Here is a 72,089-nt window from a genome sequence, read left to right on the forward strand (position 1 = left end):
TGAGCTTCTGCCCTGATTTCCCTCAAAACTGGACCATGACCCAGAAGTATGAGCCAAACAAATCTGTTCCTCCCCTTGGTTGCTTTTGGTTACCGTGTTTATCACAGTAAATGAAAGAAGACGAGAATAGAAAGCGAGAGAAATAAACGGGCCAATTAGGGAGCCCATAGGCAGTTTTGTCTCACAGGTTACAAACCTTTTGTATCACTAACGTCATTTACTTTGGATCACTTCTCTGTGCTATGGAATACAGAAGGGTAAAATGATTCAGCTCAAGAATTATTTGTGCTGTCTCAGGTCCTGGAGAGGAAGAATGCAGCCGCCTCCAGCTCCAATCACGTGAGTCCAAGCGACAGGAGACTGAGTCAATCAGACGGAGACGACAGTATGACTAGAAAGCCACTATCCCAGCCTTAAGGTCACCTTCTGATGCCTGTACTTACAGTTCAAAGGGACACGATTTTGTTTTTGTTTTTGTTTTTATCAGTCCATGCCTTCTGGATCTTTGAGGTCTCCTTTCAGTCTGTTGCATGGTTTGAGGGGTTAGGATTTAAATAAATGGTTTTATTTGGATTTCAGTTACCTTGATCCTCATATGCCAGTGCTTTACTGGATGCTGATTAATAAAATATATGACCCCTTCAAACAAGCTAAAAATATAGACTGTTTTACTTCCTTTACTTACAATTAGTCATTCTAAGAGAGTACACTGGGAAGAAACAAATCCCCAAAGCCATTAAGTCTTTTTTGGAGGAAGCAAGCGGGGCTTCAAATGAGTGAGATTAGTCTGCCCTCCATGTTTACCCCTGACTGCGAGGCAGAACTGGTGTCGGAATGAAAAGTCACGCAGTAGTTACCTGCCAGAGAAAAGAATCTGGACAACTCATTAACTTTTCTTGTTTTCCAGTTGCTGCTTAGAAAATTGGCTGGAGATGCATGGAGACAAAAAACGTGATGGATGCCTGACCTACTTATTTAGAAAAGGTGCCAGTGTCAGAGCCCAGGGAGTGCAATGCAGACATCTTGAAGGAAACAGAGTAGGGACTGTCCCCAGAGGATTCCATGATTATTGATGGTCTCACAGTCTCGCTTCTTCTTTGGTTCCAGCATTTGCTGCTCCTCCCTGAGTCAGTATTTCTCACCTTGGATGTCTGTGCATGAGGAACATTGTTTCCTGAGGGCAGAAGCCATACTAATTTCAATGTCCTTTATTCGTCCCTCTTCCTAGGAATTCAGGAGGAGATGGTATCTGAATATTTTTCTGCATGCCTTTTTCATAAATTAGAACCTTAATTTTGCTAACATTCCTCCAAGAGGATTTCCTGACTGTTCTGGAAGGATGTCATCCTTGGTGCTTAGCTATGGTCTGCATGGGATTAAGACAGTGTCTCTGGAGAAGGTGACACTTGTTAGATAAATTCTCCAGAAACGTCTCTGTGTGAATTGGGTGGAGTCAGTAGAACAAAACGAAAGGCCTTGACTAGGAGAGAGACTAGCATGGCAGGGGGGCTTTAAGAGTTTTAGGTAGCAGGTTGACTTGCCAGCTTGGAGAACCATGTGTGACAGCTGAAGACTTAGGATGATAGTCACTGAAGACACAGCAGTCAAATTTTAGTTAGAATAACCTGTTCAGTGTGCAAGTGGTCTCTGAGGGAATCCATATGAGACTATCTACAATGCCCCTGAACACTCATTTAAATTATCTAAAATGGCAGGCAGTCAATACTTAGGGATTTCTGAACTGAGTTTGTACTTTGCTTTTAACAACAATGCCTGGGTTTTCACTTTTCTCTTTTTGAGACAGGGTCTCATATAGGGCAGGTTGGACTTAGATTTGCTATTTTTCTGGGGATGATCTTGAACTTCTAGTCCTCCTGACTCTGACCCTGGGTTCTAGGATTCCAGGCATGTACCACCAAGCCCAGTATATGTTGTCCTGGGGATTGAATCAAGAACTTTGTGCATTCCAGGAATGCATTCTTCCCACTGAGCTACACCCGCAGCCCCTGAGAGAGTTTAATGCTTGGGTCTGTGAGGTGTCATTCAGTCAGTGAACAGTGAAGCTGCCCAATGGGTCTGCATGCTCCACTCTGCCAGATCCTCTGTCTTTTGTGTATGGTGTCTAAGGAAAGCGACAGAGCATGGGGAGCTATCTAAAGCCCAGAACAGTCTGATCCAATATTCTCGATTGCTTTCTCCTTTGTTTCAGAAAGTATTATTCTTCCTGTGAGAATTTGTGCATAGTGGAGAACTCTGAGTGATGGACAGTGGGTTACAAGCGGCAGCTTGAGACATGCACGTGGGAAACAGTGTGAGAACGTATCCAATTCTTCATCTTCAGAGAGTGGAGTGAAACACAGTAATGGCTAGAGAAACAGATAAAAGAGCGCTCTCTGCCCTGGGATTTATGTTGGTCACCTGGCGCTGTAAAATAATGGAGCCGTGTACAATGGATATGGATTGCCAGCATTGGCCAGGACTTTTCATCCCTCAACCAAAGCAATCCTCCCATCAGAGTCCCCTAATCCTATGGCTGTCTTGAGGAAGATGTTTTAAAATATTTATTTACTTGTGTGTTGGGAGGCAGGGAGGTGCCTTTGCCATAGCATGTGTGTCAAGGTCAGAGGTCAATCTTTCAGGAGTTGGTTCCTTCTGTCCATCGTGTTGAAGTAAGGAGTCTTTGGTTTGTGTTGTGTCTTAGCCTTCTGAACCATCTCCGTGGCATGGGAAGATTTTAAGAAATAAGTAATGTGCACAATCCAATTAGAGCAGCTTACATTAAAGTACTATGGCTGACAACTTTGTAAGGGGGTATTTTGTACTCAGAAGAGTAGCTTGTTAATGCTAGTAGCTGGAGACCTGGGAAAATTGTCTTAGCATTTTTCTGAGACAGATTTCTTTAGCATCTTGTTCTGTGAGATCAACTTTAAGAACATCTTTAATATATATATATATATATATATATATATATATAATGTGTACTAATATAATAAGTATGTTATATATTATATATGTATTGTATAGATAGACATGTCAATATGGCATAATATAAATTTGTAATTGGATTATCTAGAAGAATGCTGAAATTATCCATGATGTAACTGTAGACAACTCCCTAGACCTCTACAGACCCAAATTTCTCACTGATGACCTGGAGACAGAGTGGAAGCATCAGGAAGGTGGGGGTGTCTCCTTATGTGTAACAACTGTGTATAACTGGTCACTGGAGAGATTTGACTGCGCAGGAGAGTCCATGCCAGACTCCAAGTCTATATGCCTCCAGCTTCACGTCCCTCAGCTAAAGTAAACCTTTGCAGAGAGAGGAGAGGTGGCTCCCCATCCTGAAAGTGACAAAATTTTCTAAACCTGAATTTAAAAAAAAAAAAACCTATCACCTCTACCTACTCATTGTCAGTTAATTGATAGAGAAATCTTAGTAGGTTGGGATTTCGGTTGCTAAATTAAGACATCCAAATAAATGTTCAGTTAAAGGAAATAAAGAGCATCAGTGTCTACACACTCCAGTCATTTAAGCTTCTGTTGGTGCTCTAATACCCTTTTAAGTGTCTTTTATGTTTTCTGAGATTCTGCTTGGAACAAAGAGGCTTTGGGCATTTAGCAGTATAATTCAAGAGAGATATCAGTTCTTCCAGTTGCACGAGGCACTGTTTCCCTGAGTGTGGTTGTAGTCATGACAGCTTAATACCCCATGGTGCAGACAACTTGGAAACATGGTCTCAATGATAGAGACCTGGCTACCTGGCTAGGCAACCTGTCTGCCAAACATGGAGCAAGGACTCATAAGCTTGCCTTTTAATAAAATTATCATCCATGTCTTTCATTGATCTAACAATAAACCCAAAATAAGACCCAAAAGTTTATTATTTGAAAAGACCAATACCTGGCCTGATGAGACTCATTCAAACACAAACTGCACCCAGAGGCCATGACAAAAAAAAAAAAAAAACCATGGGGGAAACTGCTGTATTCGGAAAATTGAAAGACACCGATTGTGGTGTTTTGAATGAAAAATGTGCCCCACAATCTCAGGTGTTTGAACACTTGGTCCCCAGTTGGTGGTCCTGTGTGTGAAGTTTTAGGAGACCCTTTGCTGGAGGAAGTGTGTCCCTGGGGTGGACCCTGGGAGGTTACAGCATTGGCCTGCTGTAGTTTGTTCTCTCTGCTTTGAGATTGTGGTTCAGGATGTGAGCTCCCAGCTTCCTGCTGCCGCCACCATACTTCTAGTTGACCATCATGAACTCTTGTCTCTGAAACTATAAGCTAAAATAGACTCTCCCTTCCTGAAGTTGCTTCTACTCATGGTGTTCTATCACACTAATACCAAAGTAACTGGTACACCAATAATTCAGAAAATGTATATTCATCAAAAATAAATGCTTAGATTTTCTAGTTTGGAGAGTCTGTCTTATCTGGGTTGGTTTCCCTGACACACAATAGGATTGGGTATCACTTGGACATTGGTTCATTTGGCCTGCTTTTCTCAAGTTAAAGCCTTGAATCCCAGGTTTCAAGACTCCATGTAGTTCCTCTGACCCTGGTGACCAATCAGGAATCTGAGGGCTGATCAGATCTCTAAACTGCTCTGCCACTGTCTCCACAGTGATGCTAACAATGCCACCTGAAGTGGCTGTGGTCTTTACTAATAGTACTTCTTGTAGGAAACTCTCAGAACTCATCCAAGATAATAAAATCATAAAAATTAGATGGTATTGAGATGATTGAAAGGCATTACATCTACATTAAATATAGTTGGGCCTTATGGGGACTAGAAACAAGAACTCGCTTCAACCGCTTTCTAGGTCCCTCTTCCTCTTTCTCTTTCCCACATTCTCATCTTTGCTTCTTCTTGGTAAATCTAGCTTTATTGATTTCCTCTCATTTAATCTTTCATTTTTTACATAAGCTCTGCCCTTCTATCCAGTTCCAATTCCACTAGATGTGACCTTAACACCTCGTCTAAACTATCTTAGTATCAAATCCAAAATCACGGGACTTGAAGTTAGTGGCTCTGGGGTTTGTGGAAAGAAAAGGATTGCTATGTGCATTGACTAATACAGGGCCCAAACTATACTACCCTCCCACATCCCACATCCTCTACCCGCTTCTAACAGTGACCACAGCTGGGGCAACCGGTGATTGCTACCCGTACCTAAGAAGAAGGGGTCACTAGAAGGTTTGACACTTTGTATATTTCATTTTATTTTCTGAGTTTTGTTTAGCAGCCTCTTTTGGGATTGACTCCTGGTGAGGTCCCTTCCATGGATCAAGGCTTCACCTGTGGGACGCAGTGTGGGGAAGAAATGATTCTTTCCTAGGAAAAAATTACTTCTTGAAAGAATGCTCGAACACCAAGAGAATATGTGAGACCATTACATAGATATATATTTGATATGATATGTGATTTCTGTTACAGGTTAATATTTATTTTATTATCAGTAAGAGTGAGTTACATATTACTCAAAGTATTGGATACAATAATCAGAAAACAAACGTAATTGGTCCAGAATTTAAAACTTCTGAGAAAAGTGCTGGCACAGGACTTGATAAACCTCTCATTTCTGTTCCATTTTACCCTAAAAAAAAAAAAAAAAAGACTTCCCACGTTGTAGAATTAAAAAACAAAACAAAACCAAGTTTCCTTATATTCTGACAACTTCAGGACAGAAAATTTGCCATACATTATCCAAATTCTTTGCTCCTGGGGCGTATTCCTCAGCGCTGTCCTTTCTTTTGTCTATGCTTTCACCTGTGCCTCTACCTAAGTAGGAACTGAAGTGCTCTTAACATGTTTATTATTACAGAAGAACAGTGAGACACAGCATTTCAGAAAGGGAGGGGAGAAGGGGAAGTGAGCGAAGAGGGAAAAGGCATGTATGTCAGACAAGGGAATAGGTACTAAACATGTTAAACTGGATATGAGTCAGATGGCTACATAGCTTCTCTACTTGATGAGTATGGTTATCATTAAGCAATTAAACAAGGTTAAAACTCCAAAGATTCTGAATGTGTGCTGTATTAATCACCCACTCTCATAAGCTTTCATTTAGTTTCCTGGGTATTTCCTCAGTGGGGAAAGTCAACCTTTTCCGTTCCAAGATGGTTTTCTGGGGCTACTAAAAGCTCTTCTTTGGCTATCAATTCCTCTCCTTAGCCACTGGACTTACTTAGAAGTGTCTTTAACACGAGAAGTAGCTTTTAAACCGTTCACCATCGGGCTTTGTACTAAGAGAACGTTAAATGGATGCTAGAATGCGGGTAGAATAGAGAGACTCAATGCTTGGGAGCCTACACTCCAAGACTTTATATCCCAAACCTGCCTAGAGTTCCCTAGCTCTGAGGCTTGGGTGCTTGGATGCTCCAGACTGACCTCTCCACTCCCTGCTCTCTGGCACCCACAAGTTCCATGGGAATGCACCCTCCATAGTTGTTCTTGTCTCTAATCAATTTCCTGTAGGATCTTAAGATGAACGTCCTTGTTCTGCCTCATTGTGAGCCCCGAAAAACCTCTCTGCAAACCCACAGGAAGACAGCGAGATGCACTTTGGTCATCTTTCACACTGGGCTTTCCCAGTGTTTCCCTCTGTGTTTCCCAGCCAGTGGGCTGATTTTACAGGACCAACCGGTGCTTACTTCTTTGTTAGTCCCTCTTTCTGCTTTATTCTCCTTCTCCATGCGTCCCTGTGTTCCAAATTTGCTAAGTTCCCAGGAAGTGAAGGAAATGCCTGGTAGGGTACTCAGTTTCGGGAGTGAAAGTCACTTGCAAATGAACTAGCCACCTATGTAATTCTTAAACCACCACTTGTATAATGGCATCGTTTGGCAAATTCCTAGAAAGGAGTGCTTACTAGTTTATTAATTGGTTTGCTAAGGGAGATCTACTGCTCTTCAGGAAATAGTCAAACTCTTCTTGTTGAAAAGGATTTTACACAGAGAACACAGTCCAGTGAAGTCCATAAATGGAATTAAAATAAAAACTTTTTTTTGATGAAGTTCACCTAATGCATTTGAAATGAAAACCTGCTTAAAGTTCAATTTATACAGTTAAGGGTGGTGGTGCTTGGAGTATGAGAAAAGAGAAAAATACTTCCATACATTTGGTTCTGCCTTTCAAAAGGTATCATCTATATAGAAGAAAGTGTGTGTGTGTGTGTGTGTGTGTGTGTGTACACATGTGAGTCTGTTTACACAAACAGCCCTGTTCTAACAGACAAACATAAGACACAGCCTCCTCAGTTACTCTCGGAAGGATGGCTTCTTTTTGCCGATTTGATTTAAATATCAATCTCAATCCAGAACAATATCAAGCTCAGACAGAAGCCCAGATTATGGGTCAGGTCTGAGGCTAACCGTAGGCTTCCTTCAAGAACGAGAAGCGAATCCTTCTGTGCACTGACCACAATTTAGTCCCGACACTTTCCTACATCCCAGACCCACTTTTGGCTGTGGCTGTGCTCAGAAGCATGAGACACAAGCACTCCGGGGCTCACACACTAAGTTTCCTACTTTCTCAGGCAATTTGCTCAAGGGAAACTGGGGTGAGGGGGAGGCAGGGAGGAGGGAGGAGGCGGGGGGATGCTAAATAAGTGTTATGCATTCTTTTCCTCCAGAGGTCATCCTACTTTTTCTAATTTCTCATATTTAAAAGAATGTATTTTCTTCTCATTGCCATGGAAACTGCTATTAACACAGAGAGGTTTTTTTTTTTCTCCTCCAGAAAGTTTCCAGGCCAATCTTAATATATTTGGCCTCTCCTTTGGAGACAGAATACTTACCGCCCATTTATTGCCTTAGATGTTAGAAGATACACATGTGTATATATTGCTTCAAATTTGAAATTATATAGAGATACGGCAGATATATGGATATATGATGCTGCTGTTGGCTGCAGAAGCATGCCTTCCTGAATTCTTTCTTAGTCCCAAGGCACCGCCCTTGAGGCGTCTCACCCCCACTCCCACACCTCATCCTCCTTGGACAAGCGTGGCCACTCACACAGCTTGTAAGAATAGTCAGTTGAGGTCCCCAAAACAGGAGCCACCTGGGTGAGTGTGAAACACTGAGTTACCTCTTTGGGCAGTTTTAGACATTTTGCTATTTCAATTAATATGAAGAAAATATTTAAAGTCAGAAAAGTTTTTTTCCAAACAGTCCAATCAGATTCTTGGGTACTAGCATTTCTAACTGGGAGAGGCGAAGGTTGACTTTTTTCCTCGTGGTTTGGAGGTGTAAGGGCTGAACTGAAATGGATTGGGCTCAGACTGGCTTTGCAAAGCCTACTCTATGCATCGTAGCTCCTCTTTAGAATGTATAAAGGAACGCTAGGAACGAGAGGCCGGTGTGGGAAACAAGGTACTTGCTTAAAAATCGAATGGTGGCTGCCCTTTAAACAGCTTCCTGCTTTTTACTGACTGAAGTCAGAAATCGTTAGAGGATGAGAATTAAAACAATAAACAAGACCAGTCAAATGCGCTTGAAAGGGGACCGTTTTCTTTTCAGCCTGGTTCAAAGAGCAATCTAACACCTATTCTTTTCACAGACGGCTTTATGGTAAGCAGTATATTTTTCTGTGACTCGGGCTGACAGAAACTTGGTGGACAGACCTTCATTACAAAGCAGTCAGAAGGAAGAGATGGAAGCAAAGGCCTTTAGTAGACCACAGATCCACATCTGAACCAACATGAGCCAAAGAATTGGCAACAGTCTAGGGGTTGCCTTTTTTTGGGTATCTTGGAGCAAAGCTGCTATGGGAAAATGTGCAGGTGCTTGGGAGATGCTGTGTTACTACAGAGGATAGACGTCAACTCACAGGGTGATTTTTGAAGCCTGGTAATCTGACAATTGACCAGCTGACTACTTGATTAGCTCCTTATAAAACTTGGAGCGCACAAAACGGGGCAGCGAATCCTTCTCCATCAGGGCGTAGATTCTTTTCTGGGCTAGGTCAAAACTGCTCGGGGACGGTTCCACCAGGTTCTTCATGGTGATGTCTTTAGTGAAATGATCGATGTTCACCTGTGGGCCAGGAAACAGGGTCACTGAGTCAGCGTAGGCTTCAGGATTGGATGAGGGGCCAGAGCAGCAGGATTCTCACCAGCAAGACAAGGACAGAAGGGATGTCATGCAAAGGGAGAAAGACCACTGCTGTTTCAGAAGCAGTGGGGTGAGGAAGCTGATGCTGCAGCGATCACATGACTCGGATTCAGAGGCAACTGGCATTAGACATTTACCAGGTGGCCTCCACCTGTAGCCAATCTATGCATATGCTATTTCATCCTTCAATAACCTAAGAATATATCTACAAGTTAAGCGGCTCAAGATCATATCTCTGGTAAGAGGCTTTTTGGCTTTTTTTTTTGTTTTTTTTTTTTTGGTTTTTCAAGACAGGGTTTCTCTGTATAACAGCCCTAGCTGTCCTAGAACTCACTCCTGTAGACGAGGCTGGCCTTGAACTCACAGAGATCCGCCTGTCTCTGCCTCCCTGGTGCTGGGATTAAAGGTGTGCCTACTACGGCCTGGCTCTGTTAAGTGCTTTTATCAAACAGATTTGAATGCAAGTGAACTAATACTTGATTTCACAGACTTTCTACTCATTAGGTATCCTGCCTTCTGATGACAGTGAAGAACTGGTGACCAGGGAGCCTTACTTTAGAACGAGTCTTCCCTGGAAACAAACCAGGAGGCAGCAGTTCTGACCAGATAACAAGCACAGCGAAGAAGCAGCACTTTGTCTACAGAGTGGTTAGTTTGTCCTGGGGGATTGAATCCGGGACCTGCTGCACACACACTAACCAAGGGCTTTACCAACTGACTAACACCTCCACACCCACATCTGTCTCTTGAAAGGACCAGCTAAGGATGCTACACAGCCACAGGAATAAATATTTCATGTTGTCTCTTTAAGATTTGTTACATATGCATAAGAAGAGAGATGACAGGAATCTTTCCCTTTACAAATCATCTCTCAGTCACCCATGTGCTGGACTTGAGACCTTGATGACAATTCAGTGTCTACATTGGATTCAAGAGAACCATGGACAACAGGACCTGACCAGATGGACAGGTCTCGCTGTGGCCATCTTGGATTTTTCAACAAGCTTTTTGGTTTGGTTTCGTCGATAGCAAAGATAAGAATAGACAGACTTCCCCAAAGCTTCCTTGAAACCTGAGCATATCTGGTCTTCATCAGTCAATTAGTGGTATACTGGCTTTAAATACCTTTTGCACTGTTACCTTGTTTTATTTTGGTTCCCATGGTTCCCATGGACAGTAAATCCTGCTGCCTCAATAAAGGACGAATGTCAAAGGCTAGAAATAGGGGACTCACTGCATCGATTAGTTGGAACATTCATGTGCTTTTTTCTACATCTATTGTTTGTTTAATTCTCATAACATTACAAAACAGCTGTAGTCAGTCTTACATCCCAAATGGAAGAAAATAGACCCCACATTTTATCCCAAATCTTACATTGGGTTCTTTCGCCCTTAAGGTTGGTTGTATGGTACTGAAGAGCCATTGCTGCACAGTGGTCTGTACAGCATTCAGGTCAGACGTGCTTGACGCTATCACACTGCCCTTGTATTCAGTAGCTACATACTGGGCACAAGCACAGGTAGCCTTCAGCTCAAATGCTGTGCCAGCAGCTCATGAAGTTTTGCCTGGGAATGTGTTGATCTGGCTCTTAAATGGATTCACTCAGCCACCTACCCACCAGTACCAACCTCTTTAGGGGCCTCTGTCTGGATGAATTCCTCATAAATTTGCTTTGCCTTCTCCGCCATTTTGACTGGGGATTTTATCTTCTTGTAATCCTCACAGGCAACCCAGAACTCAAGGTTTTCCTCACTGAACTCAGATCTCAGGAAACCTTTGAAGCTGGCAAGTCCATCTAGGAAGTGAAAAGTCAGTAGGGAGATTTCATTAATTGATTTGACAAACTATATCTAGCTAAAAACCCCAATTTTACTTCCAGTACATTCTGTCATTGATGTAAAAAAAAATCTTACAAATGGAAACTCATTTAATTTTTATTATACACACCAAGAGCAGGAGCTATAAGTGTCCTGTTTTATAAATGAGCTCACAGAAGTCAAGCGACTGCTCCAGAATGTCCAGCAAGTAAGAAGAGCGTTGGAACTTAAAACCAGGTTCTGATTCTGTAGCCGCGCGCATTTGTCTGTTATTCTAAACTACTTCTCAAAAGATGTGTGATTCTGTTTCTTGGAACAGGAACCTTCCATTAGGAGTTTCCTATTCTCACCTGAACTTGAACTGAGAGAAAAACATAAGGTGGAACAAAGATGCTAGGGATGACATGGGAAGGCTCCATCATGCTGTCCCATGTGCTGACTTTTAGTTTATCTGCCTTTACCCCTTCATCCACATGCAGGCAGGCTGGGACAGAGATGCAGAGGCAGCAGAGAAGATCGCTGCTTGTCATCCACTCTGACACTGGACAGAGGCCTTTGCCTCACAGTCTTTTACACAAGCGAATGCATTCAGGTGGCAAATGTCCATGACACTGAGGTTTTGCCGTCAATACTGATGACATTCAGGGCACACATCAACTCCGAGGAAAACCTTTATTGTTAGTAGTGGAAGCTGAATGAAGAGCCTCGTGCATACTACGCAAGCACTCTACCACAAATCTATATTTCTAGCCCCCAAAAACATATTTAAAACTTGGTTTGTCAAAGTAAGTAATATTTATAATGAATGACTGCCAGAAACTATTATCCCGTTTCCTCTTTTTGCAGGTGACTTTTGAGTGAGTGCAAATACATCACTCTGATAAATCAAACAAGCCTGGTTCCCTAGGAGACTTTAGAGATTCCACGGAAAGTAGAAAGAAAAAACAATGAAGACTTGTTGATCATCTGTACAACAGAAGCCATTGGAGCATAGCAACAGAATCCCAGAAGGAGCCTAAGTTCAGTTCAGAAGGAAGGAAGGTGAAATAGGAATGTACAGATTAACATCTGGATGACAGGGCCAGGTGAAGCTGTCACATACAGGTCGTTCCTGTGACCACCAGTTGGGTTTATGTCAGTGTGTAGAAGCTATGTAACAGAGCAACTGTGAGTTTGTAAAGGACTGTATGTGCTAACTGTGTACATGTGATAATCATGGGCTCTGCGCTTTCCTGTTTCCTTCCCACCCTTCAGTACTAACCTCCCAAGGGGTAGATGCAGAGAGCTCATGAAGAGGACTTAACAAGGTAGTGGAGATGAATAATAAAGAAAAATAAATCTAAACTTATTTTTAGATTTAGGATGGGCATGTGTACATGTGCATTTGCACATCATACATAAAACTATCTAAACCAAAACTAACAGTGATCTTAGCATTTGGTTCACAGCAGGAAGAGAACTGGTGAACCAGCTTCCCATCACGGAGACCTGTGCCCTGAATACTGACTTCATAGCGCTGGTGAATTCCACAATACAATAGTAAGGCTTTTTGTCAATGTGTGTGCTTTAAACCCAAACACATGAAATAGCTTTATGCCCCATTGGGCTGGGGGCCACTTAAAGCGACCCCGTCCCCTATCTAGCTTTCTGGTATCTAGGGATTCTCTTAGCAGACTTGTCTGCAGTCACTCCTCATCAGCTTTCTGCACTCTGGTTTTCTATTGGTCTTTTCCTCAGACGCTTTCTCTGATGAATTCCTGTCACCCCTGGACATCTTTTTTGAGTCAGAATTTTTCTGATTCCAGGCCAAACAGCTCTGTTTTACAAGGTACACGTATCTTTCTTACCCCACTTCTTTTACCTGGGGGCTTCCCAGCACAGAACTCTAGCACACAACCCCAAGAAAGCACTCTGGGGCCTGTATGAGCCAGCACAGAGCCTCAAATTACCTCTCAGCATACCCAGGCATGCCACTATCCAGGACTCTGAGTAGTGGGATGCCTGGGTATCCATCTGATGATTGACCATAAGCATTCTGCGGGTGTGGTACCCATACATCATATGGCACCAATACATTATAATTCAGAGCTGGCCCTAATGAATGATAGCAATTTTTGACATTAGGAGAATCAAAGAAACAGCCTTATATAAGAGGGGGAACCACCTGTAAAACCCCTTTGAGGGTAATAGGAGCATTAAACAAACCCAAGACTCTAAGTCAGATTGTTATAAAATTTGAAAATGAGATTAGTACAAATACTTCAGCAGAGATGAATTAGGGGAAGACACTGAAATAGCATTGGTAATTTATATAAAAAATGGCATGATTCATTGGTTCAAAACTCAGACTTCAGACGCTAGATTGCTTAGTGGTGAATCTTGACACCTTTATTATGAAAGGATATTTAGCCTCACGGAGCCTCTATTGCTTTGTATGTCAAATGCAAACAATAATTAAAGCTGGATGACAGGACTGTGGTACAGGACTGAATAGCTCACGTGTGGCTTTTATATGGTGGCAAGCATAATTTCATAAGTTCAGTACACACTGGCTTTCTTCATCGTCATTTGCACCAAATTCAACACTACTACTTGTCACCATTACAAGCCCAACCCAAATGTTGCCTCATCCATGACATCACCTCCCCCCGCCCCCCCCCCCCCCCCCCCCCGTCACCTATTCACCCTTGAGGATTTTTGCCAATGGAGGGGAGACATCACTTTCTCCCCGGCCCACCCACCCCCACCAATTGGAAATACCTGCTGTTCAGCCATCTTTTCCATGAGGCTGTTAATTATTTGAGTTCTGAATCTTCGCTTCCCCTTTCCTACCTCCCTCCTCAAATATATGCACCCAATTTTTAATAGTGGATCTCAGTGAACTATGAAATCAGCAGATCCCTCCAACCCACCGGACCAAAGAACATGAACTTTAAAGAAAAGTAAATACCCCAATTTTGTTACTGCTACCGTATTGAACATCAGAGGCAAGCTACCTAGCTCTCGGAATAATGGATGCTTTTTCTGAAAAAAGAAATGGTTGTTGTACTTAAGTCTCAAGATGACTTCGATCACTAAATAGACCAATATATGCAAATTTCTTAGTGTGTGTATGTATAGTATTTATAGAAAGAAAGAGAGGGAGAGGGAGAGAAATATAATGGAGAAGTGATGGACAGACAATAACAACTATACACACACATGAACAAGGCATACATGCTACATGAATAAAAGTATCTTTCATATCACTTTCATTATTATCATTGTCACAAGTGGAAATCATGGCTGTCCATCAGTGAGATGATGAGAATGGTGGACCAGGACATAGAAGGGAGAAAACTGGAAAGCAGAGAGGAGGAAGCCAAGGCAGGCGTGAAGATGGAAGCTGAAGGATGAGCCTGGGCCGGCTGCTCTGTGCCTTGAGGGACAGTCCAGCCCACAGGGGTGTCTGAGGAAATGCTCTGACCTTTTACAACCCTTGGGAAAAGAGGACCCAAATAAAAACTGTGTTGCCACAGACTGACTTTATCCTTGTTTGCTCTTAAAAATGCTCAAGTGGGAGAACCCGTATCCCCGACGGTGCTAGGGGGAGTTATATAAGCTCCCCCGTGCAATCTATTTTTGTTTTCTTAAAGATCAACATGCTTGTTATGTACCCTATAGACCTAACAAATGGAAACAGATGGTTTCTCTCTTAGAACTGAAGGAGAAACTTTAAGAATGTGGTATATTTTAAGAAAAACGTCAAAGACCCCAAATGATTAAAAATCATTTTTAGGGCCAGTGATAAGGCTCAGCTGGTGAGAGCATGGGCTGGCAGACCTGATGAGCTAGTTCCATTCCCGAACCCTCAGTAACAAGAGAGAGCGCCAACTCCTGGAAGCTGCCCCCTGGCCTCCCCCCAACAAACACACACAGATGTGTGTGCATGTATTACTAATGCATAAAATAATTGAAAAACAAATTTGAGTAAGTAGGTTCTTGCTAACAAGAAAAGATTGAATAGCAGCCTGCTTGAGTTTATTTCTACTACAGAAAATTTTGATTTAATGAAAGCTTGGGTAACTCTATCAACCCTAAGAGGCAATGGCCCATATTAACACAAAAATTTCCAAATGTTCCTCATGAATCAGCAAAAATGTTACCCCTACCCCTCAGTTTTAATGTGTGTGTGTGTGGTGTGTGTGTGTTGTTGTTGTTGTTTAATGTCTTATTCTGTAGTCCAGATGGGTCGAGAACTCACCATGTGTCCCAAGCTAGCCTTAAATTCATAGCAATGCACTTGTCTCAGACTCCTGTAGTGATATTTTGTTTGTGATTTAGCAAATAAGGCTTGACTGAAGATCAGAGTACAGAGCTAAACTACGACTTAGCCATAGAAGCCAGGCAGAGGTGGCACACACCTTTAATACCAACACTCAGGAGACAAAGGCAGGTGGATCTCTGTGAGTTCAAGGCCATCCTAGGCTACACAAGATTGAATCAGTCTAAAAGAGAAACAGAGCTCACACCTTTGGTGTTAGCACTTGGGAGCATACATGCTTTTAATCCCAGTACTAGGGAGGTGGAGACAGGAGTGATATGGCTGGGTGGAGAAAGGAATATAATAAGGCGGGAGGAGACAGGAGCTCAGAGCACTCATTCTGAGAATTCGTGGGCACAGGATCTTGCCCCCCTTCAGTCTGAGGATTCAGTAGAGGTGAAAAGTCTCTCTGGTGGCTAGCTGCTGTGTTTCTCTGATCTTGCAGCATTTACCCCAGTATCTGACTCTGGGTTTTTATTAGTAAGACCCATTAGAATTCCAGCAACACTTTCCCTACTGGCCATCTGGACAACTCCAGCCTCAGGATGCCCTTTCTGTGTTCAGACCACAACTTGGAAAAGGACATGAGCAGAAAGAAGGTGCTCTGTGTTTGTCCCCATTCAGACCCTCGCGAGAACCACGTGAACTTACAGTTGTTCTGGAGAAGCTTGTCCAGGGAATGGCGCCACTGCAGGGCCTCATCCAGCGAGGGCCTAAATCAATGATAAGGACAGAGAAGGGTGACCGCGTAAGAAGGAAGTTAACCACATGCATGACAACGACTCGATCCTCGTTTCTCAGATGGAAACGACACAACAGTCAGGATTGGGTAGTAGGATTATTTTCTGCAGTTGGGTCTCATGAGCTGTTGGCTATCTGGTATCTACAGTGCATTTTTATTGCCTTTTGAACAATCTGACCAGACAGGTCTTTTTTGGAGTCTGTTTGTTCTGCGGTCATGTCTAACAGTCTTATATATTCCATAGGAGTAAGTCCAAAGACAATCTTTATTTCAAATGTGTTAATGAAATCCAATCATCCCGTCACAGAGGGTAAACTAATCTTAAGTTTCACTACTAACTTAATAGATGTGGTATTTGATTCTACATCCCAATGCCAAAGTCATCTCACTAAGACTAATAGAAGATAGTCAGCTTGATTTTGTCCCATATTAGAAGTATGGTTGAAAAATAAAATCTATATTTATTTATTATTCTCCTTCCAATTAACATAGAGAGACCCTTTTGGAAGATTTTTTTTTTCCAAAAGAAAAGCATTAATATCTCCTAAGTCAGAGTGTCAAGCTTAAATGCTGGAGACACTGACTCAAAAGGTTTAGTCACCAAGATATAACTTATGCCTTGACTGCTGTTACCTGAACATCTGCATCCACAGAAAGCCCACAGCTGTACTTTGTTAACCACCAAGTCTCTTCTTTCATCAGAATGCACAAAGGTGAGCTGCTGTTGTCTGAGGGGAAAGAGCTGACTTTATCTTCCTGTGTTCACCGAGTTTGAACCCTTGAATGACTACATTTGGTCTTTATCATCCAATTAAAGCAGACTGGCAAAACATTTATTTTGAGACAAAGTTGAAGATGTGTTTTTATCCCCAAGGTCTTAGATTGTTTAGTAACTGAGACAATTCACACGTGTATGTGTATTGTGTATGTGTGTGTTTATACTTTATTGTAACCTATATTATATATAGAAATAATATATATTATTTTGCATGAACAAGTTTACAATGTGTTTAGTACTTTACATATAGCAGACAACCATCAAGTCCAGATGTTCTCAGAATCAAGAGACTGTTATACAATGGGACAATAGGAACTAACTCAAAGCAAAGGGTAGGCCTGGGTCACTCCCTGAGCCTCCTGATTTTATAAACAGTCTCATAAAATGAAATAGCTTGTCCTGCCCTTGTTCTTTGGTTAGCATAAAGGCACACAGGAAGAAGCAATGCCACGAGCAGGTGCCCTGACTTACACATGTTACCAGATGCAATTTGTCCCAAACGGTCTCATTATAAAGCCAAGTAATGGTCAATATCAGCAGCACATCACGACCAAGATTAAATTCCTGAAAGAGACATGTGCTGAGCCTGCTTGGGGGTGAAATTAGACCAAATTGATTTAAGGACATAGTTGAGTAGGACAGATCCCCCCACGGCATGTAGCCCAGAGTTCTGATTACCAGTCGAGGAGGTAACAGGTTCATCCTGTCCTGATTCTCAGAATTTGCCAGCCCTCATTAAGCGTGACTTCTTTGGAAACAAGAGAGATGCAGATCCAAATGACCAATGAGCATCCGGATTGGCAAGGTCATTGCTGACCACGGAGTGTGAGCACAGAGCTCTCCCTGTGTGGGTGTGAGTGACAGGGAGGAAGCTGGCTCAGATGAAAAACAAGATAAACATTTATAGGAGTAATTGACTATGTGTTTTATAATGTCCAGTGCAAATACCACCTGATTCAGGAAGTGACCACATCGGTTTGGAAACGACAGCTTTTTCCCCTCCTAACTGCTTTCCACTTGCTAAATAGTTCATATACGAATAGGACACACAACCCCTGCAAAGGTCAGGTATCATTCCTAGAGAACGTTCCCATTCTTCTTATTCCCACAGAAGCAGTCTGAAGGAATAAGTGAGGTTGGCTGCAAAGACGAAGAAAATATGTTCAATTTGGAACCTGCATATGGACATCAAAACAAGGCAAGTAGCTCATCTAGAGTTCCCATCTGTTGGCCATTGGATAAAGACTCAATCCATGTTTATTTAGACCTGATGGGTCATGAGCAAAATATACTGTGAAGGACTTCTTTCAATAAACAGGGGCCAAATTGATAGGTAACCAAAGTCTGGCTCCGTTTACCCAGAGGCAGCTTTGTTGAAAACCACAGATGACTCACTATTTAGATTTGAATGAACAGAGCCATGAGCTACACCTGTTGGCAACATAGGTCAATACTAGTCTTGGGAAAGAATTTAACTTGGTGGCACCAATGGCTGGATTTTATAGTTTTGGTTTCCTTTTTGTTTTGATTTAGTTGGTGATCTATACAGTGTCTGGTGTATATATACTTGATTATGCTTGATCATGTTTTCCTGGGTTCTTGCTTCTGACAAAGAAAACAAACCTCGAGTTCATTGGTGTCATTTGTGAGCGCCCCCTTTTTTCTTCCTTACTGTCCTAGAGAACACACGCAGGCTCAAGTCCATGAGCATTTCTTGTGTCCTTAGACCCATGGCCTTTTGGCACCATGAATATGTTACATACTTTTGAAAGGCCTTTTCTTTGTATCCGTAAAGTTGCACATATTCCCTGTCAAGGCTCACTCTACAGTTAACCTGGTGCAGGAACACACAGGATACCATGCTGTGACTGTTCGTCACCAGCCAGGGTTTGGACTAGCTATTTGTGGAGGTCATTCTGGGGCTTTAAAGTGGTAAACACAATAATATCAATACTTTCAGTTAAAAATTGATAACAGATGTCAAAGAAGAACATTTAGAGTTTAAAAACCTCAAAGAAGGACGTTTAGAGTATAAAAACCTGCTTGAAAGAGTGTCTGCCCCTGACATCTTGTAATTCAGCATATTACAAACCATAATGCTATTACAAACTCAATGTATGTAGCTTACAAATTTTGGTTATCATTCATTCTGAGCCTTTGGAAAGACAGAGAGTGGGCAAAGGAGGGGAGGGAGAGGGGAAGACAGGGCCAGGAGTTAAGGAAGAGAGTTCTGATAAGGAGGGAGCTAAGACAAAACAGGTCAAGTCTGTGTTGAGTCAGACACCCAGCCTTAGGAACAACACCTTCATCAAGGAAGTAGGGCTGACAGAGCAGATGAAAGTCTGCAAATATCATCCAATGAAAGCAAAGAGAGAGAAAGGTGTAAGAGCCAAAAGGATGAGGGAGAGAATTTTTTCCAGCATGAAATAATACTTGTTATCTCCTAATGGAAGAAGACCCAGGACCAGATTTTGAATCCTGAAGTAATAATAGAAGCTGGGATTTGGCATAAGACTATGGATAGCTTGTTTTCTGTTGTTTTCCAGGGTCTCATTTTTTTTAGTCAGATGAAAAGTTAAAATATATTACAAAATAGAAAGTACTTACTCAAAGTAATTGCCCAAAGAAGATGAGAGAAGCTAAAAATACATATGTTCAATCAAGAGATTTATTTTCTCCTCAGAAAATAAATCAGATTTAAAAAAATACAGAGAAATGTGTAAGTGAAGATATGAGTTTGGCTGAGCTCAGGAAGAGCAAGGCCATTCCCTGAAGGCTAAAAGCCCAGAAACCCACCCTATGTAAAGAGGCAGAGCAGAGCATGCGTGCTTGCAAGGGGCACTCGTTCAGTTCACGGTGGAAGGCGGCAGTCACACACAGCAGCCCCTGGGGATGAGAGGGGTTGTTCTTTTTCTCAAAGACAAACAATATTTTTGGAAGAAGAGAGGGGATAGAAGACAAGAAGAGCAAATAAGACAATGAATTTCAGGCCTGGGTTTCTCCAACAGTGGCTCTCTTGACTCCCTAAGAGCCAAGTGGTTCGGGTGTCTGTGTGGCGTTCTAGAGAAGAGATCAAAGCAGGAAATAGAGAGCTACATTTGAGATGTTAATCCCAACAGATCAATAATTACCACATTGTTTGCCTCAAAATAGACTTTTTGACCCGCTGGCTATGCAGTGTGGTTCTGCTGTTACTAGGACAGGCAGCCTGCGGCCTCGGGCTTCACATTCAATTAGTTTCTCCTTTTTAAATGTAGAAAATCCAATTATGCCTCACTTCCGGTTTGGGAACACTTTGAAGTAATAAAAGGAGGAAAATGGAAATATCCACTTAGGATGATGGAAAATGACTTTAAAGCAGAATAACCCAGTTCTGCATCTTCCAGACAGTCAACTATTATTAAGTTGAAGGTCATTTGGACAAAGAATGGGTTGGCCAATTTATACAAATATTAAATTAAGAAAGAGAAATGGAAGTTAAAAAGAACTCCTGTACTTTCCCCACACGTCTGTGATCTTGAAGCTTTTAGGTGGCATGACGAAGGAGTTGGCATCCTTTTAACTTTCTGGCTTCCTTTCTTCTTCATTTCTATGGGTACCTCTGCTATAAAGGGAAGATTGAGAGCATCTGTCTGAACAGTAAGCGTCTAGCGAGCTAATGGAAGATGGTGGACCATGTGATGGTGTGGATGGCGTTACTGAGTTAAAGTAGGTGGAGTCATGGGTGTAGAATCAAGCTTTCCTGCCATGCCTACACTGATGGAAGGGCACGGGTGGGGAAGATATACAAAGCTGAAGTTGAGACACAGAGGACTGTAAAATCTCTGTCGGGAGTTATGTTTTTTATAAGTTGGGAAAACAATGCTTGGTGTGGGAACAGCTAGGCAAATCTTCATCCTGCCCTGAAGCTGTGGCTCTTCTCTTCTACTGGACCTGGAAGGGAACCTTGTATGTTCAAGAAGAGACTGCTGAGTCCTAAATTGTCTGCTTTTTCCTTAGTGTGATCTTGCTCCATTTCCCTTCCAAGGAAAAGGCTTGGCTATTACTTTTTGGTGAGTGTGACGGGCTCATAACTAATTGGATCAGGGTTACTTGACCCCAGCCAATAAATTATCAGATGCTTTGCCCTTACAGTCAATAGCTGAGGGGCTGTTGCCACTTCATAAAGTACAGTTCATCTTTTCAAAGATGAGGCAAGGTTCTACTTCTTTTCATTCTGCAAATATTTAATGTTATGGTCTATACACGGAGGAGTTAAAAAATAAAATATTTATGAACTGACTCTCTGAGGACTCAAATGATCTTCAGTGAGCAATTGAAAGGGTAGTGCTACAGATGAATGATGGTGCTGTACACGGAAAAACAGCCATCGTCTGGAGGAAAATATGCGGAATCCATATTCATGACTCACTTGTGGGTCTTGGCTGGCTTCTCCGGCTTCTCATTATATGGAATGACAAGGTCAACAGCAGAGTCTGGCTTCTGGAGGAGAATTCCCAACTTGATCTTGATCTCCTTGGCCCTGAAAGGAAAGATGTCAGGGAACAAGAATGACACACGAGCACACAAATCTAAAACAGTGATTTCTTTCTGCATCAGAGGAAGAAAAATGGAAAGAACCTCATTTGCTCCTTTCACTCCTGTTGCGACAAAAAGAATATCAGGGTAGAAAATAGGATGCCCAAGTTCCAATAATAGTGTTTAGAAGACACTGACTAATTTGTATTATCTTATCCCATTCTAATGTTGTCTTCATATTTTCTAATTTCCATATGATTGGTAATCCAGTCTTATTCCCATTTCACAGAAAAAAAAACTGAATGAGAGGAAGTTTAAATATCTCAATGCAACCCAGTCAATATGTGGTGAAGCCTGATCAGTCTGTCTCCAGAATTCTCAAATATCTAATTACTAACTGAACTGTCTAGCTTGGCCATCAACTGGGGCAAGTTTGATTTTATTTTTACTGACAGATCGCTGTTCCCTTTCTATGAAATGACAGAGCAATGCTAGATGCCTTCGTAAGCCATTTCCAATCCTAGAACTAAACTACGTTTGGCTGAACTGTTCTAAAAATCCTTGCTCACTGTCCCATTATAGCTGCTGTAGTACCCTCCTCACAGCAGCCTTCATAGAGGAGAAGAATCTCCAGCAGATGGGCCACAGATTCAATAGTCCTTTAACTTCAGCATTTTAGTGAGCAGATATGGTCAGAATTCCAGATGGTCTTCCATCATAGGACAGGATGTGAAGATTTTCACCTAGTTTTAAAACCAATTTTTGAAGAAAATCACCTTTATTTTATACTTTAAACAGACCATGGAAAACTGTATATACATCTATCTATCTATCTATCTATCTATCATCTATCTACATATATGTACCTATAGTGTGTGTGTGTGTGTGTGTGTGTGTGTGTGTGTGTGTGTGTTCACATTTGCCAAGACACATCTGTGGAGTCCAGAAGACAATTTTTGTTTAGTCAAAGTCTTCTATTTCTGCTCCTCTGAGTCCCCCAATCGATGCTCTGGGAGATCCAAGGTAACTCTCCCATTCCCACCTCCCATCTCATTGTAGGAGTGCCAGGGTTGTAGGTGTGATCCACAGCTTCAGGCTTGTGTGTTTCCTAGGGATGAAACTCGGGTTATTGGCCTGTCTTAAAAGCATGTTTACCAGCCGAGACATCTCGCCAGCCCTAAAATGCTAATCTTGGATACGAGTTCCCAGGACACCCCAGACTGCCCTTCCTTTGTCACTGTGGCATCCCACATGCACTTTTAAGATCGGGTTTATTGGGTCATTGTACTGCATTATGGTTATTGATCCGTGCCTGTTTTCCAAGCTGTATAGAAGAACCCTTTAAAGGTGGGAGTTGAGTCTTAAGTGCCTTTTAATCTTTGTGCCTGGTACTGTTGCTTGGCAACCTGGCAAATACTCAATAGTATTTGTCACGGTGAACTAAAATTATCCTGATTTTGTTTCTTACCAATCTGTTAATATTTGTCTCCAAGTCAGTATCAAACATCAGCAAAGCCTTAAAGAGCTATGATGGGGTCACACTGTAGCCAGGCAGGATTTTGATAGTGCAAACATTCTTAATTTATGCACAGAGATGACAAAGAGGTGAAACACATGGCCAAGATGAATAACTATGCATATATTAAAGCCAAAGTTTAAAAAGCCTGGTCTTGTAACCTACAAATCCCACAGATCTCCAATTACTACATTGAACTTTCTTTGAGATCAAAATATGATGCTGTAACTGACTTAGAAATAGTTAACTCTGTGATATCTATTTATATCTCTCTTTGCTTCCATTTTTTCTCTAGAAGGTTCTCGGTGAGCAAAGCTAGCTCTAGCACTCTGTAACATCAAGTAGAGCTCAGCAGAACAAAGCATTGTGATCGAAAGTATTCTGATAGGTGGGTCTTATATAACACATTGAATAAGATACCTCTCCCTTGATCCCAGGCTCTACAAGTTACTTAAATTATCTGATGTTAAGTTTTTCTGGCTTGGAAATCGGTACTGCTGGAATGGTAAGTTCTCAGATTTTTGTGATGATTAAAGGTGCTAGCGTGTGTGAGTCACTAGGCACAGTGTTTGGACACATTTCTGCATTTGCAAAGTTAGCTTCAGCTGCATCATCGCTGTTTCCACAGATTTAACCTGTTTCCTACCTAAAGCACCAAATAGAGGGGTCGAAAAATTACGTAGGCTATTTTTTAAATCACGAAAGCTTCCTCGAGTATTCTAACTCAGGAAGTACGACTATCCATATTACATTAATTGGAATAAAATTATTATTGGGAGTTGTTTGGGAAATGTAGGTAGCCCTTGGAGCTGCCCTCTGCTGGTCAATATGTAGCATTACGGCCAGAGATATAAGGTTTATCTTCTCTCTGCATTATCTGATAAAGAGTCCCCGCCTCTTGGCCTCCATATACCTTTTCCTTTGCACATAAGGAGAGATAATAGCAAATGCCGACCTCGACACATCACACCCACCAACACTTACATAAACACTAGTGGTCAGTGCTCATGTTTGGGGGCTTCCTATTCTTCCTCCCCCCCCCCCCCTTTTATGTCTTTGACCTTTTCTCATTTGCTTTATCTAAGCCATTTTCTTTTATAAGGTAGAAAGATACTGGTTTATAATCTCCTATGCACGAGTAATAGTCATGCATTAGAGGGTAGTTAGAACAAAGCAGTTGGGCATTTTTAATATATGCATTCATTCACTCACTCATTCATTCATTCATGCATACATGTCTTACTAATTTACAAACTATGTTTGATGTATTAGGTAGCACATAATAAACACACGAACACCCATAGACCTTGTGGTCTTTGCTGTCCAGGTGCCTACAGCCCATTGAGATCTTACATTGGGCTTTCCAGAAGGGAACAGGCCCTGCAGAGGAAGTCCCAGTCCCCTTTAGGGAGAGTCCAGGGGACTTCTCAAGGGAAGCAGAGGTAGAGTTGGAGAATGGCCAGTCATCACCCAAATGAGCGAGACCTGCTGTGTTCCTCACAAACTGGGGGACATTCACCTGACTGGCCTTCACGGCAGAGAGAAGGCCCTGAATGAACCGCTGGCTCGTGAAATGTGACATCGAGATCAGACTGCTGAATTAAACGAGGCTGTCATGTCTCCTTCTTCCCAATGGAAGGGTGACAAGGGACACCATGCTGCACCTAGCCTGTGGCACACTTGGCATGAGTGTAAGAAAGAGTTAAAGGTGGAGAAAAGGCAATTCAAAGGCGTCCCCCAAACCCCAGGAATGTCTTCTCTATATCATTTGTTCAGTGGGTTTGGCTTTGTGTGTGTGTGGAGTGATCTAGAGAAGGGCTGTTTACATCAGCTATTTTTTAAAAAAAAAAAAATCACGTTTTGAGGCTGGGGATGAATCGCAGTTGGCTGGATGTTCACCTCCCATGGGAGAAGCCCTGGGTTTGACCTGCAGAGCCAGTTAAACTGCGTGTGGTGGCAAAGGTCTATAACCCCACCACTTAGGAGGCAAAGGCAGGTAGATGAGTAGTTTAGGCTTGCCCTTGGCTACACAGCCACCCTGAGATGTACAATACTCACTATATAAACACACACGTATATGTTTGTGTGTGTTTTCCCTTCTCAGAGCTGGTAACTATACCTGAATACCAGGTACTCTTTTCCTCTTGTTTGCCTCGGGAATGCAGGTGTGTGTGTGTGTGTGTGTGTGTGTGTGTGTGCAGTGTTCTTTGGAAAATACTGTTTGGGAAGCACTTCATTCCTGCCTTAAAATACAGGCTGATGGAGAGGACACTGGGAAGTTAGCGGGAAGTCACCTGACCTAATTATTCATTTGCAGCAACACAGAAAAGCATGATTATTATTGCATTTATGCTCACCAAGCGGTAATCGTTTAAAGTTGACAAATGATAGAGGCATAACCACTCTGAATACTGAGCATCTTAGAACAACAAAACAAACAGAAAGAACACAGAGTTGCTACACTGCTTGAGAGTTCCTGGAAAACGGCTTCACCTCGATTGCCTTCCTTCCCGTCAGGAGTCTCAGACAAGTGTGGGAATAGCACAAATCCACAGGAAAACCAAATTAGCTCAACCTTGCCGAATTAGCTCCCCCTCCACTTTAATGATAAACCTGAATGCATCTGACATCAATTTGGTTTCATAAGCATCTCTATCTGGAGAGGAAAACTTTCTAATTTGTTTACCTCGCCAGCCACAATCTCTCGCTTTCTTTGACTGCACACTAGGCATTTTTCCCAGGTTAAATTACATTAATGCTGATTAACAAGGAATGATTTATATCTTCTCTGGTCTACCTCCCCCCTCCTCTTGTTATCCTTTTGTGTTACAAGTGGGAAAAACAAAAACAAAAACTTGTTCTGAAATAAAATCAATTGGAAACGCCCAGCTGAGAGTTTAATTGCAGGCTCGGAGGAAGATAGTTCTAGAGATGAGTCACGTCAGTGACTTCAAGCTGCAACCAACGGTCTGAATAGTCGCTCCCGTGTGGGGACGCTGGCCAGGGGGTTGGAATCCCAAGTTCTAACCTTCAGAGGCAAGGCCAGCACCAGGTCTCCCTACAAACAGAAGCCGCTCAGCCTCTTTAGAAATAGAACTGCACTGGAGACAATGTGACTGAGAACCTATAGAGAAGCTCGGATTCTGGATGTTTCAAGGATTAAGATGGCGTTTCTGGCCCTGGTGATGTTTGGAACAGCTCCAAAGGGCACAATTGTACACCGTACAAACTATATTGTAGATGTTTTCTCTATCACTGAAAACATTGATGAGATATAAGGGGAAAAGTCTATGTGCCTTCTTGCTTCCTACAAAAAGCAATAAACACCCATGGAAATGCACAGACGCACCCCCCATGTTTGTTAGCAACCATCTTCAGCTATGCCCCCCCCCAACTCCCTGCGATCTTCTGAATATGACTGCTTCAAATCACATTCGACTAATTAGGTTCACTGGGGAGACATAAAGCCACCAGACGGCTGCAAGGACCACAAAATGACTGAGTTCGGTTTCTCCCTATAAAGTCGCTGGCGATAGAGAGGTGTGAGGCTTAGGAGGAAGGGTGGTGAGTGCTTGCCTAGCATGGGCAAGGGCCTGCATAGCTTTCCAGTCCTAAAAATAAGAACAAGAAAGTGGAGAGGGAGAAGAAAACAGGCAGGCAGGGCTTAAGTGGGGCACAGATCCAGTTATCCACATCGCTCACATAGGATATATTTTAAGGAGACGAGAAAGCTGAAAATAATGCAAGGCTACATCTGACTATGTTGAAGACACAGAGGGGCCTTTAGGGGCCCTGTGCTTGTAACGCATCTGGCAGTCACACACAGGTTTAATCCTAGACTCCAGACGCATTTCAAGTACATCCATGAAGAAAGACACTCTGCTGGAAGCTTGGGATGTGTAGAGCAGCATTTTCAACCCAGGTTTCCAAAAGCCTTGATCTATTATTGGATGGTTAAACTCAATGCAACCCAAATCTATGTTGCAGATGCCCCCTGCTGGTCACAAAGAGGCATGCGTCACAATGGCTGTGGGTTAAAGAACCTTGGATCTGGATCCTTTCCACAAAAGTGGAAAACTGTATGTTTCTTCCTTCCTAAAAAAGCGATAAATACCTACAGAAATGTGTACACAGACACACACACATCATATTTGTTATCTACCATCTTCACTTACCCCCCGACCCCTCCCAGAGTTCTTCAGAACATACTGCTTTAGTCATGATCAGCACTCAAAGTTTGGGTGAAGGCAGGGCCGGGCCACTGGAATAGGGAAAGACTCCCTCACTCTGGCATCTACTACTTCCACCTGGCTAAAAAGAAACCACCCATTGCACTTGCTTTAGCCATCTAATACAGAGTGGTACATTAAAATACATGCCCATCTTCTTACCTGATTTATGTCATTTCTATTTGGTACCTTAGGTAAATGACCTAGGATTAGTCTGCATAAAACAGCCCTCAGTGACAGAAGTGGGAGAAAGGTGGAGAACGACGGCAAGAGATATCCATGCTGTCATTGTTAAGGAACTGAGATGTGGCTGCATCAGTGACAGCTGTTTCCCAAGGCTCGTGTGGCTGGCTACATTATATGACACTCTGAACTATAAGATGGTTGGAAACATGGAATTGACAATGCCAGCTGTCACATATGGTATATTTATAGAAAACACATTTATCTCATACATCCTCCAAGCTCTTGCTATGGTCAACCATTTCCTGTCAGACTTAATAACAATCACTGCCGCTTTGTGTGCAAGCTCTTACCTCCGCTGTGCCCAGACTACTGTCATTCGGATGCCCTCACAGGCCAAGGCAACAAAGTGCTGGGGAGGGGCCCAGTGGATAAAGTACTCAGCTTGCAAGCATGAAGAATCCAGAAACGAGGTTTTAAAAAATGTAGGAACTGTGACATATATTTATAATCCCATTTCTGGACAGTGGGAGACAAGTAGGTCCTTAGGTCCTCACTGGACAGTCAGTCGGCCTAGCCTACTTTGCGGGTTACAGACCAGAGAGCGAGCCTATCTCAGAAAATAAAATAAATAAAACTCCAAGGGATGACAGCCAAGGTTGTCATCTGTGCAAATGTATATACACAAACACACACATACACACATGTAGGTAGTCAATATGACACTTGTTTAAATAAGCTTTTTCACAAGATCAGAGTGCCCATTAAAAAACAGGGCCATATGCAGTTTCTTCTTCTCCTCTCTTGCTTCTTTAACAGACTGATGAGCAGTATCTTTGCTTGGTGCCTTCGTGTTAGCTCATTACACTCTTGCCTGCTTCCGATTGCAACAGTGTGAGGTGGGTATAGAGTCACGGGGTACTTGCTCCAGTCAGAGATTCACTTCTCAGTGGTGATCAGCAAGCTCTTTAGAAAGTTCAGCTCCTGTGGGGCCATCTATAACGGTTCCCTCTGATCTGATCAAAATCACTGTACACAGAATGTTTGCTACAAATAATGGTCTCTCTCTGGTCACAGGAGTGAGGTTCGTGTGGACTGGTAAGCCTGTTGTGTTTACCTCGTACAAGGTAAACTGAGTCTGTAAAGATGCACCTCACCCTTCACTCCTAGGGATGGCGCCTGTGGCTTGACCCCTGCTTAGCCCCAGATCCCATCATTGACGCTGAGATTTTCCTTTGTCTAGTATCAACCACGAGGGCATCAGAATCTCAACTCTCCGACCCTGTTGTGGGCTAGTGAATCTTTCATACAAGGCGCAAGAGGAACACAAACAACTGGAACTTTGTTGATATTGTGGAATAAATTATATAAACACTTTTCATCAGCTCGTTAAGTGTTTGCTCAAAAAGTATGTGTTCAGTTTGGTTTCGTTGTAGCTACAGTGGTCTTGCTTGCAAGGTTATTGAGAAACAACCACCCACAACTAACAATTAATATAGTTGGTTCCTTACCAAAAACAACCTAGAATTGGTCTTGAATAGATCGCCTTATTTTCCAATAGTCACTTACTATCTGAGTGACTTTACACAAGCCGTGTAACCCTGGGGCTCAACAACTTGATCAGTAAAATGAGGATGAATTAGGAGATGTATAAGACGTTCCTGTGAGTACGTGAGAGATAATGACAGTGCAGGTTGGCCCAGTCCCTGGTACATAACTAGTATGCTGCGCATGCCAGCTATTGCTATTACTGCCATTGTGACCACTGTCACCATCATCTTCGCCATCAGCATCTCTACTTATTTAACATCTGTGCGCTCAGTACGAGTTCTCACTCCCAATATTCCTTTGACTTGGGGACTTGTAACCCTGAGCTTAAAAATCAATGATGATGGAGAACTGTATGCTATTTCCATATCTCTTCTCCATAAATCATTGAGAAAACACTACATAGCTTCTTCCCCATAGTGTTGAAGCCAGTGTTTGGGACACAGAAGTAAACAAAAAATAGAGGAGAGAGAAAAAAAAGAAGAGGAGAGAGAGAGAGAGAGAGAGAGAGAGAGAGAGAGAGAGAGAAAACTCCTCTGGACAAAAGGTCACAACACTGCCATTTAAGCCTCTAGAACTAGTCTGTCCCATCCCACCATAGCTGCATGTGTCTGCCCATTGTCACCCAGACCAGGACAAATGGGGGACTGCGGAGGTGGGGAGCAGAGGTGGGAGGATGGAGAGAACGATGTCTGTAGTGATTCTGAACCCAGAGCTGCAGAGCTTGAAGTTCAACTTAAGATGACACCTCCACCCAAGCAGCAGACCCTGGACAGACCACCAGAGCCTCTGGAGCTTCAAACAAGACCCTTAAAAATAACAGTGTCCATCTAAAATGATTCAAATGTCAGAATTTTATAAGTATAATTTTATAATGCTCTCGCGAAGGAGAGAGAGATCGCTCAAATTCAAACAGAAGGCTTTTGGGAGAATTTATGAACCATAACTGTGGGGAAACCATGGAAATAGTCAACAATAAATGTGGAGAAGTTTCCATTACCAAGAAAAGCCATCAAGGCAAGAGTAGCAGCCAGTTGCTTTGGATAACTGTGTCATGTGAACACCTGGATCCATCTCCATGACATCATAAGATACTTTCCAGATCTCCAGTCTGTTTCACGCTCACAAATAATACTCCAACCCCTGTTTAATCTCTGCCCTGCACTTGGCAGAAAAGAGATGTCTGCCTGTAATTGATGCAAACCCCATCTCAGATTACAGGACTGGAAGCAACCGTCTACATGTTGAACGGGTTGTTCCTTGAGAGAAGCCAAGTGGAACACTGAATCACTTTCCAGAAAGCTCGAACTCCTCAAAAGTTCCTTTTCCTTAAAGGAAAAAATGGGATAGCCTAGTGACCAAGGTCAGGCATGGCCACCTCAGACTTCTCAGCCCACCCACCGGGCTTTGGGTACTTTCTGAACCCTATTTACTTGATTTCTCATTGCCAACAAGAGCAATGGTACTTACCTAAGTATCTTTTGTGGTGGAGAGATGAGCTACTGCGTGTGAGGCATTTCTCTCAGTGCCTGGCACACTGACCACAGCACACCATAAGCCCCAGGGTTTATAATTTCTCATGCGATTACAGAAAGTCCTGTGCTAAGAAAGGAACACACGTAATTTAGACCCGGAACAAAAAGCCATGGGCAATAAAGGGAAACACATGGTGAGAGTCACTTTGCTGGGTAAGCTTGAATGAGATTTGACTTCTTTGCTCTAATCCAAACAGAGAGCAGGGAAGGGCAGGATGGAATAAAGGAAACAGGAGATAAGACTCCAGCTAACCGTCTAGCCATAGTAAGATTTTACAGTTGTAACATTCAACATCTTTGGCACATAAGTGAGAAAAGCAAAGACCCGTGATCTTCATGGCTGAGAGTAGCGCCATCATTACCCATCCTTCCACGCATTCCCAATGACCCATCTCAGCTGTAAGTACAACCACCTCATTCTCATAACCTGTACCCCCTGATCCTTATGGACTCTCTTCCTCATTCCAACAGCTGATTGTCTACATGTGTTGCTCCGTTTTCCAGAAAATTCTTTCAATGCGTCTTCCCTCCTCCACATTTCAATTTACCAGTTCTGAAGAACTGAACTACCGTGACATCTGACTCACTAGCCTTACCCTCCCCTTTCCACGCCACCCCCCCCCCCACGCCCTGCTTGGTCTATCCCAAACTCAAAACATCAGTTTCTGGCTGTCTATGTCTCTTGTTACCAGTCTTGTTTCCCGCTATCCCCCACAATTTCTTGCACACCAAGCACCTCCTTGACAGCTCGCAAGCTTTCCCCACAAATCCTCTACCACACACCAGTTTAGAATCCTTCTGATGTCATTCCTTCCTCCAAACTCTGCTACCCCTTGAGCCTATCCACAGAGAGGGAAAAAGGAAGTGGAGTCACAGCCCATGGCTGTGTCTTCTATTCTACCTTCCACCATCCGGCAGCGTCCCTTCCCATGTTACTAAAGAACACAACTCACTTCACGTAACAAAATGGTGATGGAGCCCCATGATGAGGATGCTAAACTATCCATGAGGTGCAGACAGCAGCTTTTTGGTGCAGAGTAAATATTTGATAAACATGTGTGTTATTACAAGTGCTGCCCCTACCATAGCATTGTATACACAGAATCCATACATTCATTCTGTACTGATCTATATGTCAGACTTCAGCGAAACAAGGCTGTCTGTCATGGTCTCTGTGGGACGATAGGCAGGCATTGAACAAGGAGATGGAATAGGCACAGTAGGTATGTGTGCTTTACAATTAGGTAAGCTTCTTTCAGACAGTCTCTACCTCGTCACATGCGCAATCCCGAAAGCATGGAGAATGAGGTAATATTGTCTTCATTGATGCTGCTTTTTCTAAGACCTCAGGGGGCTGCCCAGCACACTGCAGCCATGCTGTGACATCTCTCCTCTTGAGATGTTGCTTTAGTTTGTATTTTTACAATAGCATTGTTTTTCCCAAGCTCTGTCCACTCTCTACTAAATGATTCTCATGGAAATTGGGACATTTCCCAAGATTTTATTGTCTGTTTCTGACATACTTATTATTCCGGGTAGGTTACTGGGGGTAATAAAGAGACAGTGTAGGGACAAGACGGACAGGCCAGAAACAGCTTGCTTCCCTTTGACCTTCAATTTCCCATCTTATTCAAAATAGCGCTGGCAGGAACGCTGGACTTTTGGTAATTCAGTTCGGAGCTAGATAATGACGAGTGGGAAATGGCCCTCCAGTTGAGGAAGACAGATATTTGTGGAAATTTTGAGTTCCAAAGGTGGAAGGGTCAGCAAAGTTCCCACGAGAGCTTCTGTGGACAGTGGTGGTACCCACAACTGCCAAGCATTCTTTTATGTTCAATTACAGAGAGGCTCTGCAGACTAAACACTTGCTACTGCATGTGGCTCCTACTTTAAACTCATTTAGCATATCCTAAAGAAAAGATGAAAGAATAAATAAGGGGTATTAAAGAAGGAGAAAAGGAAAGAGAAGAAACAGAGAACACCAAGACCGAGATCTTACTAAACACCAATATGCATTCCATCACTTTGCTAACTCGGTGCCTTCTCTCACGATGCATTGTCAGAAAAATTACCTGAGAAATCAGAGGTCTTATTCAGTGTTTCTCTTTGCCTAATGACTAAAAATGGGTTGTTGAGAAAATAATGACACAGCAATGAGGACCAGAGGACTGTTTCTATTGCTGCAATTCGATTTCAAATCATCTTTCTCTTTCCCTGGAAAAGAAAATGTTGAAACAGAAGCTTATAATTTCTCGGGTTTCCATTTTCAAGAATGATCTGTTGTTTCATAAGTTCATTTCTATAATAGTTTACTTGTCTGGCTTTAATGGAACAAAGGCTGTTTGTCATAGATTGTAATAGATACCATGGGAATACTTTATGATATTAATAAACATTTCTGGCTTCTGATAGCTTCCCCTTTACATGGAGACAAGAACGGGATGAGTTATTGGAATGCAGCCTTGACATGTGCTAGAAATCCTTGATTTGGAGCTAGCATACCATGCAGCAGAGCTGAGGTTTGTGGGGTTTACTTTCTGACTCTGAGCAGGTGTTTGTTAGTAAAATAGCGGCATGATGATGCCTACATCATATGATTGTTCTGAACATTTGATGCCAACTGAAGGTGAATCTGAGGATGCAGGTAAGATGTGAGGTTCTCCAGGCATGGTGGTTCATACCTGTGACCTCAGCACAAGAGAGATCAAGGCAATTGATCACAGGTGTGAAATCACCCTTGTCCCACCTCCCACCCCTAAGAGGTGGTATGAGCAATGGAAGGCAAAGCATTGTTGTGTGGGAGTTCAAAAGAAGCAGAATGGCTTTTCCTTGGCTGGGGAGCATTCTTCCAGAAGGACCAGTGTTTGAGGGTACATGATTTGGCAGAGACTGCATGCCAGAGGGGAGGTGGTATGTATGTTTTGTTTCGTTTTTTGGTCCCCAGAGATCTAAATCTCTTTTTTTCCTTGTCCTAACTCTTCAGAGATTCGTCCCAAACTTTCATGTGGAAACTTGCATTTTCCTAAAAATACTTCTTAAAGCTTTCAAAGCAATCAATGCATTCTGCACTACAGCATCCAAACACGGAAGACAGAAGAATAGGAACTCCCTGAAGCTGTTATTAACTTTTAGATCTGGGCTTGTTATGGAAACAGGGTCCAGAAACCAGATAGGCTGCCACAAGCCAGGAGACACAATGTTGACAAACATAGGTAAATATTACATCAGCCTTCAGGCTGAGAGCCTCCTCGAAATGAGGGACTTGAACCAGAATGATGGAAATCTAACATGTATTGCAAATGGTAAGTCAAGATTGATACAGAGCACACATGAGGAAAAAAAAGTCTAGAGATTTGGAGGAACGTGACCAGAGGGGCCTACGAGTGTCCCACAGCAAGAATGAGCAGCATCTTCTGGTTGGAAAAACATCTGTGTAAAGCCTTGAGAAGACATGGCCTGTGACTGAGATATTTCCACTGACAACGATGGACAACAGCCAGGAAGAAATAGGAACAGGTGTGAGGGTAGACTGAGTCACACTAAACTTCATTCCCACATCTCCTGTACGCAGACTAAAGAATGGCTCTTCAAGGAGCCCATCTTAGCTTGTAGGACCTGTGGATACCTTATGGGGCAGAAGTGATAAAGCTACAGTGGGCTCATTGTAGACCGGTCGTTGTACAAAGAAAGCAAAGGACCAGGTTCTTAAGGTGATGTGACAATGAGCAGAGATCCTACAAAATGGCTGGCTTTAAAGATGAAGGTCGGGCAGTATGCCAAAGAATGCAGGTCACCTCCTAATGCTATAAAAGACGAAGAAATGGGATCCATTTCAGACTTCTGACCTCTAGAACTGTGAGAATAAATGTGTATTGTTTCGAGAGCCCCAAACAAACTTATGGCAACTGTTACAACGGCAATAGGAAATGAATCCATCATCTCCCTTTTGCTTTTTAGGTATGGTTAACTGTATATAAAGGGAAGTTTAAAAGCCAGACTGAGCGTTCTCAGATCCAGAGAGATCTGATGCCTTGGGTCTTCAAGGGCACATGAACATAGTCCGCCCTTACTCCCAGCCAATACACACACACACACACACACACACACACACACACACACACCACAGGGAGGGGTGAGAATTTAAAACTTTAAAGGAAGAAATTAAGAAATTCAATGGATGAAAGAGACATTAAGAGGGTTAAAAACTAAGGTTCCAAGGTGACACCACCAGGAGTTGGGTGGATGAAAGCCCTGATCGTGTTTACCTAAGTTTAAGGAATTTATAGGACAGCAGCTAATGAAACCCTCACTACAGTTGCTTGAAGCAAAAGTCAAGATAAAGACCAATAAAGGGTCCCTAGGCTCAAGTCTCTGCTGAGGACCAAGTTTTGTTTGGTTTTTAACATCACTGGGTGAAAATGATCATAAAGATATGCTTCCAGAACTCCTTCATATGGGAGCTTCTTGCACCCTGGTACCCAATCTCCCTGGTGATGACCATTTCAGTTGGAAGAAGAACACAGACAATTAAGGGTTAGTTAAATAACCAAAGTTGACCTCTGTGTGGGCCTTCTGTGTTTCTTTTCCACTTACGGACACTGTATCTGACATAGAAATGGCTCTCCCTCCTGGGATTGTAAAACAGGTATTTAGATCTGATCTCTAAGCAATGCTGTGTATGTTCAATGGGAACCAATATGGTTGTCTCTGCTGGGACAGCCCGGAGTCAAAAGCATGTGTTGAGTGGAGAGACTGCCTATGGCTCTGTGGAAGATTTCCTGGCAGGAACCTTGGAATGGAGCTGGCCAGGAAGATTGAAGCTGGTGACCTTGAGGGTTGCAGACAGGTCTTGATGAGGGAGGTCACTGAGTCCTACCTGAAGACTTCTCACAGCAGGAGTTAGATGTGACACGCAGAGTTCACAGAAGAACTTGAGTAGAAACCTTAGCATGTGATTGGAAGGCTAAGGAGTAAACTCTCCAACATGTGGTGCTCAACATGGAATGGGCAGAGGGACAAGGGAAGTGAACTGGCAAACTGAAACACTGGTTTACGAAGGCAGGGCAGGGTGAGAAAAAGGCACGGAAGGGGGATCAGGCACCTTCTCTGTGCTCATGTTCAACATGAGATGGACTGGGTGCCCCTGCTACATATCCCTGTTCTGACAGTGGATCCGGGGAAGAGGAGGCAAGGGAGAAGGCTACATCAGTACCCTTTTTCTCTTTTACTAGATCACCTCACCACCACTACCCGCCCCCATGAGATCAGCACTATACAAGTGTTGGGTATTTACGATTGATTTCCAAAGACTTGATAGAGACCGCCTTCTCCCTAGTTAGCAGAACTGGAGTCAACAGTGAACGTGGCGGTGAAAATAACCCTCTAGTTGTGGGCCTGAAAGACAGCTCACTGGGTAAAGGCGACTGCTGCCAAGTTTAATGACTTGAGTTTCTGGGGTCTATGGGATAGATGAAACAGGAAAACTCTTATGGGACAGAGACCTTATCCGGTGGAAGTTGACTTTACCTCCAGACAGATAGCGTCAAAACTGCATTCAATTGCAGGGCACAGCTGTGAATTAAATATGGTTTCTCCTTTCCAAACTATAAAGCGTAATTTATCACCAAGAGTAACAGGCTGGGAGGTGATGAGGCCTTGAGTGGAAGGCTAAGTCATTGGTGGGACTAAGGCAGCTCTCTCCGGGGCTGGATTGGTGACTCTGAGCCTCAAGCCACACACAGCAGGACCACCCCCACCCAGGCTCCTGTTGACTCTTCCACAGGCACTTACTTGACATTTGCTCTGTCATTGGGCTGTGATTCAGTATGAGAAGCTAAGGGTCTGCTCTACAGAACTGTGAGTCTAAATAAATGTCCTTCTCTTACAAGCCACCCGGTCTCAGACATCCTATTATAGCACCAAACTCTCGACCAAGACACCCAATTACTGCCCACAGAAAGTGAATTTCTTAGTGTGGCCCTCACAAGTGGTGCCTGAAATGATGTAAAATAAAACTATGAAATAAAGAATCATCTATTTGTCAAAGATCAGAAAATAGTTTACCAGCTTATAATCATCTTTGACAAAGAAGTTATTCCCTAGAAATGGCTAGATTACACAGTGGATAATAGCACTTGCCGACATAACTGTAAGCCTGACCTTCATCTTCAGGACCCATGTGATAGAAGGAGAGAACAGAATCCCTCAAGTTGTCCTCTGGCCTTCATATGAGCACTGTAGCACACACACTTGCACACACACATACACACACCCCCCAAACAACACATATAAACATACATGTACACACAAATAAATGCAGTAAGAGGAAGTCACTTTTACTAAGTATAAATCTAAGTAAATCCCTGACTGCAACAAAAGATGTCTTTTATCAAAGTCATAAGAACACCATACAAGGATGTACGTATTCATCTATGTGTTCGAGTGGCATACTTGGGCTATACGTGGGGGATTCAGAAGCAGAAGTAAGATTCTAGAAATTTGTAATACAGAAAGGGCCAGATCACCATAGCAGACAATCCCCAAAAGGCATGTGGTTAGGTCTCACACTTCCACAGACCCAAGTATCCCTTGTAAACTACCACTTGAAACAAGCTGCCAGGATACAGGAAGCCACTTTTTAGACAGAACATCTTGAGTTTTTCCAAACTTCTTAAATCCTGTAGACGAGTGTCTCATCAAGAAACAGCTGTTCTGCACACACACAAATCAACAAAAGTCACAGCTTGACCAAAATAGCTGTCCACACTTCACTGCTAATAATAAACGCTTGGGGAGCGGGGCGCTTCATGCTGCCGCATGTAGTTTACTTCCTGCTCCATCTCCTCCTGTGACTCTAAGACAGTTCCCAGGGCTGTCTAGAATAGGGAGCTGAAGGGCTTTAGGTGAGGACTGGTCCAGATGAACTCCATGCTGCTTGAGAAGTGGCTGGAGAGGCCATTGGAGTTGACAGGACACTAGTCTCAGTCTCGTTTGCTATTCCTGAAGAAGTGAACCTGCTCTAGAAGCTGCCGTCTGGAGGCTTCCAAAGCTGTTTGACTAATCCCTTACGCCCTGAAGCATTTCCTTTTTTTTTTTATTTAAATTTATTTATTTATTAAGGATTTCTGCCTCGTCCCCACAACCGCTTCCCATTTCCCTCCCCCTCCCCCGATCAAGTCCCCCCTCCCTCATCTGCTTGAAGAGCAATCAGGGTTCCCTGACCTGTGGGAAGCCCAAGGACTGCCCACCTCTATCCAGGTCTCGTAAGGTGAGCATCCAAACTGCCTAGGCTCCCACAAAGCCAGTACGTGCAGTAGGATCAAAAACCCACTACAATTGTTCTTGAATTCTCAGTATTCCTCATTGTCCGCTATGTTCAGCTAGTCCGGATTTATCCCATGCTTTTTCAGACCTAGGCCAGCTGGCCTTGGTGAGATCCCAATAGAACATCCCCATTGTCTTAGTGTGTGGGTGCACCCCTCGTGGTCCTGAGTTCCTTGCTCGTGCTCCGTCTCCTTCTGCTCCTGATTTGGACCTTGAGATTTCTGTCCGGTGCTCCCGTGTGGGTCTCTGTCTCTGTCTCCTTTCATCGCCTGATGAAGGTTAATATTCATGAGGATGCCTATGTGTTTGTCTTTGGATTCACCTTCTTATTTAGCTTCTCTAGGAACATGAATTATAAGCTCAATGTCCTTTATTTATGGCTAGAAACCAAATATGAGTGAGAATAGATCCATATCTATCACCATGCACAAAACTCAAGTCCAAATGGATTAAAGACCTCAATATCAGTCCGAACACACTGAACCTGATAGAAGAGAAAGTGGGAAGTACTCTACAGCACATGGGCACAGGAGACCACTTCCTACGTATAACCCCAGCAGCACAGACACTAAGGGCATCATTGAATAAATGGGACTTCCTGAGGCTGAGAAGCTTCTGTAAAGCAAAGGACACTGTCACTAAGACAAAAAGGCAACCCACTGACTGGGAGAATATCTTCACCAACCCTGCAACTGACAAAGGTTTGATCTCCAAAATATATAAAGAACTGAAGCATTTCCTTTTTAAAGGAAAAGTACCTACTTAGCTTGCCTTACCTGGGTAGAGCAGCAGTAGAATACCTTGCCAGGAAACACCCTGTGGATGTTCTAGGACCTCTAAGACCAGGTGAACAGGCCAAAGCTGCACATGAGGCTGCAGTGTTAACTAGGCATGCTTCCGACCTTCAGACTGATTAGATCCACTGATGTTCCAGAAAAGACTCAACCCCCCTCCGCAGTCCTGTGTGTGGGGGGGGGGGGGTGCATGCACCCATCTGTGTATATAGATATGTGTGTGGCCAGGTGTGTGTACACAGATGTGTGGGTGCACATGTGTGTATACAGGTGTGTGTGTGCAGGTACAGGTGAACCTCCAGTATATAACCCCATCAATGCTCATGCAATAAATATTAATTAAACTACATGGGTCACACATACACACATGCGTACCCACAAAACAAACAAACTACATGGAAATAAGAATGAGACTTGTTGGGTAGAACACAAGGTTCAATCAGATTGGGAAGAAGATGAGAGAGGGTAACAGAGGGATTATAATCAATACACATAATATACACTTAGGAGCTATTTTTTTAAATTCTAGGTTATACATATCTCAATGGACAGGAACACATCTAGTATAATATAATTGCTACAGCTTTTAAATATATGACTAGATTTAGGTACAGAAAATAATTAAATTAAAATGAAAAAATTAGTAATACATGAAGTCTGAATTCAGAATAGCAAGGTAGTTGGGGGAGAAGGCATATAGAGGAACATGCTTGATCAGGGTGAAAAGAATTATAAAGGAACATGCATGATCAAGGAGAGAAGAAATGTACAAGAACATGAATGACCAGGGAGAGAAGAATTACAGAGGAACATTCATGATCAGGGTGAGAAGGAGAATACAGGAACATGCATGATCAAGGAGAGAAGAAATGTACAAGAACATGAATGACCAGGGAGAGAAGAATTATAGAGGAACATGCATGATCAGGGTGATAAGGAGAATACAGGAACATACATGATCAAGTCTTTCAAGAATGAGTCTAGAGGGTGCCCAGAACTGCCCTGTGCCTATTAAACTTCAAGATTATCGTTCAGGATCCCTGCCTGCTCCCTATCTAGAAACTCTTTTTAGAATATAACATAGCTTCCTAAAGTATACCTGCAAATATTGTGTTAGGTAATGGAGGGGAGTTGTTTATGAGATCTAAGAACGCTAATCTCAAATGTGTCAAGTTTTGGATCCTAATTCAAACAGAACAACTGCAAAATGGTCACTAAGCGTCTGCATGTTTACTGGGTTAAGGAGTTCTACTGTTGATTCCTGAATAAGAATCGTAGTTTTTAATGTGTTTTCTAATGTTTTATACGGGGCTCACGGTGTGTTTTTTAAAAAGGAGGAACATGAAGAATGCTTCAGGAAGGTGAACAACTGTGCAGGAAATAAATGTTTATCAGACTTTGACACCTAACTGACTAATACAGTGTTTCCCGGCTGCCTCCAGAGATTCTCAGTAGGGTCTACCAGTGATGCCTGCCACCTTGTGAGTTTTGTTTCTTTTCTTTCTTGTGCCATTTCTTTCCAACAAGATAGATACTCATTTTCAGAGGAGGAATGAGGCTCAAAGACAGCCAGTGCTTTCCAGCTCCTACAGAAAGGAATCCAGAGGACAGCTGTGGTCTCTGGTCTTTCCATGTCCCATTCCAGGGCTAACACAGAGGCAGAGAGACTGCAAAGCCACCCCTCCTGCCCTTTTTGCTGCTAGTTTGTCTCCCCAGCCACTTTCTGAGACAGTCAGGCGTTTGCTGTCCTTATCCTCGGGCAACTGGACTCTGTCTTTAAAATATGGTCCAAATCCCACGTTATCTGAGAACTGATTGAAACTTTAAAGGAAAAAGAGAGACAGGAACCCATTATTGGCTGGCCTCCATTCACATCCTGCTTCCTGTTGCTAATGATTGATTTTGCCTGAATTAATTAAAGTTTCACTCCTTTTCTCTCTGGTCAGCAAGACAAGCCATTAACACTGGCCCAAGAAACAAACTTTATTTTATTATCATCCATCCGCTATACTTTGAGTTCTTACTAGAAAAGGAGAAAGAGATTAGACAACCTTCCAAGGACCCTTCCCGACTAAGCTTCTGGGCCCTGAGAGCCCGTGATACAGCATAAACCAGACTAAATGAGGAAAAGGGGGTGTTAACAACAGAGGGAAGAGAAGCCACTGGAGGAGGTGTGACAGTGGCTCCAGGAGAAGCATCCCAAGTTGTGAAGTTTCTTAATGGCCAAGAGCCAAAGGCTTGCCATCCTTGAAGACAAACCATCCCCTGCTTACCAAGTGATTTCTGCCTCTAGTATAGAAACACTGGGTTTCTTTTCACCTTGCCTTTTCCACCCCCTTCCCTCACCCCTACAGGAAACCCTCATTACCTCAGTATTTAGAAGCATGGTCTTTTCTCCCATTGTGACCTAACATGTCACTACTAATGTCTGTTCTTCCCCATCCCCGTGGAAAGCAGAGAAAAGCGCAGGTTGACTATGGGCAGACCTGTCTCCAGCGACTCTTGATTACTGAAGAACCTTTTCAGGAAAATATTTATCAAGAGCCTACTATGTACCAAATGCTGACTGTCTGTTTTGAATTCTTCTAGGCAAATAAAGAAAAAGAATCTTGTTCCAAGCAAATATCTTCAGTTCTCAGAGTCAAGAAGTTTGGGTGAGCCCAGGCATTTTTAATCTGTTCTGATACTATAACAAAATACCTGAGGCTTCCAGGTCTGCAGCATCTGCAGATTTTAAAGCATGGTCCTTGTATCAACTTGGACCTAGTAAGGACCTCATTACAGATGGGATAATGTTCTAAGAGGAAGAACCCACGCAGTGAGTGGAGGGCTCCCATTAGAAACACCCACTAAGCCCTACTATGGCTTGTATCTTAAATGTCTCCACAAAGATCCAACGATTCAAAGCTTGGTCTATAGGAGGTGCTGATGGGAGGTGGTAGACTCTCTAAGAGGCAGGACCTAGGGAGTCAGTGGTGGTGTGTCCTCTCAGTGGGGTGGGAGACCACTCTTGCAGCTTTTCTTTGTTACATGGGAACGAGGTGAGCAGTTTTGCTCTCCCGTGCACTCTGTTTTGCAACTCCCAAAGCAGCATAGCCAGCTGATTGTGGCTTGGAACCTCCAAAAGCAGGAGCCAAAGGAAACCCTTTCTCTTTGTAAGCTGATCTTCTCAGGTCATTTGTTATGGTGATAGAAAACTACCCCAGCACCACCGAAGCTCGTAAATATCATACGACACTGTTAGACAGTCTCCGACATACTCCTCCAAGGGGCACAAACCAAATCCAAATTACAGAATGGTGAGTGAAGTGTGCTACCTAGGAGGCTATGCCAAAGATGAGTGAAAACTTGGGGGTTTCCTTCCTTACCTGCCTGAGACTTGGTACAGATTGCATTAACATTGGCCCAACTTTCTGTTACATTCACATCTGCACAGGCAGCTGTTGCCTTGGCCTTGAAGGCATTCCTCAGATCCCTTCCTCCTACTTATATCTGCCTGGCTCTTCTGCCCTGTAAGATTAGTTGAAGCATCATTTTCTTAACTCCCTGTGAAGTCCTCTCCAATGATCGAAAACTCTAAGGCCCACCCGGATCCCCACTTTCTACTTCTAGTACTTGGTAGTTTATTCCTCTCCACTGGACTATAGCATTCAGTAATATGCATCCTCATTTGCCTTCCTACAGGGATGGGGACGCAGTCCTGTGTGCAGGGTATGGCTTGTTGTAGGGATAAGTCCCGCCCCTTAGGGGGCGTGTTCGCCTCGGGCAGCGCTTGCTTCTGCTTTCCTGGTCTCCACTCGCCAAACATTAGCCAGAGGCGAACACGCCCCCTAAGGGACGGGACTTATCCCTACAGCTTGTCATCATCTAAGGAGTGTACACAGGCTTGAAATACCTGAAAATGTTTCATTAGGAAGAATCCACAGTTTCTCGGCAACCTCCTCCAACATTATTAGCTTACTGCATTCTTAACATTACGAATTCTGCAAAATGCTCAATTATGTCACTAGCCTATCCACCACAGTGGGCTTCAAACGTATACATTTTCAGTAAGACTAACATTAACCCCCAGGTAGAAATAAAGGGGATAAATAATAAATGTGAATATAAATAAATTCTAAAGTTGATAATGAATCTAACACATGACAGTAATAGAAATAACTGAAAAAAATCCCATCACTGTATCTCTGTAAACATTGTGCTTTGCATAAGAACAGAGGGCAAGATGAGAAGCAATGTCAAGATGCCCGAACTCCTGCAGGCTGACACAGTAGTGGCATCAACTGTGATGAAGGAAGATAGCTCAACTGCAGATACCAAGTGGGCTGAAGGCATCCACCATCCTGTGCAGTCAATGTGCGACTCTCACAGCTAAAGAGAAAAGCAAGATGCATCACCTGCTCTTCAAAGAAGTCGGGCTGCTTCGCAGCTCTCCACGTGCTGCCTATTTCTGGAGCTTTCTACAGAGGAGGTGGAGGTGAGAGGGAGCAAAGCAATCAATAGTTCTGAGCCCCGGAACCCACCCCGCACCCTCCACCCCTCCCAATCCACACCTCTCAATCCACACCCCCACCCCTGCCCAACGAATAACGGGCTACTGAGTTACCAGCCAGCTCCTACACACTCCACTGCTACTGGCTTCTCCTATGTTCACCAGTTTAAAAACAGTGTGCTTCTGACTCCGGGGAATACGCTGTAATGCCTTAGCTTATTTTCAATCACTTCAAATTTATTGCTGTGATGGAAAGCACCAAGGAAAATGTTAAGTTCTAAAAAGGCAAACGTTCTTGATGCCCACTAAACAATGTGACCGTCTCAGACAAACATCACCACTGCCCTCAGGAACAGAAGGAAGCTGTATGACAGTCATTTTTACTTCCTTTAATGACTGAGGGTCAACATACATCTAACCAGACCCATTTCCTAAAAGAGCAGAACCCGGCTTCCCACTCAGATCACAGGGCTACAATGTCATTTTTAGTAAGATGTTTATTTTGGATGTAGAATTCTTTGCAGACTAGATAGTACAGTCCAGGACAACTATGTGTCTGAGAACTTTAGGTAATAAGCAAACCTTGTATCTCAGGAGCTTGTCTTTTGCCAGCAACCCAACTACTTCTATCTAATGAGGTTAAGGTTCTGGGGAAAATGAGAAGCTCCCTCTGTCCCACTGCAAACCCGGCAGAGGCTGCAGTTCCGATTTCTAGCTGTGAATAAAGGTCATTCCTCCCACAGTTCTATTGTGTCAGACTTTCTTCTGAGCACTGCACACATGAGCACTTACTGGGTTCCCCACACCAGCCTGTGAAGTAGACAGGTAGGCTGCCTCCCTCTACAGATATACAAAGCGAGGGGTTAAGGAAAGGGCTCAAAGCTACACAAGTCATAAGTAGGGGAGCCAGAATTCAAACCCAGATAATTTTATGCTTTGATGTTGAAAGCTACCTTTTAAACACACAGAGAGAAAGGGAGAGAGAGAGAGAGAGAGAGAGAGAGAGAGAGAGAGAAGACACACACACACACACCTACAGAGTAGGCATCTTCTGGAAGGAAATGACACTGTGTACTAACTGACCCATGAATTCTCTCCTGTTGGATCTCCAGCGCAGATTTTTTTCCAAATCTCTGTACTACTACAGATGTGTGGATGCTAAATCTATCACCAACCAGCTGCTTCATCCCCGTGACCTCATCCCACGGTGCCTCGGGGCATCCCCCCTTGAGTAAAGGAGCACCACATCTTTATCTCCTACACAGAAGGAGTTCGGGTCTCACCTTTCCAGGCACGAGTGCGGCAGCGCTGCCAGTCCCTTACACATTTTGGCAAGTGGTTTGGGTCCTCAGTCTTGAACGCGAACTTCTCAACAGCCGAACAGGTCTCTGGAAACTTCCACACTGTCTGGGGCAGCCTTTCCCTCTGAGGAATATATACAGGCTCTCTCACAGCTCCGTGGCTCTGAGGACCAATCCGGAGCTCTGGAGAAATTGTGGGCTGGAGCACAGATGCAAGTTGCCTGAGGTGGGGGCTGGGAGGCCTCCCTGGCTGCAGGCACTGCTGGGGCGGGCTTCTGGCTGCTTCTGTTACTACAGCCTGTTGTTTGTTTAGTCAGGGCTAAATTGGACCCTAACTTGTGATGAGACCATTAGTGCACAAAGTCTGCAATCCCAGGCTGTCCACAACGGTGATGTGGAACCACTTCCCAGCTGTCACAGGTCAGGGGATACATCACTGAACTCACCTTTCTCTCACAAAGGAAGAAACGGTGCTCCTTTTCATGGTGGAGAGAATGTGTACCTGAGAATCCCATGTGCTGGGCACTTGGATGGATGTTAGGAATTCGGAGTTAAAAGGACCAGCCCAGGCTCTACAGCAAGGATGTTGGTGCAGGTGTGAGCTACAGAGGCAGGCCAGATTCAGGGGTTATGGAGCCAAACTAATAGTGAAAAGCAGAGAAGGGAGATTTGTTCACTGTGGCCCTGGAAAGACTGACAAAGAGATGATTCTCATTGTCATCTGCCTGACGTGAGGGTAGGGTTCAAACACAGCAGGGGATTCACATAACTAGTCAAGCAGGGTTATTCCCTGCCCACCTGTGTACAGCTCTGTTCTTTCTCTCTCTCTCTCAATCTCTCTCTCTCTCTCTCTCTCTCTCTCTCTCTGTCTGTCTCTCTCTGTGTCTGTCTCTCTCTCTCTCTCTCTCTCTCTCTCTCTCTCTCTCTCTCTCTCTCCCAGGTCAGTCTGCTGTGAGGTTAAGGTCATTGCACAAGCTGCAAATCTTTCTCCAGGAGACAAATTCCTGTTCCGGATGCCCCCAGGGCTTCAGCCATTTCCTCTCCCAGCAGGAGAATGCCAGAGGGGGGTCTAATTGCTTAGAGTCCTTTGTTTCAACAGTCTGACAACCAACAAGCCTCTCCTTGAAATGTCTGTTCCTGGGAGGTAGATGGATTACATTCCCCACTCTTTGCTTTAACTCCTCATTCTTGAGGTGAAATATGCCTGTGATTGAAAACAAAATCGTGTAAAGACTACAAGCAGGATTCAAGGTCAAAATACACCACCATAGTACCAGGTTCTGTGCTAGGAACCATTTCTGCATAACTCTTGGGTTTAGTTTCTTTCCCAAGGCTAGAGCAAGCAGCTCAATCCTGTTGGTTTGAAAAAAGGCCTGGCTGTGAAACCTAGGCTGACCTCAAACTGTTGTTCCTCCTGCTTCAGCCTCCCAAACCGTGGGTTTACACGCAGCCGCAACTCTGGCCAGCGTGACTCCATTTCAATCCCGACAGTATTCATCCTTGTCTCTGCACAGTGTCCTCTGAGGACATGATTAAGCACCTGATGGTTTGTTTTCTACTGACCCTGGTAACTGTATAAGCTGACAACATGACCGCTCTATGGTATGGTTAAGGGGGAAGCTTTCATTGTAGATATGAGAGAGAAACAGGCAGGGGCATCTGGAAGAGCCCAGAGCAGGAGGAGAAAAATGTAGACTAAATGTGGCCAGCAGGTTTTACCTGGCCACGAGAGACAGTGGTACAGAGCAGAGCAGAGAGCGAGAGAGGAACATCCAGGAGGAAGAACACTGGAGAGCAGAGAGAAGGGGAGGGAGAAGAGGGAGACAGAGAAGACGAGGGAGAGCCTGAGAGGAGTAGATGGACAGAGCCAGCATACCACAAATAGCAGTGTTAAAAGGAGAATGAGTAGCTGGGAGGGGAGAGGAGACCTGGTGGGGGGGGGGGGGGTAAGGGTAAGGGAGGAGGTAAGAAGAGCTAGGACACTAACAATGGGCTTCGGAATGTGTGACACATTTTTGTGATACCAAGAAAGCCTGGAGGCCAGCATGAGCTAATTGGTACCACAGACAGCCCTTTGTCCCTTCTGCTTTTTGGAATTTGGGGAAATGGAGTTTTCTTTGGACCTGATAGTAGCCAGGGTCACATTTGTCATGATTGGTCTCATTTGATCCTATGCTGGACAGGAGGAATGATAGATAATAAGGGGTTAGTGGCAGTAAACCCTTTAGGCACATTTTTAATTGAGCTCAAAGACGTATAGAAGGAGTAGCTCTTAGATTAGGGGTACCTAGGGTGCTTTCTCTTTGCTCTGTGGGTAATGTCTTACTACCCTAAAAATGTTGTTTGGGTTCTCTTTTCAGAGAACTACTGTAGAATTCTGACAGCTATAAAGCTTCACAGAAAAAATAACCAACAAGAATTATACTAATTCAAAAATGAAGTGTAGAAGCATGGCCTGTGGGTTATGAGGAGCTCCACAATGAGGAAGACCACACAAGATTTGACTTTTAAAGTGCTCAGTTTATTCACACAAACATTCCTTATAATACCATGCTAATATACAAGTTAAACAGACATCTCACCAAGCAAGCAAGGAACAGTGGTTGGAGAGAAAATGCTGCTGCAGGTTTCACTGGGGAATGCCTCAGTGAGGAAGGTTCAGAAGCTTGCAAGCTCAACCCATGCCTGCTATGATGTCCTTCATCTATGACAGGCTGGGAGGATAGCATTGGTGGAGGTCCAGAAGGTCCTTGAAGAGTGTCCAGCCAGCAGCTAGCACTGCCAGGCTGGCATGTATGTGCCCAGTGATGGTGCTGGAAGTTCAATGGTCACTGAAGTCAGGGACACATGGACAGGCCTTTAGAAACACAGAGATCCCTTTTGCCACTGAGAATCAACACATAGACTACAAAAGCCATGTCTTGGGAGCAGAGTAGTGCAATCCTAGAGACCATTTCCAAAGTTTCAATTTCTGTATACATCACTGGGCAGTAGCTTTGTGTTATCGGGGTCCAAGGCTTGGGGCTGGTTCATTAACCTATCAATGTCACCTTGGGGTTAGTTACTTATAGCACATCTGCTATGGAATAATCCTCTTGTACACTGTAAAGCTATGTCACTCAAATTGATTTAATAAAATGTTGTTTAGCCAGTAGCCGGGCAGGAAGTATAGGTGGGGTGACCAATTTAAGGATGATGGGAAGGAGAAAGGCAGAGAGAGGAGTCACCAGCCAGATGCAGAGAGACCAGGAGATGAACATGCCATGATAATAAAGATACCACCACATGGATGAGAGTAAATCAGGAATATAAGTTAAGTTGAAATGTAAGAGTTAGCTAGTGATAAGCCTGAGCTATTGGCCAAGCATTTGTAATTAATATAAATGTCAGTGTGTTTATTAAGGAGCTGCTTGGGGGACAGAAACTTTGGACTTCAACTATAAAAGCCTAAACCCTGTCTCGAAAAACCAAAAAAAAAAAAAAGAAAGAAAGAAAGAAAGAAAACAAATATAAAAGCCTGTCTTGATCTTAGTTTATATCTGAGCTGTTCTGTGGCCATCCCTAAGCACATCAGATCTTGCCTCTGAGGCCTATCTCTTATCAGAGCTGCCTAGCGGCAAACTCCTATCTTACAAGCATAACATTATTACATGTCACACAAAATGGTTTTACTTATGTTTTTAACATTATGTTTCACTTATGTTTCCAACAGTGACTCACAGACTTAGAAAAATCCAGTGTCTACCAATCCATACAAGACTTGCATAGTACTAGAAGCCTCTATACATAGACAAGAGCCAGAAACAACTAGCCTCATTCCACAGAAGAACTAGATAGACACCTATTATGTATTAATTTAACTTCTACTTCTAAAGGAATAGAATAAGTCTACATCATTGGCGACAAAAATGTTAAATCTCTTCCCAGTACAGGACCCATGTTAGTTATAAAAACTGTTATGTACAAGTGAAGCTCATACATTAACAAAAAGACAAACAGGATTATACCAGCTTTTCATATAGTCTAGATGACAGTTTTCCCAGACATCTTTTCAAGCCTAAAAGTCTTGAAGACTCTAAGAGGTCAGCATTATACCACACATGTAGGGAAGCCTTTCTCCGGAGGGTGGCCAGGCCCTCTGAAGAGCCAGCGTTACCCATTGTAAGCAGGTTCCAGTTGCTTTCTGGAGTCAGTTGTTACTGGAACTAAACAAAAACTGTCAGAAGCCCCAGTACAGCATGAAAAGATTCCTTCATTTGTATCAGTCATTGCTAAACAATCACCATTAAGTACAACTTTGTGGATAGGAGGAGTTTCCTTACTAGCTACCCATGAGTCACAAACTCAATGACTTGTTCTTCTTTCTCATCCAGGGTACTGCCATGCATTTATGGGTTTGCCTGGCATTTATCCATGGTCACCAGGCACAAGTTATTGAATCTAGTCCAGGGTAAAGAAGTTAGGTCACTGCGCTCCAGCCTTCCGTGACCATTGCTCAGGCTGTCTCTGGCTGCAGCCGCTGTCGTTGTCCTTCCTTTAGGCGTACACAGATGCGAGGAAGCCTGTGTTAAGCACGTTGTGCTCTTTTTCCATGTAATAAACTTACATGCCTTTAGCACTGTTACATTTTTTTCCACATGTAAAGTTCAAATTACACAGCTCTACATATTTCTAGTTACAGATGCATAGGGAATTCAATGTATTGAAATAGTTGCTTACACTGTGGTCATTTAAAAGACTTTAACACAGATACTTAAATAAGTCTTGACTTTGTTAAGACAATTCTGTGAGAAGATAAAAACTGCAATGTAAAAATATTATTTTAATAAAACATAAATATCTTGCCTTTCAAGTGAATCACAAAATGTTATTAATGTTAGAAACAAAGAATAATGTGGGTATCATGCTAAGGAATGCACACACACACACAAAAAGAAAAGAAAGTAGCTTGGCAAGAAAATTATTTTTGTAAAAGGGGTGCACCAGGCCCCAAACTAGGCACCCTCATCCAAGGTGGCATCCATTCTTATCCCTGGTATGGGCAGTAACTGTGTCTCATCCCATGTGTTGGAGTTCAGATTTACAATCTGACATAACCAGCTAATGTGTGCAAGGGGGAAGGAGAAGGTTCAGTAAATATGAATCTTGCTGAACTAATTGCCTTTGACAGAAACAAGCTTTTCTCACAAGAGCAGAGAACATTTTTTTAAAAAATAGGTAAATCTTATTTAGTAAGGAGGGTATACTAATTTTTCTCTTGAATTCTTCTTAGCCTTATTTTTAAAATTCTCCAAATATTCTAGTTAAGATTGCTATTGGTATAATGAAACACAATCCACATCACTGTTCATCATAGAAGGAAGTCAGAACAGAGTTTCAAACAGCACAAGGTCCTGGAGGCAGGAACTGATGCAGAGGCCATGGAGGGGTGCTGCTGACTTGCTCTTCCTGCCTTACTCAGCATACTTCTTAGACAACCCAGAACAACCAACCCAGGGGTAGCCCTGCCGGGGCTGGGCCCTCCCCATCAATCACTGATTAAGAAAATACTCTGCAAGCTTGCCTACAGCCTCAGCCCAATTTGTTTGTTTTGTTTTGTTTTGCTTTACAAGATAGGGTTTCTCTGTCTGACTTTGGAGCTTGTCCTGGAACTCACTCTGTAGACCAGGTTGGCCTTGAGTTCCCAGAGATCTGCCAGTCGATTCCCAAGTGCTGGGATTAAAGGTGTGCACCACCGTCCTGCCAACCCCAGCCCAATCTTATGGAAGCACTTTCTCAACTAAGGCATCCTCCTCCTTATGACTCTGGCTTGTATTAAGTTGACATAAAACTAGCCAACACAACAAAAACAAAACATCAGAAAGATTCAACAGTATTAACTATTAATATTTCAGTTTCAGAATGTCAGAAGATAACAGGTGGTCATTTACAGAAGTGGATTGCCTTACATTTCTTCCAGCCTTGCAACAGACAACAACAACTGTGCCAAGCACACAGATTGTTTTACAAAAAACCACCATATCCACCCAATACATAGTTTAAGAGTCAAGCAACTGCCAAGTCATGGTTCTCAACATCCTTATGACCTCTACCATAATAAAATAATCCATGGGTGAATAGGAAAAAATTAATTTAACTACATTTTTAAATTTTGAGATAGGGAAATAAAGGACATGAGAGGAAAAGAAGCCTTTCATCCCAGAGTCCGAAAGCCCCTTGCCACTGAGAAGCGAGGCTTTCAGCACAATTAATATTTACTGTAAAGACTTCCCACAGAACGTTAAAGTTTTTGTCACAAACATATTTTTCATCATTTATATTATTTTGCATGGTGTGTTTAGATTATATTCCCCCCACCCCCAAACTCCTCCAAAAGCTACTCCCACTCTCTACACACCCAACTTTGTGTTCTCTTTTATTTTCAACAACCACGTTCAATTGGCACTGCCCATGGAAGCTTGGCTGTGTGGCCTTTCTGCTGGAGTGTGGTTAAAGCAGCCTTAAAGAACGCGGGTACTCTCTTTCCCCGTAGCTAAAATTGTCTATAGTTCCTTAATGAGAGGTAGGACTTTATGCCTACCTCCTTGCTCCACACTGGGATTTTGTCTGGTTTGTGCAAGTCTTTTGACCACTTTCCTAACTGCTGTGATTCCCTTTGTACAGCTGCCCTGCTATGTCCCCCACAGTTTCTTACCGTCATCCACTGCCTCTGACTCTAGCACTCTTTTGTCTCCCTTTCTGCAGTGACCCCCGAACCTTGGGAGAATGGGTACAATATAGACATTTTATGCTAAAACAACAGTGACTCGGGCTGAAAAGCTGAACACATATGCTCTTGAGCAAGACAGCATTCTTTTTCTCTGACATTTTCCCAAAATCTCAAACAAGAGTAAGTCAAGGTTAAAAATATCTTTCTAACTCTACTTGAAATTCATTTCAGCATCAAAACCAGGAATCTTGGCTAGACCTGAGGTAAGGTCCCTACAGCTCTAAAGAAACACTTTGGCTGCAGAAGGGAGGAGTGAGGAAGTGTGCCTTTTCTCCCTATCCTTCAGAACAGTGGCAGGATTATGTCCAGTCTATAATCCACAAGTATTAGGACTTTGTTGAAGACTAAAATCTCAAAGCAGAACAGTCAGCAGCAGACTGAAGAATGTGTTCCCCAGAAAACACAGCAATAGCATCGCATGGACAAAGACCGAAAACAGAAAGGGAGGACCAGCTCCTTCGGTCACAAAGAGAGGATCTGAGTTTCATACAAAGCTGGAGGGAAAAAGCAAGCTCCCAAATGGGTTTTTGATGCTGAAATTCTATCAAGAGATGCCTGCACCCATAAATGCACATTTGTAGTCATCGTATTTTAGAAAAATACCTGAACAAAATATCTAATACCATTTTCATCATGTTTTATCTGCCAGAGTAATATAGCATATCATATATATCCTAAGTATTCTATCTATAAATATAAATGTCAAGTATAAATAAAGTAGAATCACTAACACTGTTCCTTTGTGAACAGTATTTCTTTTCTTACTTATTTTGCAATGTACACTTACACCCAACAGTTAAGCTGGCAGGGAGAGAGTCAACACTTGACTTGGAGGTGAGTGAGGATGGACCCACTCCTTCACAGGTGCCTGTGGACTCTCCTCATGCTATTACAGCAGGTAACACACACCCACAGTGAAGTGCTGGGATTGCCCTTTGTGAAGATCTGAAATACCTCATCGAAGAGAGGAGGACAGAAGTATCAGAGCTAGCCCAAGAACCACTAAGTAAAATTTCTCCAGATGAAAAGAGAAGCCCCTGGATTCTATCTCTGGTCCTGGTCTTCACACTCCAATCTGACCCCAGAATCATAGCCTTGCGCACGGAGGTCTCCTCCCTCCATGCAGCTATCGGCAGATCTTCACTGTTATGCTCATCTGCTTTCCCCATTCCGAGTCAGAAAGGAAACTTCTCCTCCTCTCCATTTTCCATCTTTTCATAGACCATGAAAAATATGCCAAACATGTCTGTCTTGACTCTGGCCATTTTGATTTAACCTCTGAAGACCCTCAATCCTCCACATCTGGCAAACCTCCATTCCCAATGTTCTCCACTCTGCCTTTCTCTCAGAGTAGTAAAGTCTCCTCAACCTTCCTTGTGAGGCCCACATCATCAAGACTAAGAATCCATAAAAATGGGATACTGATTCCCCAGCAACATATTGAGATCCTAAAGTATGTAATTTTACAACACAGTTTCTAGCACAATATGTAGTCTCCCAACAATTATCTCAAAGTTAGTTAATTAGTCCATGTCAGCACTGACAAAAAATACACGAATTTTTAAATGGACCAAGCCAAAATTTTCATGACATGCAGATCAATCCTAAAATTGATCTTTTAATTATAAAGTTCAGTTTATTAGCAAAAGCAGCTCAGAAATTTTATGAGTATTTAATAAAATTATGTTTTAACTGTCTCCTAAAACCCTGCAATAAAACACAGCCTTACTTTCCAAAATTAGCATTTAAATGTGCTGAACCCAGTCACTAAAAAGCAATCTTAAACTGGGCAGTGGTTTAATCCCAGCACTCTGGAGGCAGAGGCAGGTGGATCTCTGTGAGATCAGGACCAGCCAGGTCTACAGAGTGAATTCCAGAACATCCAGGATTACACACAGAGAAACATTGTCTTTAAAAAAACAAGCAAACAAACAAGAAAGAAAAAAGAAGTAAGCTTAAAATTAACCTTTTAATTGGTATTTTGTATAAGCCTGCCAGGGGGAATGTTCCGCAAAAGCAAGTCCTTAGCTTTTTTTTTTTTTTTTTTTACCCTTAAATTCAGTTTGTATCTAAATCATTACATTTTAGTGAATGGGATGGGGGGAGAGAACATGGCTACTCCTAAAACATGGAGAAGATTTTTATTGTAGATGTAAGGGAGAAGGCTGACAGAGGGATGGCTGGCAGACTAAACCAGACCATGAGAAGAGAGAGGGGGAGGGAGAGCAAGAGAGGAGCCACCAACCAAGAGAAGCATCTGCAGTAAAGAAACCAAGAGATCAGAGCAGTGGTGTAACCAACATGGTTGTGTTATATAGGGAAAAGAAGCTTGGGAAAGGGCCCAGTCCTTAGACTGGGGAGTTCAGGGGAGGATGTTGTGACAGGTGGGGACTGAGGAATGCTGGGAGAACTGGTGACCAGCTTTGGCATGCTAATAGGCATCTCAGTGGGCCATTTGTCTGGGTTTGATACCAAACTTTTAGCTAGCCTCAAAGAAAAAAAAAAAAAAAGAAGAAGGAACCAATTATTCTTAATAGTTTCCAAATCACAAACACATTCACATACACTTAAAAAAAAATACATGTGCCAGCTGTAATTTTTAGTACACAGTTTTTGTTTTTAGGGATACAAGAAAGGTAGGCAGAGGTTTCTTACTCTAGGGGTAAAGATTATAAGTTTAGCTCCAATGTTGACTAACAAAACCTCCTAGATTTATACAAGACCAGTCAGTTAGAATCTTTATCCTAAGGGGCACCAAGATATTAAGTTTTACTGTTTTCATAGTCAGACAAATCTTAATACCCTTGTTTCTCTGTCTCAAAAGGTCAACAGAACCCGAAACCTTTCCTGTCACCCAGAAAGTCAGACTTCATATCCCAAGAAGCAAGCCATCTTTCCTTCTGGTCTGCCTCTACTGTGAAGATTTTGTTGGAAATAAGCTTGGGGTGACAAAGAGAACACCACGCCAACCAAAGTAAGTCAAAGGGCAAAACTACTTCACCACAAAGGTGTGCTCTTCCCAAAAGCAGAGGGGCGGGCACACAGGAGCAGGAAATCCACTTGGTTTCTCTTCTAACCCAGGTCATGACTGTGCCTTTATCTCCTCCAACTTCACAGCCTTTCTTGATTGGCTAGTTATAAAACAATAAAAAAATGACACAAGGGGACGGAAGGAAACCTAGGAAGGGATTGGCCACTTAACTCACTAAAGTTCTGAGAGGGCAGGGAGATCTTTGAGTAAATAAAAGTTTGATTGGTAGGAGTGGGTAGCAACATATTTTTATATAAATCTCACAAGGAGGGTGGAAGGATAAAAAGTTTTCTTTCTTTCTTTCTTTCTTCTTCTTCTTCCTCTCCTCCCTTCTTTCTTTCCTCCTTCCTTCCTTTCGTTCTTAAAAAGCTAATAGTTAAGGTTTTCAACTGTTAAAACATACAGGTCTTGGCAGCAGAAAAAGCAAACCCAAGGTAAAGGAGACCTAGACTTGCCTCTCCTTTAGCCTCTGGTCACATGGGTGGTAGAGGAGTGTTCCCCATCTCTGCAGCCCCCAGGGCCTCTGAGAACACTTTCTCTCTCCTCCACCACTGTGCCCACTGCATATCTCTACTAAATAACATCACAAAGAGTTCAACACAAGAACCTCAAAAGACAAACCCAATCACCAAATAGCTGCCAAAATAGTTCAAAAGAACCCAAAATTGCTCAAAAGATTCTCCAAATAAATAGAAAAGCAAAATCTGAGATGCATCAATTGTAGAGAAATTTCACAAGGGTTTGCCTTTCTGAGAATTCAAACCAAAGTCCAGACACTCATTTTCCTGCTAGTGCCTACTGAAGCAGAAAGACAAAAAAAGTCCCTGGACTAAAAAGATTTTTGTAGCTGCTGGGAGCACCCATCTCTCCTCTCCATCTGGGATCAACTAGCTATGGGCAGCAGACTCCCAACTGTGTCTTCTGTTCCTTCATTGTCCCCTTATTGTCACTGGACTTAGGGGTCCCAGCCTGTGCCCTTCACAAGACAGTTTCAGTCACCAATCCTCAATAAGTTAACTATGGGAGCAGAATTAATAGTGAATAGCAAACGAGAGAAATTTATTCAATGTGTCCCTTGAGAAAAGGCATGAAGTGACCTGGTGACAACCCCAACACTATCTTCTGGGGTACTGACATGAGAGTAGGGCTTAAACGAAAGCAGGAGATGCACGCTCAGGCAACGGCGGCGTGGTTCCCTTGTCTAAGACTGTCTCAGCTGTAAGTCTTTCCTGCCCAATTGTCTACTGCAAGATGATCTGATAAGATGTTAGTCTCCTGAAGACAAGATCCTGCTCTGCACGCCCCCAGGGCTTCAGCCATTTCCTCTCCCAGCAGCAGACACCTGGGGAGATTTTAATTTATTGGAGTCCATTTCAACTGTCTGACGGCAAAAGAAGGGAACACAGGTGTCTCCTTAGAACATCTTGGTTCCTGCCAGATGGGTCCGTTACCACATCAGGGAAGATCTTTCTGGACCTCAGTAGCAGAGGAAACAAAATGATCATCTATATAAATCAAATCATATATTGCTGCTATTTATGGGTTCATATGAACTTAAAAGCATTTTGAAATGTGTGGAAGGCAACATAACAAAATCTCGACAGGGCTGGAGTGTGACACAAGCGGGAGAGGATGGGCATTTCCATCCTCCAGATAGTTCCCCCGAATGCTTCTAAATCAGTGCTACTGTTACCTTGGCGAGTAGGTAGGTGCTTCCTTGGGACCTACCAAATATAGTTCCTCTTTACTAGGCCTTTCTTCCTCCCTCTCCAACATTTCCCTGTCCTCCTCACTCTACGAGTTTTTAGACCAAAATTTACTTTAGTTGTCCTTTGTGTTCTTGAGGGTCAATATGCAGAGGAATTAATATGTGTAATATCTGTAAATGCAGATGCCTAAAGTAGACTTGAGTGCAAGCCATGAATGAGTGCCATTTCATAATCCCCAAGAAAAACTCTGAATCCGGCATTAAGTTTCATTCTCATGACCCCTCTGAAATTATTTGTATTAAATCATGTCTTTCTCATGCAGGGTTTTTTCAAACCTCTGCCTATAAACTGACCACGTGACTGCTCCATGGCTAAGGAGAAAGTTTTTATTGTAGATCTGGGAGAGAGAGAACGGCTAAAAGAATCCAGAAGAGTCCAGAGCAGGGAGAGAAAGAAGTAGACTGGATATGGCCAGCAGACAGGACCTGACCAGGGCTGTCTGTGAGAGAGAAGGGATAGAGGGTATAGAAGATACAGAAAAAGAAGTGGGGCAGAACAGAGAGAGAAAAAGAGGAAGAAGAAGAGGAAAGAGAGAGAGGGGGCATAGTGAGAATAGCGGAGTTAGATGGAAAATGAGTAGCTGGGGAAAGGAAGGACTTGAACTGGAGGGAGTTTAGGGTAGGGGAGGAGGTTGAGAAGGGTTAAACGGATGCTGGATGGACTTTGAAATGTCTAACAGATGCTGTGATAGTGAAGAAGCCTGGCACCATAGGTAGCCTTATGTCCCTTCTGCCAGAAGTAAGGGAAAAGATTCCTATTGGTAGAGGGGAGCCAGCTTCACCAGTTCCCGAAGAATGTTAACTTTCATCGAACTAGCAGAAATCCTCGTATAGCTCAGACCGAGCTCATTTCTGGATATTTGGACTGCCTTTTGGAGTTGGAGGAACTGGCGTTTACTGTGGGCTTGGCACTTTCCCAGAGTTTTATTAGCTTATAAAGTCCATGTATTCTGACTTGATGTTTTAAATTCAATGAAGAAAGCAAATACTCAAGTGCATTGCATATATCATAGCATGCCACGCATTCTTTTCTCAAAAAAAAATGTGTTTAAACTATTGTCATGTATGTGTGCACAGGGTTGCCAGGTGCTCTCAACCAAAAACACAGCTCTCACCTCAAGTGGGAGAAGAGATGGCTTATTCAGGAGACAAATATGAGTGTCCTGGGAACATAGACTTGGATCTCCACAGATACCATGTGGAAATAAGATAGCAATTTCATGACGTTTTTATATAGTAACAGAACAACAACAGAAAGCCATAAATGAAGACACCTTTTAAAATACATGAGCGGGTGCATTGGGTAGGCAGATAATAGAAAAAACAATGAGTAGAACACTGTCATAAGCCTTACATGCTGTTTGTCTGCATCCAGTCGCAGGATGCCAGTCTAAAACAAAGGTGTGTAAAGAACGGCTAGTTAGGATTGTCTGCGCTAAGTTCTAAGTTGCTCTGGCCCTGCAACATTCCAGCCTCTTCACAATCCATTCAACAGCCCTGTCCAGGACTTCAGCTTGAAGGTACAGTTTCTCCCTGAGAATGCTTGTTCCCAAGTACACCTTCCTTCTGTGGGTGGTAATCAGAGTGGTTTTCTAACAACTAGTTCTCGTTATCTCTCCCTCCCTCTCCCCCCCCCTGCTGTCCACTCCAGTATATGCATGCAATTATACATCTCAGAAAGGAGCTTTACGTGGTCGCTTTCATTCCTCTATTTCAGAGCATACAGGGACACTCGCAGGCTCGTAGATGTTTATAAACACCGCCTGGATGAAATGGACTTTCCAAGTTCTTCAATTCACCGCTGAATAAACAGTAGCAAATCAGTCGGTCCCTAGTTTGCTTGTTTTGCAGCAACGTGAGACCACTGTTGACCACTGAGTTTAACACTGAATAGGAGACATGCAGAGGCCACTCTTTGTCAAATGTTTGGCTTACTTATTGATAGGCAAAAGGCCTTGAGGTGGTGAGAATGTGTACAAGGAGGGAGGGAGGGAATGCAGAGAACGGAGGATACTCTGTCTGTGAGGGATAAAAAAAATAGGTTCCTAACTGTTTTTACAATGTCCCAAAATCAAATTTACTACAAGACAGATTAGAACCCAAAATATGAAATTCAAGACACTGTACATTAATTTTAGAGAAGAAATGGGAAACCCCTTAATCCTAAAACCTAGCATGTGTTATTGTATCAGTAGGAAGGTGTGGTCAGGGACAGGAAAGGGGAACTGAGGACTTGCTGCTCAACAGATGTAGAGATTCAGTTCTGGAAGATGGAAACTCTCTAGAGACCTGCTGGAGCATTGTGCTTACAGCTGCCAACTCTACTGTACAGCACACTGAATGATTTAGTGAGAGATTCTATGTGTCTTAATCACACTCGAAAAAGAGAGAGCTTACTCATTGTAAATTAATTTGAAGCATTTTAAAATTAAAGTGAACTATTTTTGTCTACTTTTGCCTTCTAAGAATCCCTTAACATAGTAAATGTATAGAAAAGATACAGTCACACTGACAAAGGATGGGCTTGGAGAGATGGGGCAGTGGCTAAGAGCACTTGCTACTCCTGTAGAGGACTCCACATTCAGGTTCCAGTACCCGCAATCAGCTGCCTCATAACCATGGAACTACAGTTCAGGGGCATTGAGCACCCTCCCCAGGCCTCCACAGGCACCCATGGGCATGAGATACACACAAACTTTGTAGGTACAACCACATCAAAATAAATAAGTAAATAGTTTTAAAAAGCAGAAGAGAGTCGGGCTGACTCTCTGAAAGATCTGAATTGACTTACAAACAATGGTGGGCCTGGCTAAGAAGGTGACAGAGAGACAGAGGGAGGAACTGAGAGATGTTCCAAACAGGTTCTGTCTTAAAGGAAGTCATAGGGTTCAGTGTCAGTAAATTCCACAGAGAGCAGGTGCTAACTGTGGAGGGTGTGTAATGGGAGTTTCCGAGTCTTCATTGGATGAAATGAAGGTATTGTTAATCATAATTAAAAGAAATATTTAGTATAATTGCAAAAATGAATTAAAGTCTGAGAGATGACTCGGATGTTAAGTGCAGTGAGGCACACTCGTGCACTCATGTATATAAAATTTTAAAAAATAAATTTATTTTAAAAAAGAAAATGAATTAGCAATAGATCAGAGCAGTCTGTAGACAGAAGACTCTTTCATCAAATATTCACTCTTTGCCATCATATTATTTTAAATTTAGTGACCAGGCCTTGCTTGCAGAAGTTTTTAAGGAAGCAGAATCTGTTGGTTGTAAATGCCCTTGTTTTAAAGAGAGCAGTTTTGCTCATTAGATTAAATTTTTTTTTTTTTTGATTTTCGAGACAGGGTTTCTCTGTAGCTTTTTTTGGTTCCTGTCCTGGCCTCGAACTCACAGAGATCCGCCTGCCTCTGCTTCCCGAGTGCTGGGATTAAAGGCATGTGCCACCACCGCCCAGCCTAGATTAATATTTGTAAAGAAAAGTTTTTATATCAAAAAATGTATTTCAAATGAGTTAAGCTTCAAAACGTGTAGATGGGAGCCCTGCTAGACCTCCCTCCTAGCTAAGACTCAAAAGTTAAAGACAAAAGGGAAGGTATTGCCAAATTTGCCTACGTTATTAATAGGTAAAGACTAAAGTCTACACGAAACCAAAAGGAGAAGTGAAAGATTTCTAGAAAATCTACAGGCGAGTGATTAATTTTCCTTCAGATATAATACATTGTTTAAAATGTTAATAGCAGAGCCTGGCCCAATGGTACATACCTGTAATCCAAGCTCATGAGAAAACCAGGCAGGAGAATTGCATGTCCCTGCTAGGCACAAACAATCTCACAGTGAGATCCTATCTCAAATGAAGAAAATGAAAAGGGTTTAAAAACAAGGACTAAAGGATCAAAATGCAAATGAAAGATCACCCTGAGTGATGCTGGGTGTAAGGGGGACAAGGCTTGATCCCAGCACTTGGTGCATACTACACAAGCACTCTATTAACTGAGCCAGAGCTGCAGACTTGATTCTGCTTTAGCCTTTTGATGACTAGAATCCTCGTCTGGGAACGGACTCGCTGTGTCTACACACCAGTCAGCTGCCCAAGATGACTGTGGTGGGAATTCCAGGACTTGTTCACTACATACACTAAGTCAGAAGTCAGATGCTGCTGGTCCCCTCCTGCCTCGAGGAGCTACCGAAACAAGGCCCTCTCACTTCATCTCTAAAGCGAAGAGACAGACGTCAGAATTTTGTGAGAGCCATTCTGCCGGCGTGATTACCCTAATGCAGTATTTATCTTCAAGGTCAGCCGTGGCTGTCAAAAAGCCTGTCCCCGGAGAACAACATCGTTCCCTGACAAACAATTCCTGCGGCCGGAACATTCTGTCAGTCCGTGTTCTCACCACACAGTACTATCCAACATAGCAGTGGGGGACATTTGTCAAAACAAACCCTTTCTTGATTTTTCTACGCCAAAATGGCTGGGACTCAATTCCCACAAAGTAATAAGGAGTTTTGGATCTCAGGTTAGTGTTTCCACCTTTAGCCTCCACATTCTCAATATTTTCTAACGGTTTTATTCTGCTGTGAGAATGAGGGCTTTGGCTACATGGTCTCCAAGTTCCCTTCCATTTCTGACATCATAGACTCCGTTGAATATGGGTCATCACAGAGATCGGTGTCCTTATTCCTTAGCTTATGCTTGAGTTGGTACAGGACTGGGTTTACTTCTCGATGCCTTTATCACCCAGACCCTGTTACTGGAATTGCAAGTGCTGCGGTTGAGTTGTGTCCTGCGCTGTTAGTCGTGTGAACAGTGCTTTCTCGGGCTGTGCCCTGTCCGGAGAGATATCTTCTGTGTAGCAATCGACTCCATTTTAAGAATGAAAGATGATTCTGCTGCTCAGTGGACACATAAACAGCGTGATCTGTCCCCACACATCTCCCAGGCACAAGTGGATAAGTAGCTTATTCCAAAGAGGAGGGAGAGCACTGCGCTTTAAACCACCCCAGTAAACTGGGACCATAGGAGCACAGGAGTGTATGAAAATCATATCAGGAAAGCCAGACCTGAGAATTTATTGGACACACCAGATTGAGGAAATGGAGTATTTCCCCACTGGGACCTCATAAAGAAGAGGACATCTTTTGCAATGGAAATGATTCCACTGACCTATCTCTGACTACTCAGTGTGGAAGCCAAGACCCAGGGGGGAAGAGAACTTGCAACCGTCCTATGGACTGTGATCATTCCCCACTTGCCGACAGCGTCTGCCGCAATCAGCCCACCCAACCCTCAGAAAGTTGATCCACGTGGGTTCATCATGCATCTGCCGCTCTGTTGGTGAGCTTATACCTGGTCCTGCCTTCCATTCTGCAGCCTCTGGACCCTCACACTCCCCTTCCCAGGCTTAAGTCCAACCTATGGCTTGACAGCAGCCTAACTGTACAACTCCATCTTCAGCAGATCTCCAACAGGGTCTTCATCTGACCCCTCCCACCCTCTACTCCCACCACACAGAGACTATTTTTGCTTTTCTTTTTATTTTTTTATTTTTATTTTTTAAATATTTATTTATTATGTATACAATATTCTGTCTGTGTGTATGCCTGCAGGCCAGCAGAGGGCACCAGACCCCCATTATAGATGGTTGTGAGCCACCATGTGGTTGCTGGGAATTGAACTCAGGACCTTTGGAAGAGCAGGCAATGCTCTTAACCTCTGAGCCATCTCTCCAGCCCCTATTTTTGCTTTTCTATCTGCTTCTAAATCCTTCTTGAAACTCTCTGGACTCTCCTGTGACCTCTTTATCTCTAGGTAACCAATAATCTAGATAGATGATATATATTAGATAGATAGATAGATAGATAGATAGATAGATAGATAGATAGGTAGATTTACTCTATGATGTATAATGTGTGAGCTGCAAGCTAATATTAGTAACTAATATTGGAATAAAGAACCTCTGTGTGCCATGGCTGGCTATCAAGGAGAGTTGGGACTACTCTGTGAGGTGTTACCACAATACCTTGTGAATTTGTTGTTAATGGATAGATTTTGGCTTTGTGGACATCAATCGGTCCATGGAATACCAGCTTTATTTTTGTTCCTAGTTCCTATTGTGGTCTTGAGTTCCTTTGCAGACTACATCTTCCAGAGATGGGCTGAGCACATCACATCTTACCTCCAGAGACACGTGAAGAACAGGCTGTGTTCTAGATGCCTAACTAGTCTGCATGTAGCAGGAAGGAACAGCTGTCCTGGGGTCACTAACCATAATACCATTAATGATTAATAGCATTACGTATTGTGCTTTTGTTACAGCTTCCATATGGCTTGTCACCAATGAAACATGGGTAGTTTATGACAGCAATGGAGGGCAGATTAAGAGAGCTGGACTCTCCAGCAGCTCTCCACAAGCCCCTCCCCCTTCACATCCTCCCACCAGCTCCTCTGTGCCTGCCCTTACCGTCTCCTTTCCTCCTCTTCTGGTCATCTCTTATCATTCCTCCCACTTCCTGGACAAAACAGAAGTTGAACTGTGCCTCAGTTCTTGTCTCTTCTGTTGTTGCTCTGTAGCACGTACGCTGTAGATCACAGGATCAAGGGCCCGCCCCTCCCTCTGAACACTCGGATTTGTAATCTTCCTCGCTATCTCAGAATCAGTTCGATCAGTTCATCCTCAGGTCACATCCTGTAGGTATTAGGTGGACAGTCCTATCAAACACCTGTGTGATGCCTCTTCTGTTTTTCTTCTCAAAAGACATGGATAGCCCTACACAAAAATAAATTTCTATTGTTACTGAGATTGGCCAAGTCAAATGTTTTTAGCTAAAGTGTACTAGACAGAAATAGCTAATGTGGAATAGGCAGAAAGGCCAGGACAGAATTTGGGGGAGCTCATTTGAAAGGAGTGAGGTGAGAGGGAAAGTCTTCTCCACTTTACCCCTTCTCCATCCCTGAATGCAGTGCTAACATGATGCCTGGTCTTAGGACCCATGGGACAGCAACTATGATCTCAAAAGCAGCAATTAAATGCAGTTTTGTTTACACAAAAGACCTGGAGAAGTCTGGCAGCTGCTTGGAAAGGCTGTAGCCAGAAGTCTCATCGGATAAGGAAATCGAAAGGCGCTGCTTTCCTAGCTCAAACTAACGAAACAAAGCTATCTTCTCACTCCTGACTTTGGATTTTGCAAACACTTCAACTGCAGGTCTCAACCTTCCATTTGCTATGACACCGGTATCCAGAAGGAAACCTCAATCTATATGTATGGGCTGGTGCTGTTTAATACTGATGATCAATTTGACAGGCCCAGGGATCACCTAGGAGAAAAGCCTCTAAGCACACTTATGAAGAATTACTTTATGTTAGCTTCTGCCACGCCATTGAGGGACGGTCTTGACTAGGTTAATTGATATAGGAAAACCCGTCCTAACAGTGGGCAGCACCACTCCCTAGGCTGAATAAACAGGAGAAAGATAGCTGAGGAGCAGCAAGCGTCAGCACTCAGGACTGTGCGTCCAGATTCTTCAGGTTCCTGCCAGCCTGATTTCCCACTGATAGGCTGTTCCCTTAAATTGTAGTAAACTCTTCTTTCCCTAAGATGTTCTGTTGGGGTTCTTTGTTCCAACACTAGGAACAGTTACTCAGACTGAATCTTTTTGAAAATTCATTCGTCATCAGGACTGTTTCATTTCACCAAGGACATACCATGAATGAGCCATTTCCAGAAGCCGACCCAACTTCAAACCTTAAATTTAAATCGTTCATTTTTTCTGAAACTGACACTTATTGCTTGATCTAGGTAGCTCATTAAGGTGATCCTTTGACGCTTTTCCGTCTCCCTCTTGAAGAGGCAGCTTCTGTCTCTCCCCTTCCTCTCTCTCTCTCTCTCTCTCTCTCTCTCTCTCTCTCTCTCTCTGTTCTTCTCCCCCTCCCCCAAAAAAGATGATCCTTTGATATCAGGCATGAATACATTGACCTCTGACCTTCTTGGCCTAAAAGTCCATGCGTACTTCCCTGTTTCGCTGTTCTATGACATGAGATGAATCCTGGCTCTTTGTAAACACCAGTCACCCCCTCCTTCTCCCTCCCACTTATTCTTCTAGAAACCACTGTCTAATTTCACCAATAGGGTGAGCATGTTTGAAGAACCTCTCTCAGATTTTTCAAGCTGAGAATAGGTTTTATATGAAGCTGGTGTCCAGTAACTTCAACTAGGTTCTAAGTCCTTCTCTACAGTTCTTCTAGATTGCTTTTAATAAATGTATTTCCCCACTTAACCCAGTAACTGTCTCATAGTTTTTTTTTGTTTAAAACCTTGTCTCACACTCCAGGAAGGGTGTCTTAGTCACTGTTATGCTGCTGTGAAGAGACACCAATACCACAGCAACTATTATGAGAAAGCATTTATGTGCAGGCTGGCTTACAGTTTCAGAGGTTAAGCCCATTGTCACCGTGGTGGGGAGCATGGCAACATGCAGACAGGTGCTAGAGCAGTATTTAAGAGATATATCCTGATCCATAGGCTGGGTGGGGGGAGGAAAGAGAGAGAGAGAGAGAGAGAGAGAGAGAGAGAGAGAGAGAGATTGGGCCTGATGTGGGCTTTTGAAAATTCAAAGCCCAGCCTCATTGATACACTTCCTCCAACAAGGCCACACCTCCTAATCCTTTTCAAATAGTGCCACTCTGTAAAGACTAAATATTTAAATATATGAGCCTATGGGGCATCATTCTTACTCAGACCACCACGAAGGTGAGGAGCGGGAACTGATTCTTTACCACACTGTCTTCTTCACATTTTTCTGTTATTACATCTGAAATTCCTCCCGGCCCCTAACAGAGCCTGGCTTCTCTACACCTTCTCTCCCTCTCTTCTGGCTCCTCCTCACTAGCATGCACAGATGTTCCAGATGCTGAGGATCCACGCTTGATCTCGTTCCCTGCCTCATCTAAAGCAGCTTCTCTGTCTCTGGCCCTCTCTTTATGCTTAAAGATTTCTGAAATGTTTTCCTGCTTCTGAACTCCACACCTTTCCTTGCATCCTGCTTATTATTCATATTTGTTTTGTTAATTGAGTTTTAAAATGCTTCTTTTAGAGCAGTGGATGCTATGAAAACACTTATGACATAGAAAATTATGAATTTTTAATCTTTTTCTACAGATTCATTATCTTACCATATTAAACAAATAAATATTAAAAGTAAATCCAAAAATCACTTTTATTCTGGCTGTGATAGTATGAAGCTCATAACCAGTGGTGTTAGCTATTAGAAGGTGTAGACTTTTTGGAATAGGTGCGGCTTTCTTGGAAGAAATGTGTCACTGGGGGAGGGCTTTGAGGTATCAGATGCTAAAGCCAAGTCCTATGCCTCACTTCCCGCTGCCTGCCAGATGTAGAACTCTCAGCAGCTTGTCTGTCTGTGTGCTACCATATTTCCCTCCAGGACAACGACGGACTAAACCTCTGAACTGTAAGCCAGCCCCAATGAAACGTTTTTCTTTTGTAAGAGTTGCTGCAATCATGGTATCTCTTCACTGCAATAGAAACCCTAACGAAGACAGATATTCTTAGAAAAAAAATCCCTCTATTATCAGGAATATCATTATAGCACATAGTTTATTTCCAGATCATAATACTACATTATCTACACACCCAAACACACACACACACACACACACACACACACACACACACACACACATTTATATACACTCCCATATACAGGCACTCAAGCACACACACAACACACCATCAAATACATACATGCACATACTCACCACACTCTCATACACATTTTATATTACACAAATGGACATGTGAAATGCAAAAGACCTCTCAACCCCTTAGTGAACCCGCAGCTCTAGCATGTTAGAAGGAATGGTTGTCAGCACTCAGATCGAGATAACTCATGTTTAAATAGAGCCATTGCCTAAGTGTGGGATGAGAACAGGGAACCATGAGGAATATGCCAGTTTGCAATGACAGGGAGTAGGAGCTGCTGGCCCATCTTAGGCATAGAAAAACAAGGACTGTCCTTAGGAAACAGACTGTCACTGAAGCTTGGTGATCAGGTCACTACCAGTGCTTTCCTTTGTTCCTGACAAGAATTGGTATTATTTTCAATTTTGGTCATTACTAATACTCTTTCTGCAAGAGCATCTTTTTGAACATAAAACATTTTTTTATGCTCAAATATATATACCAAGGAATGACGTTGTGGAATATATCATGTATAGTCTCTAGTAGAAGACACCATCAAAGAGTTTTTCACATCTACCAGGAGATAAAACATTTGTGTGGCTCATTTCACTGCAGTATTTTGTTGAGGTGCTTCGGGCCCAAATCCACAAAAGCTTTGAGGTATGCCTGTGCTAGCCAATACCCAGACCCAATTATAATTTTTCTAAGCCCCCACTCTCTATCCTGAGGTCAACTATGTTTGCATTTAATAAATTATATTATTCCCCATCTATAATAGTGCATTCCTTCCTTTCTTTTATGTTTCTGACAGTTTTAATAGATTCAACTCTTTCACTCTGCATGGGGACTTTCGTGCTTAATCCATCTGCTATTTGCACAGGGTCAGTTCTGAGGATGATTGTAATTGATGCTGTGCTCTGGCAAGATAGATGATGCCTCCTCTTCCCCACTACTAAAATGTCAATATCCTAATTCCACAAGCCTGTAAATATGTCACAGTCATAGTAAAAGAGATGGATATATGTTATTAAACTAAAGATAAGGATCTGGAGGCTGGGAAATCGCCCTAGATCATCTCAGTGGCTCTCCTCTTACTAGGAGCTTTGTAAGGAGGAGGCAGGAGGGTCAGAGTGATGAGTAGAAGATGCAGTGATAGAAGCAAGATGTTGTAGAGATACGAGGAAGGGTTATGGGTCGCAGAATGCACACACCCTCTAGAAGTTTAAACAACAAAACAACAACAACAATTCCCCTATTACCTTTAAAAGTAAATCCATTGATCTCAGACTTCTGAAAATAAATATAAGAAACTATATTATTTATTTATTCATTTATTTATTTTATTTATTTGGCAATCTGTTACAGAAAATTGACAATAGGAAACCAATATAACTCTTTTTAACCATAATATAAAGAGACTCTTTGTTGGAGTTTCCTGGTATTCAAGTGCAAAATGATACCTCCTTTGGGTATCAGTCAACTCCTTCCTGGTGTAGTGTTGTACGGAATATGAAGACAATTAAGCTCTCTGTAGACTCTATTACGGAAGAGTTTATGTAGCCTCAGACGGGGCTGTAAAGTGCTACCATCAGTAAGACGAGACAAAAATCATTTGTTTCTGCTGTTCTGAACTGGAATACAGAGAAAGTCATTTGGAAGTTCAGTGGCTGTGTGCACAGTACCGGGAGCTTAGGTTGGTTTAGTTGGGAAAATATTATAGCTGGAAAAACAGTTCTGAGTGCTAGAACATTTGCCTTATCAAATTCAAGATCTCCAGTCTTCCTGTGAGAGGCTTTTGCGCTGGACAAAGGTGGCGATAAAAGAGCCGGGAACGACCCTGCGTCCTTCCTATCTCTGATGATGACGTTAGCATCTACAGCTGTCTCACAGTCTAAGTCCGTGATGATTCGCTATCCTGGGAGGAAACTGATGTTCTGTGTTTTTTGCTTGGCTCTTTCTGTAATAATCGTCAGAAGTCCAGTGTGGAGCATCTGTCATGGGAAAGTATATATTTTTTAATTTTATATTTCAGGGCCAATTGAATAGCGGTAAGATGATTGAAACTTTCTGCTTGTCCAAAATTTCAGGTATTTCCTGACCCTCACAAGCCCCACTTTAATTCGTGGGCTCAAAAAGTCATCGTAAACTAACCCCTAAAAGACCCTTGAATTCCTTTTCCCTTGCAGATTCTGACTTCCCTAAGCAGCGACAGACAGTGCCTTTGGGGAAATACTGAGAAACATCCACAGCTATGTCCTTATGTCAGGACCACAGGGACTGCTCTGAGGAAGACATGGTTTCTGATCCACAGGACCCTGAACAGCACAGGTGTGTGTACTGGGTCAAACACCGATTCTTCGGTGACCTGTGGATCTGAGTTTTTCATGTTACATAAATCAAAATTTAATGGGTTCCTTCTTTATTTGTTTCCTAAGATTAATTAGCAACTACAAAGTTTAGTGAGTTAGAAACAGTGGGTTACCACTTTATTTCTGATGCTTGCTAGCAATAAAGACATCTGCTTTGTCAAAGATGGTGTGAATTACTAATGGCCTCTTCTACACAAGGATCCCAACATCCTTAGTGACATCAGAAAGCCCATCCTAATAGTTGCATGGCCCACTATTTCAGTGAGAGAGCAGAAACAGCTGCAACTGAATTGCCCAAGAATGCTGATACACCTCTCACTGATACGTTTTTCACTGCCTCAGGGAGCAAATTGCTATCTGGACTGTAGCAAGGGATGAAGCAAAAAGTGGGAGTATGTAGTTCACAAATGATGAATGAACTACTTCCTAATTCTGGGATCGCCAAACCTCTGGCTTCCTTCTTCCATGCTAAACTGGCGAACATCAGACGTCTCTACTTCATTGTGCTTCGCTGAAATTTCATTCAGCCTACCCAGTCAACTACCAAAGCTACAACCAGATATCACACCCCTGCGTCCCACATGCATGCTCATGTAAATGAATTGTATCCGGTCTAAGGTTATTTTCATTATGCTCTTTGTCCCATGCGTCCTATATGAATTTCACCAGTTGAAATCATTTAAAAAAGCAAAATCTCCCAAGTGTCTTCGTGTATCAACTATTTCCTCTGGAACTAGTCTTGTGCTTGCTCCTCGTTCCCTCCAAAACATGCTAAAGATCAAACTCTTAATTATAGTCTAGAAGCAACAGGGGCCATTGGATGGGTTTTTAAAGAAAATGAGCACTAAGTAAAGTTATAACAGGATCTTCAAGCAAGAAAAAACTTGATTACTGATACAAAAGACTATTTCCACATCCGGAGGAGGCTCACAATGAGTCAGGGTTTCAGATGCCTATATTCTTATGAATCTGGACTCACTCGTTGCTCTGGTGTCATTCTTCCCAGGCAAGTGTCCACATTTTAAAAGGAGAAACACAAGGAGACTCCACTTCTGCAAGCAATACAATGAAATCCTGTTTGGGTTTTGCAACCACAAAACATAAGGATTTATGGTTGTAAAACTGAGACTCTTTCAGGGATCTCCAGCCATGACTTGAGAGTCTTGTGCCCTTTGCATCAGTAGGCACACTGGTGATGCTTGTACCCTTTTATTTTCATCAGTAGGCACACTGGTCCAAGTGACCACAGTTCACAACTGAGAAAGTGTGATGCACTGCACTCCATAAGTTGCTAGCATCGCATTTCCCATGCCAGAAACTCAAGTCCAAACAGTGATCAAACCAACATTAAAGTTCTACCTTCGCAGAGCCATGCCATGGGGCGATATAGGCTCCAATTTCTATTCAGCCAGTGTCCAGTTATCAGATAAATACTACAACTGATTCAAAAGCCAGAATTTCATACAAAGAGCTGGCAAATGGGTGTAATAGTTGTTCAGTAGGCAAACTTTAAAGCGAAAGTGATATAAATACCTTCAGAATCAAGAGAATGAGCTTGCAATTCAGCTTAAAAGTTTGATGAGAGTCTGGAGAGATGGCTCAGTAGTTAAGAGCACTGGTTAGAATAACCAGAGGACCCAAGTTCAAGCCGCAGCACCTACACGGTGGCTCATGACCATCTGTAATACTAGTCCCAGAGAATCAGATACCCACTTCTCGTGTCCACAGGCACTACATGCACATGGTGCATAGACATATGTGGGCAGACATACATATGCATAAGAGAAAAGTCTGATGAATGGTTCTGTGGGTATGTGATGGAAGCACTGCTCAACCATATTAGAGTCTCCAGGTTCTAAGGAGGGGCGTGTAGGCAATAGACCAAGACCTCAAGAATCTGTTGTGGTTTCTGAAGGAACTGCTACCATAATGAAGTAAGCTCAATATATTAACTAAAGCATGTTCCAGGACTTCCCGATGCCCATGAAACAGTTGCCAAGTATGTGTATAGAGAACAGCTAAAGTGAAGAATTACCCTCGTCCAGTCAACTGTAGAAAAGTGAACACATTAGGGCTAAATTGTACCTTATGTATGAATCATTGGACATAGCTGATATCCAGATAAAAATAGTTTCAAGTGATTGGAAGTTTACTGCTATCAGCAAATATAACCTGTATCTGTAAATAGAATAGAATAGCTTATTCTTAGCAGTCCTTTGAGACCAAAGATTGTGCCTTAGTCACTGTTCTATTGCTTTGAAAACTCACCATGACCAAGGCAAATCTTATAAAAGAAAGCATTAATTAGAGGCTTGTTTATAGTTTCATACACTTAACTCATTATCATCATGGTGGAGAGCATGGCGGCACACGGATAGGCACTATAGCAGTAGTATCTGAGACTTTTGCGTCCTGGTGTTGAAATAATAATAAGGATAAACAACTATATTTTTATTTATTACAAGGGGAAAACTCACAAAACAGGAAATGAGAAGTCCAAGCACAGCAATGTCCCTCGGGAAAAGGCAGAGAGAGAGAGAGAGAGAGAGAGAGAGAGAGAGAGAGAGCAGCTGGAGGTGCACACATTTTACACTGGGTCCCAGCAAAGCCATGCCTTAGCTCTTAAGGATGATTGGCTAACAAGGTTCCCCATTATCCTGATATGAAGGCAGAGAGCAAAAGTAAGAGGGGGGACTGGGTGTGTCATGGGCTTTTGAAACCTCAGCACCCACCCACAGTGACACACTTCCTCCAACAAGACCACACCTACTCCCTACCTCCTAGTCCTTCTAATCCTTTCAAACAGTTCCACTCCCTGATGACTAAGCTTTCAAATAGACGAGCCTCTGGGGACCATTCTCACTCAAGCTACTATAGGTTGTTTTGCCTTCCTCAACTCTTTAAGAGTTTAAAAATTACTATTGAATAGGTATGGCATTGATGTCCTCTTGCAATGCCAACACTTAGAGAAAGAAACAGGAAAACTGTAAGGTTAAGGTCAGCCTAGCAGCAAAGACAAAACAGAAAAACAGCTTCCAAGCTGTCAACACTCTAACCATTGGCCATTTATAGCTCATGACAGTGATCTTGGGAGAGAACTGGAGTACTAGTCCTGTGTGACAGCCAGAAGGAAGCTCTGTCCCTCCTATGTGGGTTGCCTGGTCCAAACCACCATCCTCTCTCTCAAAGCTGGTGATTAAGCCACCTACGTACTCTATATCCATACAAGTTTATCTTTTGTGGTCTATTCTTACACATCCACAGAGTTATCATTTTAAAAGCTAAGTTTTGTCACTTTTCTACTCAAAGCAATTTGATTGCTTCCTCATTTGATGTCTCAGACACGTTACATTGTTCTCGGCTTCCTGGGCCCAGTGACAGATTTCCTTCTGACTCATCTCCTCCTCTTCTCCCCAACCCACTGTGTCCTATAACACACTGGCTTTCTTGTTATATCTCCAAACAAGAACACAGACTTAGATCTTAGGGGATTTCCATTTGTGGGCCGTCTCCATCTGGAATGCCGTCCCTAGCACACACAGCTCCACGACTTTCTCGTTTACATTTTTCTCACTCTTTTCAGCAACATTTTCTTCTTATTTTAATCAAGATTTCAAAATATACATGGACATTCTTTCCTTCTGACTTCGTGTTTAAGTATCTCTTACCTCCTCCTTACATTGGAGTTTTATAGAACTGGGACTTTTTCGTTTCTTGTTCAGTGATGAATCCTTAGCATCTTCCAGGTGACTGTTTTATATCTGGTCATTAATAAATATTTATCAAATTGCTAAGTAAACGAATGAAAATAAATCTGAGCTTTTTATCTAAGTCATCGGCTGATGGAAAACAATTGGATTTTCTTTTTGTACTTGAATTCATTCCCGGGTAATATAAAGTCTGTTATGCTCCAACTTGCTTCATTGCCACTTCACCATTGATTATAAATTCATGTTTCCAAAGACCTTCAAATTTCTGAATAAAAAGGAACAAGGTGAGATGTTTGTATTTAGAAACAAAGTTGAAAAAAAGCTTTGCCCTGGGAGCCACAAGACTTGAATTCAAACAAGGATGGGAATCATAGGTACTACTTTCTACTTCACATAAAGGTAACCCAAACAGTCCTTTTTGCTAGTTTGCTGTGAATTTTAGGGAAAAAAAAAAGCATAAAAGGCAGTGTGTATGTATTTGCAGAGGTCTTCATGAGATGTCCCTTGTATTCTTGGGCGTTTGAATACTTGGTCCTGGGTTTGTAACCCTGCTGGGTAGGA

At 42.8% G+C, this 72,089-nt stretch overlaps 1 protein-coding gene across 2 annotated transcripts; it reads right to left on the minus strand.

Annotated features, from left to right (window-relative positions):
• Nucleotides 1-5,380: 5,380 nt before the first annotated feature.
• On the minus strand, nucleotides 5,381-44,304 carry LOC121442029 (regulator of G-protein signaling 5). 2 transcript variants are annotated; one of them, XM_041643463.1, is made up of 6 exons: nucleotides 44,174-44,304; nucleotides 21,164-21,274; nucleotides 15,884-15,945; nucleotides 10,741-10,907; nucleotides 8,828-9,033; nucleotides 5,381-5,594 (listed from the first exon to the last, which is right to left on the minus strand). In XM_041643463.1, exons 1-5 carry the CDS (start codon nucleotides 44,215-44,217, stop codon nucleotides 8,872-8,874), a joined length of 546 nt encoding a protein of 181 aa, XP_041499397.1. In that variant the 5' UTR covers nucleotides 44,218-44,304; the 3' UTR covers nucleotides 5,381-5,594; nucleotides 8,828-8,871. The 2 variants fall into 2 exon arrangements, with proteins under 2 accessions (XP_041499397.1, XP_041499395.1); XM_041643461.1 differs by having other exon boundaries at nucleotides 5,381-9,033.
• Between the last annotated feature and the right edge of the window lie 27,785 nt (nucleotides 44,305-72,089).

The sequence above is a fragment of the Microtus oregoni genome, unplaced genomic scaffold (assembly GCF_018167655.1).
Source record: "Microtus oregoni isolate MIOR12 unplaced genomic scaffold, Mior012 000086F_ref0000336, whole genome shotgun sequence".
Classification (NCBI taxonomy): Eukaryota; Metazoa; Chordata; class Mammalia; order Rodentia; family Cricetidae; genus Microtus; species Microtus oregoni.

Excerpts from the sequence above, each read along its gene's own strand:
- LOC121442029 (XM_041643463.1), bottom strand. The coding sequence starts at position 44,217 with ATGTGTAAGGGACTGGCAGCGCTGCCGCACTCGTGCCTGGAAAG. Across the intron at positions 15,946-21,163 it reads AAGCCAGCCAAGACCCACAA|GCCCTCGCTGGATGAGGCCC; the intron begins GTGAGTCATGAA and ends TCATTGATTTAG. Across the intron at positions 9,034-10,740 it reads AGACAGAGGCCCCTAAAGAG|GTGAACATCGATCATTTCAC; the intron begins GTTGGTACTGGT and ends CCTGGCCCACAG.